Source organism: Lactuca saligna, chromosome 1, assembly GCF_052625555.1.
Source record: "Lactuca saligna cultivar CGN05327 chromosome 1, ASM5262555v1, whole genome shotgun sequence".
Taxonomy (NCBI): Eukaryota; Viridiplantae; Streptophyta; class Magnoliopsida; order Asterales; family Asteraceae; genus Lactuca; species Lactuca saligna.
In genome coordinates, this window is record NC_136417.1 from 9,966,701 (window position 1) to 10,038,789 (window position 72,089).

General features: G+C 34.3%; 1 protein-coding gene, 1 long non-coding RNA gene and 1 pseudogene across 2 annotated transcripts; all 3 read right to left on the minus strand.

Moving 5' to 3' along the window:
• Positions 1 to 40,485: 40,485 nt before the first annotated feature.
• LOC145000733 (cytochrome P450 Tp4149-like) lies at positions 40,486 to 43,740 on the minus strand. The gene is made up of 2 exons (XM_078960031.1): positions 42,816 to 43,740; positions 40,486 to 41,157 (listed from the first exon to the last, which is right to left on the minus strand). The coding sequence occupies exons 1-2, from the start codon at positions 43,713 to 43,715 to the stop codon at positions 40,552 to 40,554; spliced, it is 1,506 nt and encodes a 501-aa protein (XP_078816157.1). The 5' UTR covers positions 43,716 to 43,740; the 3' UTR covers positions 40,486 to 40,551.
• A 2,489-nt stretch (positions 43,741 to 46,229) lies between these two features.
• On the minus strand, positions 46,230 to 47,460 carry LOC145000812 (uncharacterized). Its single transcript, XR_013661378.1, has 2 exons — positions 46,746 to 47,460; positions 46,230 to 46,614 (listed from the first exon to the last, which is right to left on the minus strand). It is a non-coding gene; the product is annotated as an uncharacterized LOC145000812 (long non-coding RNA).
• A 3,240-nt stretch (positions 47,461 to 50,700) lies between these two features.
• Positions 50,701 to 51,168, minus strand: LOC145002459 (cytochrome P450 Tp4149 pseudogene; annotated as a pseudogene).
• Between the last annotated feature and the right edge of the window lie 20,921 nt (positions 51,169 to 72,089).

Sequence of the window (72,089 nt, forward strand, 5' to 3'; positions counted from 1 at the left end):
TGTTAAAGGGTATTCGCAACATAAAGGTATAGATTATGAAGAAATCTTCGCCCCTGTCGCAATTCTCGAGGCTATTCGAATCTTTTTGGCCTATGCAGCACACAAGGACTTCCTTGTTTATCAAATGGATGTCAAGTGTGCATTTCTGAATGGAGTACTGGAAGAGACAATATATGATGAGAAACCACCAGGTTTTGTTAATGACAAATTTCCTGATTATTATTACATTATTGATAAGGCAGTTTATGGGTTAAAACAAGCACCACGAGTTTGGTATGCAACTCTTACCAATTTTTTAAAGCAATAGAAATTCAAACAAGGACAGTTGACCCACTCTCTTTCAAAAGAAAGTTTGGAATCATCTCATACTTGTTCAAATTTATGCTGATGATATTATTTTTCGCTCTACTAATACTGCATTGTTAAGTGAGTTTTGAAAATATGATGAATAGTCAATTCGAAATGAGCATCGTGGGGAAAATCAACAATTTTCTGGGATTAAACATTTGTCAAAGCAAAGAAGGAATCTTTATCAATCAAGAGAAGTATTTTCATAATCTGTTCGAAACGTTTGGAATGAAGAATAGTTTAAAATTATAAATAGTTTGTATTAGTTGATCCAATTAATCTAGTTCTAGTAGTCTATCTTTAATACATCAATCCTTCGATCGAAACAGGCATTCTATTGGCAATGGGAATTGCAGGAAATTCAAAAAAGGGAAAAAGTTTGAAGAAGGTTACAAAAGGCTAGTCCATCGAAGCCTAATCCTGTTCCTACTCCAAAGAAGGTTATTAAGCATATTCATGAAGAACCTTCTAAACCAGCAAAGGAGGTAATGCCTTATAAATATGGTGTTCTCAAGCGGTTAAAGAAAATGGCTCATAGGCCTCATCATTCTTCTGAAAGGAATATTGTTGAAAAGGTTCCTGAGAAGTCTATTTCTTCACCCAATAGTGTTTCTATAACAAAGAGGATTTGTAAGCCTCAAATCAGTTGAAAGGGTGTTAAGATTCGTTAGATTCCAGCTCCGGTTTCTCTAGCTTCAAAGAAATATTAAGCTCATGAGATGGTAAAGAAGATTACAAAACAAGAAAAGAAGGTTCAAGATCCAATGGATGAGGTAGTTCCAGAAACAGATTTCAAAGATAGTGGCAGGTCTCAATCTCCACTTCGTCATGAAGATATGGGCTTTCCATAACCTCAGAGGGACTCTCCAGTCAAATCGATGTTCGAGGCAACTGGAAGTCTTGGTGGCAATATGGAAAAATCTTATATGGAGATAACCACTAATCTGGATGATCATTCGAACCAATCCATCCCTAAGAAGACTTCGGTCATACAACCCGAAGTTTTGCTTGCCAAGTCCAATATGGAGGAGGTGTGAACTTCAGGTATCACTGCAAACATATCTAATATGCATGCAAATGTCAATATGGGTGATTGGTGTCAACATCTCACGCCTAAGGTAATTCAGATTCTATAATTGTTTCATCTACATCCGAAGCATCTAGTATTGATACAACCAGTTCGGTACAACCATTTCATTCAACTATTTCTACATAATTACCTCAACCACAACTTCACCCACATATCAACACATTCTGAATCAACCAACCACCTCTTTATTTCATTCTCAATCCACTAAAATACCTAAATCCATTTTAGATGATACCGCAGGGGAAGATGATTATATGGTTTCTTTCGTCGATATCAAATTTGATCTTGAGGAGGAGAACATACCAGATCATATGATTATGTCTAGTAAGTCGTTCAAGATTCTTAACTACAAACTCAGTTCGTTACTACAACTTCGCGCTGATGTTGAAAGCCAACATAATGTATTCGAAATTGAAATTGATGTTATGCTCAAGGCTCAGGAACTTCGGTTGAAAGACATGATGCATCGAATTGATAAAAGCAATGAAATGCGTGTGAAACATTAGTCTGAGTCGTTTAATCATGAAGTAAAGTATTTATGGGTAGTTGCCAAAAAATGACACATTCTTTTTGTTGAAATAGTAAAGAAAGAAAGAGAGAATGTTAATTTCAAGCTTAAAGAGATTTGTTCTGATATGGGAAAGGAGGTTTCAAAGCTTGATCACAATTATTCATCTCTTAACACTAAGGTAGATATTATTGTTGCTGTTGTGACTAAGGTTGTTGAATCTTACACTTCTTTACTTCCCAAAGTTGATAAAAAGTCTGAGTCTGATACACAAAGTTTTGCAAAATTGGAAGAACTCTTGGGCAATTTGACAGAGTTAGTTTCGAAACTTGGGTGTTTTTCAAGGTCTTTGATTACTCTAGAATCCTTATCTCAAAATATTTTGTCGTTGGAGTCCACACTCACGACTGAATTGGCCCTACTTATGAAACTTGTTCATCTAATGCCAACTGATGCCCCGCCTGATCACACATGAGTGCAAGGGGGATAAAAGAGTGTTGGCCTGAGATCGAGTGTTGGTATGCATTCATCAAAATTTGATGGTAGTGGTTCATCTAAAGATGAAGATGATGGAAAAGTTGTTGGGAAGGTTATGTCAACATATATTCCTACTTTATTGCCCAAATCCATGGTTTCAATAACTTCTACTTCTATCACAACAAGGCTATTGACAAAAGGGGTTGTTATTGGTTCATCTACTGGTGGATCAAGTTCGAAGCCACCTCCGACAACAAAAGAAATTAAGGGGAAAGGAAAACGAGTTCATACTGAACCAACTGTAGAATAAAAGAAGTTGGCTTTAGAAAAGGAAATGAAGAAGCAAAGACAAATTTAAAGTATTCTTCGAAAAATACAGGGTGATCCTACAAAGCCTTATTGTTAGGAGTCAGTTGAAGCTTCACTTTGTAGTGGTGTTATGCATGAGTTTGATAAAGTTCCCAAAAAGTGATTCGATACTGAAAACATTGAATTTAATAAGTTGGACTTCCCTATCAATGAGATGATGTTCATGTCATCTCAGTATCAGATTGTCAATAAATTTGAAGATATAGAAAAGGTTGAAGCTCAGATTTCATGATGTTCTGGGAAAAAGCGAAGGGGAGATTTGGTCATTAGTAAAGATTGTGAAATTTCTTAACATCTCAAAGGATGTTTTATTTGAAGGGATGTTGCAGAATTATAGATTTTATGTTGTTCATGCCAAAAATGTTGCTTTCGACTTCTCTGTAGTAGATTTTCCCTTCATGTCTTGATGATCTCATTAGTGTGGCAAGGATATTGAAAGGGTTGGATGTTTCAAAGCTTCAAATAACAAGTAAAGAAGACATTTTGATTGGGTTTGCACACATAAAGTTGTTCATCGACAATTATTATGGTTGTCTTGCTATGACAAATGTGGAACTTGCTTTAGCAATGGGTCGACAAGTGACAGTGCCCCTATCGATGTTAAAACGTCAAAGAAGTCATAAGAACTTTGAAGACAGAAAAATTTGTGTGAATCCTCTGAGTATAGTTTTGGTTGGGAAGAATAAGACAGGGAAAAACACAAAGTTTCTTTTTCAAGTGAATGATGTGAAAAAGTACACGTCGTCCCAATATACAAATCTTCTTGTTCGTATAAATAGCTTTAAAAGGAATAATGATGGTGACAAAGATGAGATACGAAGAACAACCAATTGGTACTCAGAAATCAGAAGAGTTTTACATCAAGCGGCCCAGATGCTAATGACTTAGGATTTGACACTACTCACAAATGGGGAGAATGTTGAGGTCGAATTTACTTGTGAGGTGTCGAAGTGTCCTTTTTCTTATATTAGTTTCAAATTCAGTCTTGTATGTTTGCATAAGGTAACGTCCTAGTATCGAAGCATTATTGTATAAGCCATTGTGTATTTTTTGTATGCTTCTATAATCCCTATAAATAGATGATAGGTACTAGTGTTAGAGTAACTTTTGAGTATTTGCTACTTTTACTCAAAACTTTCTCTATATCTTTCAGAAGCTATAATCGATCCATCCAAATCTTATTTACTCTTTGTGTTCATAATTCAATCTAAACTTTGATTTTGTTTCTTATACTCGATCTATAAAAACTACAGGTTGGTCATAAAAAACCCCAAAGGCAACTTAAGGTATCTAAATAGGGCACAAACCCTAAAATTTAGGGTTTGTCCATGCCAAGTGTACGCCTCGCGTACTCCCATGTATGCCCAGTGTACGTGGGCGCCTCCGCAACCATCTTGGGAGCAAGTAAGCCCAACGTACTCGGCTAGGGACCAGTTTTGCAAAGATTTTTATATAGTAAGGGCTTAAAGGGGAAACATGGAAATGCAGTGTTACAATCTTTTAGTTTCCTTACCACCTGCCCAGTCATCATCACTAAAGACTTGAAATTATAGAGAAGAATCATCTAAAAAGAAAAGTCCTCGACCTGAATTTGTCTTCAAATATCGACTTAAATGAGTTGCAGCATGCATGTGATGAGTTCCAAACTTATTAAGATATTAACTTAAGCAATAGACTGCATAAGTAATATCTGGCCGTGTAATGGTCAAATACAACAAACGACCAATTAATATTATGTATTGAGACTCATGTTCTAAAGAATCACCTTAAAAACTAGATAACTTGTATTTGGATCCATGGGTTGCAAAGTGGGTTTAGCTACTAAAAGACCCATATCTATAAGAAGTTTCAAAGTATATTGCCTTTGTGAAATAAAGATCACATTTTTAGTTCTTGCAATTTCAAGACCTAAGAAGTGTTGTAGGTTTCCCAAATCCTTAAGCTTGAAACGAGCATTTAAATCACTTTTGATAAATTGAATATTAGATAATGATGCTCCTATGATGACAATATCATCAACATAAACCAACTATGCAACATAGGATGAACCAATTCCTTTGGAAAATAGAGAATAATCAAACTTGGATTTGGTGAAACCCAATGTGACAAAAAAAAGTAGAGAAATTTGAGTACCATTTTCATGAACCTTGTTGTAAACCATACAAGGATTTTTGTAATTTGAAACCATTTGAGGAGCTGCTACTGATGAAGAAGAAGAACTAGGTGAAAAATTACCATAATACCCTTTTGGAATTTGCATATAAACTTCTTCTTCTAGATCACCATTGGAAAAAGCATTGTTCACATCTAATTGTATCAATCGCCAATTGCTTTTAGCATTTAATGCAAAAAGTAATTTTATTGTTACTAACGTGGCCATGGGAGAAAATGTTTCTAAAAAATCGACACCCTCTTGTTGATTGAAACATTTAGCCACCAACCTGGATTTATATATATCAATTGTACCATCATCCTCCTTTTAATCTTGTAAACCCATCGACATCCCAATGGTTTTCTTTCTTTTGGAAGAGGAACAATAGTCCAATTGTGATTTAGCTTTAAAGCATTCAACTCTCCGGTCATTGATTCTTGCCACTTATGTGTTGGGTTTTATGTACTCTAACATCCCTATGGTGCACATACAGCCTTAATGCTTTGGATCTAAGTTTTCTCTTGTTATACATGCAATAGAATTATCCAAAGCATGAAGCCTACAACTAGCATACAATTTGATATTAGAATCATAAAAAAAACTAGTTAGAAGATTACCTCTTGTTGTAGCTTTTTGTATTTGGCCTTTACGAACTTAGCACCTCAAGTGTGATGCCTCAAATGGTTCACTCAAAATCGAGTATAGTTTCTCTAAGAAGACTAGTGTATCTAATTTTATGCCTAGGGGTTACATACACACACACACACACACACATATATATATATATATATATATATATATATATATATATATATATATAGTGTAGAATCCAAAAGTCATATGTAACCCTAATTCTTATACTTAGGCCTATGATCCATAATCCATATGGACTAACTCTTCATAGACTCTTACATAAACTTAGTCCATCATGGATCAATAGCCCAAACCATATGTACCATTGATTTACATAATCAATACCCGTTAATTTAACTAGTGTCTTTTGATCACTAAATTAATTCAAGATTAATTCTTGATCAATAATAATTAAATAATATGATTTCACAATTAATATATTATACTTATAATATATTAATAAATCACAAATAACCTCTTTCTCAAATATCCATCCTATTAGATTGTTTTGGTGACTGCAACCCAAAATGGACCATGCTACTCTCGGGTCAAGTACATACCAATTATAGTTATGGGCTTAGACACCTAATCCAACAGTCTCCGACTTGGATAAGTCTAATAACTATAACTGTAAGTATGACTTAAAACCGACTAGCAATCAAAGCTCTTACAAGCCACTATCGAACTCTGACCTAGTCAGTGACGCGTCCATTAGATAAGGGATCATATACTCCTCCATTCTAGATATCGTATGAACTGAGATATGGATTATAATCATTCTGTCTGTTCATGTGTTGTTTCCCGATTTTCGATTTATGACGACTGACTAATTGAACAAATCAAATCAGTCCAAGCTTGGCCAAGCGCTTAGGGTGTCATCACTAAAGCATCGAGGGGCCCACTGATATCATTTTTATCCCTCTTAGTGTAAAAGGAAAAGATAAAATTCGACCCATATTCTTGGTCTATTTACTCATCAAATCGCACACAACAATATGTTTTATAACATCAACTTACTGGTGCATTTACATATTATCAATGTGCAACCGACTTGTAAACTGCAACTATATGTCTCCATTTCAAGAATATAAGATATTATCGTCTCACTAATCACTCATGATAAAATCCATGAATTGATTAGATGAGTGTGGGTTTAATCCAATACTTAAATCTTATTACAGGAGTACTCATGAATACTGTAGAAAAATTAAGCTATGTCTAACACTTAGACAATCTACAGACGGATTCATGACAGTCTTGCCTCAATACCTACTTCCAAAGTATGATCAACTGTGGATAGTTTTGAATAATATTATTATTCAGAAAGTCAAAACATGCAAAGTGAAACACAAAAAAAATTGAATCCAATATGGTATCAAAACTTTTGAATATAAATAAAACAACTTTTATTTAATCATCATATTGATTACACATTATTCATTATATAATGTTTCAATTAATCAACTTAATACTTGAAAAACAATAGTTATACCATGCTCCGAGCATGCACACTATGTTTACCTATGGTCACTTTTTTGTGAAATAGATCAAAAGAAGACATTTCCAATGAAACTCATTTCACAATTCCAAATATTTATCACAAGTGTTAGATTCTAAACTATCATGCAATGATTCCTTTTGTAATGTCGCGGTACTAGAGTCACAGAGACTTTCCCACTGATATTACAAAGTATTCCTTTGAAGATGGTTACAAGAACAATTCCATGGAAGCGAAGTCTCAATTTCAAAGTGCATTCCTTTGAACTTCCTTCATGCATAAAAGTTTCCAACCTACACAAAATGTCAATACGGTCCATCCATTACTATAATTCCAACTGTCCTTAAGCAACCAATCCTTAGTGAAACTTAGATCGTCCTTGATAGTTGTTTAATAACTTTAGTCATATCTGGTTCTAATCCTTTTCCCTCTTAATGCCCTAGTCATTTGGAAAAACAAAACATGTGAATATTATAGCATATACAGTCGATCCTATACCCGAAGCATATGGGATACGATTCATAATGTCTTACATAAAGACATGACACTTGTCCAGTCTTTTGCTATAATATTTCCATATATATAATTTCCTATGTTGAAACATTTTCAGCATGACATTCATATATGAATATGACTAAGTTTAATTTCAGTCTAAACTTTTAGATTCAAAATAAAGTATAAGTACCCTTTCCTTTATTATAGAGAAACAACTTTTTAAATTTTGCAACTTTGCAAATTTGTAACCTTTGTTTCCTATAACTAGTATTGCTAACTTGCAACACTTCACAGAATAATCATGCTCCTACTATCTTGATAATTATATTCTTACTAGCATAACACTTATGCTCCCACTAGCTTTGATATGTACTCAGAAATCAGTTGGACTTATAGAAATCAATACTTATTGACTTTCTTACCAAAGTTCAGATTCCTGATACGAGATGCTTTGATAAGTCTTTATCTAAGCTCATAAACCTTTTATTAGAAAGCTCATATGTGTGTCTAAACTATTTTAGAACTTGAAACAATAAGTCCTGAATGTTCAAATTATTTGCCATTTATCACAATTCGAACCATGAAGAGGGATGCCATAATCATAATCGCATTTGAGAACACAATTAACACAACTGCTATCTTCTTAAAATCTACTTAGTGAAAGCGTTTCCTCGCTATCATTTTCATAAAGTGGAGAGAAACCTTTATCACTTAAATTTTATGGTGTATCTGTTCCTATTCATGTTAAAATTTATGGGGTTTGAGCATTCTAACACTCCTATGGTGTACATGCAACCTTAGAAACCTTGGATCTATGTTTGACTAAGATACATGCAAATAATTATTTTTCCAAGGTTCTTATCTTATCTAGCATGGCATGGGGAACTTGAATCAAATAAATCTAGTAGAATTACTTACCTTGTAGTTGTAGTTGATTGCTTGGAGTTTTAGATCCTAGGACCAATAGTGTGGATGCCTCAGATGGAAATCACAAATCACCACAAACTTTGGAACCTTGAGAGAATAGTCACAACTATCTTGAAATCGGCCCTCTTACTTTACTCACCACAACTAGTGTGATTTCAAGAACCAAAGCCTCCTTTATATAGTGTGATGGATTAGGGTTACATCCATGTAAACCCTAATACCCATGTCTTTTCATTTCCATGAGATCCATGGGTTAAATCTCCATGGAGTATCCATGGACTTTCCATGCAAGCCTAGCCCACACTATATAAATACAAGAGCCCATATTTAATTAGTCATACTTTTGATCTCTAAATTAATCCTAGATTAATTATAGATCAATACTAATTAAATAATATGATTTTATATTAATATATTTGAACTCATAATATATTAATAAATCATAACTTATACTATTCTCAAAAGATTATCCATAAATTGTTCGAGTGAAGTGCAACCCAAATGGACCACGCCGGGTCGGGTCAAGTACACACCAAATATAGTTATCGACTTAGACACTATATCCAACAGTCTCCCACTTGGATAAGTCTAATAACTATAGTTGCAAGTATGACTTCAAGAACCGATCAGAAATCGTAGCTCTTTAAACTCTATTGAACTAGAACGCACCATTTTAGATAAGTGATCATATAGTCCTCTGTTCAAGATATCATCCGGAAAAATACATGAAACATGGTCTTGCTTATTTTCCAGCATTTGTTTCCCAATTTCTGATTTGTTTGACATAGAACTTAATTGAACACATCAATTTAGTTCTGATCGGGCCCGGTACATAGGTCAAAACAAAATCATCGAGGGGCCCAGATATCGCTTCTAATCCTAGAAGGAACAGATAAACTTTGACTCATATGTTTGCTCTACTACTTGTTGAATTATACACAAAGGTACGTTTTATAACATCGAGTTACCAATGCGTTTTCATACAATCAATGCATAACCAACTCATAGGCAACAAATCATATCTCTAGGTTTGAAGACTTATATGATATTACCGTCTCACGATCACTAGAGATAAATTCCATGAAGTGATATAAGTGAGCGTGGGTTGAATCCAATACTCAGAACTTATGAGCACTCATGAGTGTTGTAGCCCTTCTTTGTCTAACATCTTAGACCTCTACAAGCCAACCCATGACAGTCTTGATTCATATCTACTTCCAACATATGACCGACTATGGAGAGTTTGAATAATATGATATAAACCATAACATAATTATTCTGGAAGTCAAAACATGCAAAAGAAATATAGTAAACGGTTGACAAGAGATAACAACACTTACTCATAAATAACAGGTTTTATTTATCATCAAATGTTAATTACATTTTACAAATTTCAAGATTATCTAACTACTAAAACTAATATCATCCTTCAGCCCTATGCTTCGAGCATGTTGGAGATGCTTAGCCCGAGTTAGTCCCTTCGTGAGGGGATCTGTTGGGTTCTCATCCGATGATACCCTCTTTGCCACGAGGATTCCTTCTTCTATTCGATGTCTGATGAAGTGATATTTTCTGTCAGTGTGTCTGGATCTCCCATGATCTCTTGGTTTCTTGGCTAAGGCAACCGCACTATTGCTGTCACAGAAAATCTCCATTGGCTCATTTATAGCTGGTACAACTCCAAGGTCTCCGACGAAGTTCTTTAGCCATATAGCCTCCTTTTCTTCCTTGCTTGCTGCTATATACTCTGATTCACAAGTGGAATCAGCCACTGTCTCCTGCTTGGAACTTTTCCAAGTAATTGCCCCTCCATTTAGGGTAAAGACCCAGCCCGATTGAAAGCGGAAATTATCCCTGTCAGTCTAGAAGCTAGCATCACTGTACCCTACAACTCTCAAGTCATCACTCCCACCGAGGGTAAGGGCCCAGTCCTTATTCCTCCGTAGGTACTTGAGGATATTCTTTACCGTAGTCTAGTGTACCTTGTCAAGGTTCCCCTGATACCTGCTAACCATGCTCAAAGCAAAGGCTACATCAGGTCGATTACACATCATAGCATACATGATCGATCCCACAGCTGAAGCAAAAGGTATTCGACTCATTTCTGCTATCTCAGCCTCAGTACCAGGGCTTTGTGTCTTACTCAATCTGGCATTACTCTAGATGGGTAACTCCCCTTTCTTGGAGTTATGCATGTTGAACCTTTTCAACACTTTGTCCACATAGGTGCTTTGACTAAGTCCAATTAGTCTTTTACTCCTGTTTCTCAAAATCCTTATCCCTAGGATATAGGTAGCTTCTCCAAGGTCCTTCATAGCGAAACACTTACCAAGCCAGGACTTTACTTCATGCAGGGTTGGGATGTTGTAACGCCCGTAGATCCGGGCTAGTCAATTTAGAGGCAATAGGGGTCGAAAACGACTTTTCAACAAAATATTATTAAGAATAAATAATCTCAACCAAGTTTTAGTATATGTTACAAGGTTTCCGTACATACAAAGAGCGTCGAAATTCGAGTTATAACGAAGAAGTTATGACCCATCGAAGTTTCGCGACGGAACCGACATGATACCGGGAGGAGTAAATAGTGAATTTATGATAGAGCGATATTTACACTTAGCAATCTAAACAAAATTCGTAGTATATGTTAAACCGATAGTGTGCATAAAAAGAACATCCAAATCTGACTTCGTATGACGAAGTTATGATTTTTCTAAGATTTAGCATAGCAGTGCACAACCCGAAATCTGAATTTTAGATCGGTCGATTTTTAGCCAAAATAATCTAAACGATAAATGAAGATATCGTTAATAGGAGTTAAACGATAAAAAGATAGTCGAAAATGGAGCTCGTATGCGAAAGATATGGACTAAGCTTAGTCCCTACTTTTCGAGCGCGGCGAATTCAATACAGTTTTGTAAATCCGAGATAGAATGAGAATAAGCCAACGAGGTCTAAATGAGAGTTGAAGATCTCATTAATAGGAACTCAACGGTAAAAATACAGACAAAAATAGAGCTCGTATGTGAAAGTTATGGACGAAGCTTAGTCTCTATTTTTCGAGCGCGACGAATTCGATGCAGTTTTGTAAATCCGAGATAGAATGAGAATCACGAGGTCTAAATGAAAGTTGAAGATATAATTAATAGGAACTCAACGGTAAAAAGATACAAAAAAATGGAGCTCGTACGCAAAAGTTACGAACGAAGCTTGGAGACTACTTTACTATACAATTCCTATAAATAAGAGATGAACTCTTCATAATTTCCTCACACCTTCAAACCTTTCTTTCTCTCTCTAACTTCTCTCTAACCTCCCTAAACCCCTCCCAAGTCAAGGGAACTTCCCTATCACGAGAAGAAAGCCCCGGAGCGCCCGACGGCTTCGAGAAGAAAAGCTTTCGGCTCGGAAACGCCGCTCCAGCGAAGCCCGGTTTTTAATAAAAACCCGTTGTAAGTGAGTTACGCCTATACTATATTTAATATAGCTTTTATTTAATTATAGTAACATTATTAGGACCTTAAAATAATTATTTAGGCTATTATTATGAGTTATATTGAGTGTTATTTAACGCTTATATAATAGTAATAATAGCTAGACTATTAATTTGTCGCGATTAACGTTAAAACTAAACTCTAGTGATATTAATAGTAGGTTTTGGTCAAGGAAAAATTGTTTTAAGAAGTAACGAAGTGTTGTCCGAGTGCCGAGTCACCACCTTACCAAGTGAGTGCATAGTTATTTTCAGCGTACACATAGATATGAAGTATTTTATATAAATTACGTGCTATGTGTGCATATTACCTGAATACTTGCTATCTATGCTGGATGAACATTTTTATACATGTTTTCAATGATTTAAACTGTATATGTATTTTATATCTACGAAAACGTTGGGATAAAACATGGGTAGATGTATTAGTTGTTGTGTGATAAAATTAAATAATGAGAGGCCTCGTTATAGATGTTATTGATGATCCAGTAATCTAGCGGAGTATAGATGACAACCACAGACTATTCTAGACAGTCCAATGGAACGCTAGTAGGCTCGCAAACTGTAGGTGTTTATTTGAACTGTGTGCTCACCAGATGTACTCCATTCCCCCACATGGTTGCCTTAAGGACATTTATTGCTGAGGAATCCCCTTAGCAGTAGTGTCCATCCCGATGATAGTCCTTAGACTAGGTCCCTTGTGTTAGATGTTTTAGGGACGTAAAGTGAGGATAACGGGAAAGGGTAATCGGGTTTGTTTGGTTTGATAAAGTTAATAAAATTATTTATTGTGGGTTGAAAACCCTATGTGCTCACCAGGCTCCCAAGCCTGACCCACTCAGTTTCTTGTATTACAGATAGTGGCGCATGAGCATAAATGTGATGTCTTGGGATGAGAGATTAATGGATTTTAGGCCTGTAAATACGGAATAATGTAGTAAGGCCTATATTGTATTGTTTATGCTTATGATCTGTATCGAACATGACATCCCGAGTCTTTTTAATGAAATACATTTCTACGGAAATGCTTTTGATAAATCTTTATCATAAAAGATTACTCTGATTTTGAAATAAAGTATAAACAAAACCGGTCTTTTCTGGCCGTGATTTTGGGGATGTCACAGTTGGTAACAGAGCATTAGTTTAAGCGAACTAGGAATTTGTAGGATTTATAGACTTAAAACTTAGAATACTAAGCGATGATTGTGAGGTGTGAGCACTAGCTTATTTTAGAAATTATGCCTAAAATGCTTTTATGCGCTAAATGCCTTGTGCCTGACATGCTATTATTTGTTCGGATCTATGGTCTGTTGCCGACCGGATATGGAAACCTTATGTGTTTAGGATTCTAAGCGTTTAACTACAATATTAAAACTATCATATAAACGTTTAGGAGTGATAAGGATGATCTAAACGTCAATTCTAAATAAAGATCTAGATTCACCTTATTCGGTTTATAGATAAGATGGAAAGGACCCGTAGCGGAAACGTGAATGCAAATGGGAACCGAGATCAGCCCCCAGTGATACAGCAAATACCAGTCATAGTAGAAGTTGCACCTGAGCCAATCACGATGGCCGGAGTGCAAGCATTGATCCAGATGATGTTGGATCGTCAAATGGAGGAAACAAGGATTTTACTTCAACAAGCTCGAGAGGAAATTACGATGCCTATTGAATAGTCCGAGCTGAATGACGGGCAGTCTGAGGAAGGGAATGACAGCAGGACCATTGGTCAAGCTGATCCCTCGGTGATTAGGAGGAACAATCATGATGAAGGAGTCAAGAGGAATGGATGCAAGTACAAAGATTTTCTAACTTGCAAGCCATCAACTTTCACTGGGAAGGAAGATCCGATCGGGGTCATGGATTGGATCTCAGAGATGGAATTGGCCTTCATGATCTCAGAGATGGAATAACAACACTTATTCAAATCTAATGTAAACCCACTATTTAGCACTAAGGAATAAACTCATATCTTGGTGACAAGTGAAGCTTTCCTGTTTCCCATGATCAAGTTTATCTTTCCCTACTCCACATTCTCACTTCTTCTTAGTCCCTGCAAATCACAACATATGTGAATACCACAACCTGTGTCAAGGACCCAAGACTTAGAATGAGGTGAGTTACTAGACAATATAGTGTATATACCTGCATGGTTGGGTTTTACTTTCCCATCCTTCAAATCTTGCTGGTACTTTTGGCAGTTTCACTTCCAATGCGACTTTTCATGGCAATAGAAGCACTCAGTCTCATTAGGGTTAGTAGAAGGAGTGACAAAACCTTTCTTGGTTTTGCTTGAAGAGGAGCCTTCAAGGGTCTCACCCTTGGTACCCTTAGAAGGGTTCTTTCTCTTCTTCCCTTTGCCATGCCCGATTTCCAAGACATTGGCCACGGTTGGAGTAGTAGTAGGAGTAGTAACAACCGACTTACCCTTTAGAACACTTTCGGCGGTCTTCAAGAGTCCTTGAAGTTTGCTGAGGGTGACTTCTTCCTTGTTCATGTGATATGTCATGCAGAATTGATCATAACACGATGGTAAGGTGTGCAAAATGATGTCTATTGCTAACTCCTCGGGGAAGTTCACATTTAGCTTCAGTAAACAGTCCACATACCTTTGCATTTTCTGCATGTGGCCCATGATGGGTTCACCATCCTTCATTCGGGTTGTTATCATGGAGGAGATTATTTCATATCGCTCTTGACGAGCACTTTGATGGTAGCGGTCCATCAAGTCCTGGTGCATCTCAAAAGGATAATAGTCCTCATAGGACTTTTGGAGCTCGGCTATCATGGTGGCCATCATGATGCATGCCACTTTTGTAGCATCTCTTTCATGTACCTCATATTCAGCAAGCTCTTTAGGAGTAGTAGTTGGCTCGGGTACCTTCAGCTCCTTGTCGAGAACATATTCTTTGTTCTCATACCGAGTAACCATCCTGATGTTTCTGATCCAATCAGTAAAGTTGGATCCATCAAAGATGACTCTCCCATAAATATTCATGAGAGAGAAAGAGCTAGTAGGGTTTGAGCTAGAAGCAATGTTATTGGAAGACATCTAAAAAAAGAGGGAATAGATTAGATTAGATATAGAGATAGTACTTAATAAAACAGCCAAATGTAATATTAAGGCTAAGACCCAACACAATATTTTATAACTTAGAAAAGGGATGTCGTAATCTAAGTTATAATATATTTGAAGGTAAGTGAATGACGATTCACCAATTTCCACCACGAAAAACGAAATATTTAATTAGGTTTTTAATTGGTTTAGAAACTCCTAGATTCTTTGAGATTCATTGAACTTTCTTCAATTGCATGTTTCAATCTTGAGTGTGCCCCTCAAATTTTGTGACTGGAATGCCAAGGATCACAAAACAAGGTGTGAAGTAACCACGCAAATTACTTGGTACCCTTAATGTATTACCCCTCAATTGATGTGTCGGTTAACCACGCACGCTCCATCGATACTATGATAAACATTAAGTCACCCTTTACCTACCTTGTTAAGTTCAAGTTAGTGTGTCGGTTAACCAGACACGCTCCACTAACGATTTAAACAAAGTGTAAAGTGTAATTTCATGGATTAGCACCTTATTCACATTTTCCTAAAATAACTAAGATTGGGAATTCAATAAAGTTTAGTTACTTTAGTATTATCATTATACTTTTAATGAGAATTTATAAGTCCTTGTCCTACCCGTTCGGCTAATGACCCTCCACCGATCAAGGAAGCGGTGGGTGAGAGTCGACACCAATTAAGTTGCCATTTTATAGGCAACAACCTTATACCCCCTTATAGACCGGCTTCGTGAATGAGGCGTACTAGCGATAAGACGACTTGATCTTATATATATATATATATATATATATATATATATATATATATATATATATTATTAACTTATAATATTATAAAGTATAAGGGTTGAATGTTAACTTTTAAAATTCTAGGGTTGGAACTAAAGTTTTTAATCATGACTTTACTTGTTCCAAAACTTGAGGGCAAGTTTTGTAAACTTTTAAAACTTTTCATTTCTTATAACTTATGAATTTAATTGAGTATTAAAATGAAGACTCTTCATTTTTCAAACTCTTGTGTTCTTTTAATGGATTTTATTAAAGTGTGACCTTTGGTTTTCCATAACTTAAGGACAAGTTATGGACTCCATTAAAACACATAATGACCATGAATTAAACTACCAAGTAGGTTACAAACAATTCCTATGATCATCTAATCTTCATAAGTTCAAGAACATGAATATGAACATTTCAAGAATCATAAATTACTCATAAAACTTGTGATTTTTTATTATAGCCATTGTAAATGGATTAGCATAAACATTACACCATCTAAAACAAGTTTTAATACACCAAAACAGTTTAGGGTAATGTTTCTAGTCCATTTTCAGTAGAAAAAGTCGAAAATCTGCATTCTGAAGCTTCTACTTGTCGAGTGCACGAACCTAATCGGCAAGTAGGATGAATTTGGTCATGGACTCGGCGAGTTCATCATGCAGACAACAAGAAAATCGATTTTTTTTTCATTATTTTGCATCAAGTATCAAACAAACAAGCCTAGGCTCTGATACCACTGATGGGTTTTGAGCATTCTAACACTCATATGGTGTACATGCAACCCTAGAAACCTTGGATCTATGTTTGACTAAGATACATGCAAATAATTATTTTTCCAAGGTTCTTATCCTATCTAGCATGGCATGGGGAACTTGAATCAAATAAAGCTAGTAGAATTACTTACCTTGTAGTTGTAGTTGATTGCTTGGAGTTTTAGATCCTAGGACCAATAGTGTGGATGCCTCAAATGGAAATCACAAATCACCACAAACTTTGGAACCTTGAGAGAATAGTCACAACTATCTTGAAACCGGCCCTCTTACTTTACTCACCACAACTAGTGTGATTTCAAGAATCAAATCCTCCTTTATATAGTGTGATGGATTAGGGTTACATCCATGTAAACCCTAATACCCATGTCTTTTCATTTCCATGAGATCCATGGGTTAAAGCTCCATGGAGTATCCATGGACTTTCCATGCAAGCCTAGCCCACACTATATAAATACAAGAGCCTATATTTAATTAGTCATACTTTTGATCTCTAAATTAATCCTATATTAATTATAGATCAACACTAATTAAATAATATGATTTTATATTAATATATTAGAACTTATAATATATTAATAAATCATAACTTGTATTATTCTCAAAAGATTATCCATAAATTGTTCGAGTGAAGTGCAACCCAAATGGACCATGCCGGGTCGAGTCAAGTACATACCAAATATAGTTATGGACTTGGACACTATATCCAACAAAAATGTCATTTCCAACCATTATCATAAGACAAGGTCTATGACAAAATCAAACTTATATGGACTGAACTTACTCAATCTTAATTTCTTGCCACTTGGCAGCACAAGGGTCTACCATGTCTTCCAAGTTGTCGAGCAGATCACCCTTACTGATCAATGAACTTTCACTGGTCAAGGTACTTTGCCTTATGCAAACAATTGAGAACTCAGAGAATTCACATGCATGGTAAACTTTAACTGGAATGAGCACATAAACAAGAATATGTCAACACGATAGGTTATAAACCTCAAGTCGTGTGCTAGTGATAAATAATAGGTTTATTCTTGATTTGTTCTTGAAGCTTTTCAAGGTCTTTACGACTCCCACTAACTTCTTGACATATAAAATTCTCTTGTCAAGAACCATTCCTTAACAAAAAAATATCCAAGAGTTAGTTCATATTCTTATCAAGAATGACACTTCATATAATTGGTCTCAGTTGTTCTTTGTCTTATCAAAACATCACAACTACCAATTTCAAATATGCAAGAGCAAGAAAATTTTATTACTCCACAATTCATGATGTGTTCTAAACCTACTTAATATATGCCACTCAAGTCACAATCTTGGAGAATGACTCTAAGACTCGGTTTTGGAACGAAGTATGATTCACTTCTTTGATTTAACCATTTCAACAATTCCTGATTCCTCTTCTCAGCCATACAAGTGGACTAAGGTGTCCTTGAAGGATCAATTGTGATATGGTTTTCATAATCATTAAGATGATCATAAAACATGATACTAAAGTACTCTCATTTCCTTTCAAATTGGAGAAACTTTTATCTTTCTGCCTAATTGATTCTTCTTATTCATTCTGCTATACATTGAAAAATTTTCAATGATTAAGAATTACACTTAACCTTGTAAGCATAATCATATTCACTAACATCTTATTAAATCATGAAGAATAGTATTATTGTTCTTTGTGGTGGACCTGGACCAATACACAACAATTTGTACTATATTCCCTAGTCCTTCACTTGACTCACATATGCATGTGAACAAGGAATTAGTCTTAATTTCCTAAAGATGAAAGTTCTCATTCATCATGCAATACAAGTTGTATGATTCCAAGTTTCTATCCAATTGAACTTGGGTGATGAGAATCTTTCCTTATTTGGTAAATCTTGACACTACCACAAACGAAAGAATCAAATCCATATTGCTAAAATTAGAAACATACAACATCAATTTTCACAAATGCCATTGCAAGGAAATATAATATAAGATAAAATCAAATTTTTCTTTATTTATAAAATTACGGAAAATTTGGTCCTTACAATGCAATTACAAATGAAAACTATGTTTCTAAATATTTCTAAGCAATCTATCATAACTCCTAAGTAGCAGCTCACAAATCCGATCATCGAATCATGCGATCGAAATCTATCTCTTTGCGATCAGATTTAACTTACTCTTCCTTTAAGCTTCCTTTCTTTTCTTCAATCCTACAAAACATCAAAACGTAATTATATTACATCATTTATTAAGAATCTCAAAATAGGAACTTAATAGAGTTAGATAGTGGGCTTACTTGAAGCAAAGTCAAACATTTCGACTTTACCATCCTTGTGGTCCTTCAGGTAGATACGCCAGATTTGCATCCAATGCCCCTTCTCTTTGTAGTAAAAGCAAACAAACTCTTTTGGAACGGCACACGGGAAATTCTCAGACTTAGTCTTTCTCGTTACCATTAGGTCAAATGGTTTGACCATGGCCGATCCCTTTCCATTGGGAAGAGAAGACTTTTTTTGACTTCCAATGTCTCCATTGTCAATATCCATGGAAGTTTGGGAGGTAGATCTTCCAATCAAATTAGCTTGACCAGTGCGCCAAATCATTAATGATTCAACAAAAATTAGCTAATATGTAAGATCAATAAGGGTCACGTCGCGGTCTGTCATATAGTAGTCTTTAACAAACTGACTATACGACTCGGGAAGTGACTGAAGAACCAATTCAACAACCAACTTCCTTGACACAACGACTCCTAACATTCCCAACCTGTTAATGTGTGACTTCATCTCCAAGACATGTGCACACACAGACATTCCATCTTGGTGTTTGCTAGCTAATAGGGTTTAAGTGACCTTGAACTTTTCAAGTCTTCGAACATGTGGGTTAACGAGAACTATTGGAGGAGGTGGAGGAAGTGAAGTATGATTTATGGGAACATCATCTTCATGAGGAAAGCCTTTTCCATAGGATTCGGGAAGACCATAGTTGTCTGAACAAGACATCTACAAGGGATAGATTTAAGTTAAGTTGATTTAAGTCCTTAATATAACACCTAAATTAAATATTAAGGCTAGGACCCAACTCAATAATTTACAATTCGGAAGAGGGATGCCGTAATCCAATTGCAAACTATTTGTCGGTAGGTAAATGTTGATTTACAATTCCACCACGAAATGAAATTTTAAATGAATTAAGTTTTAAATGAAACTCCTATATCTTTTAAGATTCATTGAACTTTTCAATGGCAGGTTTAATATCGATTATGCCTTTCAAGTTTGTGACTGGGATACCGAGGATCACAAACAAGGTGTGAATAACCATGCAAATTAGCTTGGTACTCTCGAAGTCATTTATCACCTAATCAAGGTGTCGGTTAATCACACATGCTCCATTGATCTATGACAAACATCGAGCTACCCCTTTCCACCATTACTAATCCAAGTTAGTGTACCGGTTAACAACACACGCTCAACTAACAACTTGGCAAGGTGCAAAGTGAAATTTCATGGATTAGCACCAAATTCACATTTTTCGTAACTAAGATTGGGAATTTATAAGGGTTTAGTAAATTTATAATTCATTATACTTTTAATGAGGGTTTAGTGTCCTATCCTACACGTTCGGCTAATGACCATCCACTAGTCAAGAGTGTGGTGGGTAAGAGTGGTTACCCATTTAATCACCATTTTATAGGCAATTTCGTTAAACACCCTTTATAGATCAGCTTCGTGACTGAGACCCACTAACGATAAGACTAACATTTTACTTATATATATATATATATATATATATATATATATATATATATATATATATATATATATATATATAATATTAAACTTTTAATTTTACATAGTATAAAGGTGTATTTTACACATTTAAAATACTAGATGGTTTAATCTATTAATAAATTATACTCTTAATTTAATAAATCTTAAACCATGTGATTATGGATTTAATAATACTCTCTTAATTAAACATTTAATTAACTTAATAAAATCCATAAGAGTGTAACTGAACTATTCAAAAACATTAAGGTTCTAAGCATAAAATTCAAAATTAAAACTATTTAATTAATTTTTAAGTTATCTAGCTAAGAGTTGAACATTTTGAAAACTTTTCAATATTGCATAAATGTGACTTTTCAACTTTCAAAACTTGAGGGAAGGTTTTGTAACTCTTGAAACTCTTTTGAGTTCCAAACTTGATGACAAGATTTGTAACTCCATAAAAAACTTCTGAGTTCCAAAACTTGATGACAAGTTTTGTAACTCCTAAAAATATTTAGACCAAATTTTAAAACCAATAAAATAATCATAATTTTATCTTTTATAAATTTGACTTAATGCAACTCTTAAAGCAAGATAACTTCAAATCAAAATATTACAAACAATTAGCTTATCATATAAACTAGTAATAATTTCATGATTTGACAATTTATCTTTTAATTGGATGGGATAATCATTACCATATCATAAAAAAAATGATTTTGACTGTCCAGAACAGTTTGTGGAAATGATCATAATCCAAAAATAGTCAAAAACTTGAAAATCTGCACATAGATGGTCCACCACGTCGTGGTCATTTGTCAGATTCCAAAAACTGATTTTCTCTTTCTTAGAACAATCAACCAATGCATCAATATAACAGAAAACAACCCATGGCTCTAATACCACTATTGGGTTTTATGTACTCTAACATCCCTATAGTGCACATACAACCTTAATGCTTTGGAAATAAGTTTTCTCTAGTTATACATGCAATAAAATTATCCAAAGCATGAAGCCTACAACTAGCATACTATTTGATATTTGAATCATAAAAAAAGTTAGAAGATTACCTCTTGTTGTAGCTTGTTGTATTTGGCCTTTAAGAACTTAGAACCTCAAGTGTGATGCCTCAGATGGTTCACAAAATATCACCAACAATTGGAGAACTTGAGAGAGAGAGATTGAAGGCACTCAAAATCGGTTATAGTTTCTCTAAGAAGACTAATGTATCCAATTTTAGGCCAAGGGGTTACATATATATAGTGTAGAATCCAAGAGTCATATGTAACCCTAATCCGTACACTTACGCTTATGATCCATAATCCATATGGACTAAATCTTCATGTACTATTACATAAACTTAGCCCATCATGGATCAATAGCCCAAACCATATGTATCACTGATTTACATAATCAGTCCCTGTTAATTTAATTAGTCTCTTTTAGTCACTAAATTAATTCCAGATTAATTTTTGATCAATACTAATTAAATAATATGATTTCACAATTAATATATTATACTTATAATATATTAATAAATCACAAATAACCTTTTTCTCATATATCCATCCTATCAGATTGTTCTGGTGAATGCAACCCAAAATAGACCATGCTACTCTCGGGTCAAGTACATACCAATTATAGTTATGAGCTTAGACACCTAATCCAACATTATGAACTTTAGCTACTTCATTATAACTTTTTGGTTCTTCTTGAGAATAAAGAGAGATGGTATAAGCTTGAAATTTATTGTTCAGAGTATCATATGAGAGAGCATCTAATAAAGGATACCTACAAGTACCTTTAGTTGAAGAAGTATCATTAACATTTCTTGTGACTAAATGACAATGATAATCCTTCAAATAAGAATGTTTTTTTCTTGTCCTTTTTGGAGGAATAAGATCAACAGGTATGGGATCCTCTATAATAAGATACACTGGAATGGGATTCATTGGAATGGAATTAGTAGGAGGGGTAATATTGGAAGGAATGGAATCAGGAATAGAATCAAATGTTTTTTGGTAGAACAATCGAAGAAAAAGGATCTTGAAGAAGGGAATGTGAAGTATGAATAAAAGAAAATACTTTTTCATGAAAGATTACATCACGAGATAATAATAATTTCATTTGTGAACAAAGTAAGTAACTTGTAAGTTTTCATACCAGTTAGATAACCAATAAAGATACAAGACTTAGCACGTGGTTCAAACTTCAAACTTAGTTTTGTGAGCAACTAAGGTAGATGCAAAAGTTAAACACCCAAAGGTGCAAAATCTTGAAAAATACGGTTCTTCACCATAAAGCTTCTTGTATGGAGTTGTATTGTTGAGTAGCTTTGAAGGTTTTCTATTGATCAAATACACGGCTATAAGAACACATTTACACCAATATTAAAGAAGAATTTTTTTATTGAAAATATAAAGCCCTTGCCACATTTAAGATATGCAGATGTTTTCTCTCTACAATAGAACTTTGTTATGGCCTTTCCATACAATAAAACTGATGAAGTATTCCTTTTTATTGAAACAATTAAGTGAAAAGCAATTCTTTAGCATTATCTAATATAAAGATTTTAACATTTACTTTAAATTGTCTTAACACCATGCTAAGAAATCTTAGAACAACAGTTTGAACATTAGATTTATTCTTTATCATATAAATCCATGTAAATCTAGTACAATCATCAACTAAAGCAACACAGTATCTGAATCTTTGACCTCACACATCACAATGAAGAATATCAAAAGGATTACTAGCAATATTGTTCAAAGACACAAAAGGCAATCTTTTCTGCTTAGCTAAAGGAAAAACAGGACATACAAAATTACTGTTGTCTTTATTACTAATACTCAAATCTTTGAAAAGTAGCTTTATCTTGTCATTTGAAGGATATCCAAATCTAGAATGTCGTGTTGAATGGACAGCACCACATTAGCAGATGCAGTAGTTTGAGATTTAGAAGAAACATCCATCAAATACAATCCTTATTGAACATTACCTCTGCCAATCGTCTTCTTGGGGAAAATCTGTTTGATCATTGCACAGTTATGGTAAATTTTGACCAATGTGATGCTATCATTTAGTCAAATATGTGACTGAAATCAGGGTAACTCAAATTGAGGAACATAAACAACATTAGTAAAAACAAGTTATTAGTAAGTTGTATATCTCCTTTATAATTGACTTAAATAAGATGATGATTGGGTAATTTATTAATCTAACTCTGATGTTCTTAACACTTTTCATATTGAAAAAACTCTCTTTATTATTAAAAATATGTTATGTAGCACTAGGATCAAGAATCCACACATTGGAAATATAATTTCCAGAACTCTACAATCGAAGTAGTAACCATGTTGGCACATGCAAGTTGTTCAGACAACAATGCAATTAATCCTTCACATTGTTGTTAAGTCAGCCCTAATAAGACTTCATTGGAAGAAAAAGCTATATGTGGATCGGTATGAACAGAATCAAACAATTGATGTTGATCAACATTAAAAGAATTAATGCAAGATTGGTTTCCTTGATTTCTGTATCCTGGTGGGAAGCACTTGCCCTATATGTGGCATGTAATTTTACAATGCATGCAAAACGGAGAATCCTTTCTAGAGTTCTTGTATAAAATACCCCAATAGTTTTGAAATTGAAAGAGTTAAACCACTTATCCTAAAATGGAATATTCTTGTTAGTGAATTCTCTATTTGCTTATTGATTTTTTTTTGTTCAAAATAACGATATTGAATTTTCTTAAAAACGATTTCTTGAAATTGTCTATTGGCTTTCGGGTCCCACCCCATATGAAGAACTTGTCGTATAATACTTGAATTGTATCATTCCTGAGGTCGATGTTAACAATTCTTAACACTGGGGGGATTTACCAGGTTCATGTTGCCTAGATTAAATGAACTGTCCAAGAACTTTTAGGCTATGAAAGGTATGCTTAAATTATTTCATGTTTTGAAAATTTTAGGTGCTAATTGAATTTTATTTCCTATTTTGTCATAAATACTGATGTATCGCCTACATGGCAGCGTATCAAAATGAGGGAGTTTGTGAAAGACCCCAACTTTCGTATTTTTGAAAGACCCAAACTTTCATACTTCACAATATCATTACTCCAAAACATGCTATTTGCATATTCATAAAAGCAATATTTTACATTGATAAAGGGATTACAAACTATTGGATACAAACCGTCTATTACAAAGTGTTATATATATTACATAACAACCCAAGATATTGTAATTTATACAAACATAAACTGAAGTACAAAAGTACTATTACAAACTATTCTAAATCTTTCAACAGTATGTGAACATACTAGTTACTTATCACCTACAATTGTTAAACATTGATAGGGTAAGCAGTGACAATTAGTGAGTTCAATAATAGATACAATATAACGTTATGCCATATATATATATACATCAATGTGGCAAAAGCAAAGAGGAACAACAAGACATATGTGAAATCATGTGACAAGCGTTCATATCAATCAAAGACTTAATTCAAAGATATACTTTTCAATTCTTGATATACACCAATAAAACTTTGGCCCAAATGGCATAGAAGACATGCAATTTCTGATTAACATCTTGTTAGATTTCAGGCTTATAGTCCTGTCTAACCATTTGCCAATGTCATAGAATAAAAGTCATTCTCTTACGGAGACATGCTCTACATGGCCAGAGGCTACGTACCAGTACCAATGTGAATCTAAGTCCTTTCACTAATCACATGGTCAAAGGTATTACAATTGCTATAAACATAGCGAATAAAATAACACGGGAAAATAACTCAGAATAATAACACTGAAAAGCACATAGTACATATAACACATAACATACAATTTTTCCTATATATTGAACTCACCTTAAGTTAACCGGGGGTTAAAATAGTAATTTGGACAGCACTTCGGCTTTAAATATGACTTTCTATGTTGAAAACCAGGAGCTTAATTGAAAATCGGGCTCTGCGAAGGTAGGGCTTCAAAACCGAAAATATAAAATTTTCGGGCTTCTCGGGGGTCTCAGAGCGTGTTTTGGGTGCTAAAATTGATACTGTGATTCGGGAAAAGTCAAAATAGTAAATATATGGAATTAGGGTGAAAAAGTGTAAAATTTTCAAAGTTACCCGGGAAGGCTCGCAACCTCCCTTTATATAGGGTGAGAGGGTTCGGACCTAGTGGTTGGGAAGGGTCCACGCCGCATCTGCGAGGCTCGGTCCGGAGGGGGTGACGAAGCTGGTGCGAAGCAGCTCGGTGGCATCAGCAGCGATGGCCAGCGAGGCTCGGATGCGACACGCGTCGCACCTCGGACGCGCCACGACTGCGGTGACGCAGCTACTTCGTGCGAGGGACGTGGCAACAATGAAGGTCTCCAGTGGCAGCAGCAGCGAAGGGCACGCAAGGAGGACACGTCTCCGGCTCGTACACGTGGCGCTGCAAGGCGAGGCCATGACTCCGGTGACGCACCTGCTTCGTGCGAGGTGACGTGGCCGGTACTATTCATGCGAGATTTCTCGGTTTTCGGGCCCCGAACTTCTAAAATCCATAACTTTCGCATACGAGCTCTGTTTTTGACGTTCTTTATATGCACGCGTAGCTAAAATCACGCTATACAACTTTCATTTAGACTTCGTCGGCTAATTTTGAATTTATTTTTAATATTATTATTTTTAACAGACCGGGACAGGAAAATCCGTTAAAAATTCATAACTTCTTCATCCGACATCCGTTTTCGTCAGACTTTTTACCGTTGTACTACAAATGAAGAGACCTTCGAATCTCGTTTAGGATGTATCGGCCAAATATCGTCTGATCTAAAATTCGAGTTTTTAGTTGTCTACTGATAAGTTGAAACTTCAAAAAATCATAACTTCCTCATACGAAGTCAGATTTTGGCGTTCTTTTTATCGAATTTCTCGGTTTAATGAATAATACGACTTTCATTTAGATTAATAAAGCTAAAAAGTAGTTTATCAAAAACTCTCTTTTTACGTCATTCGGCATTGTGTCGGTTTTGTCGCGGATCTTCGGTTGGTCATAACTTCTTCGTTATAACTCGGATTTCGACGAGGTTTTCACCTACAAGTTTCTAACAAGATTTTCTACAACATCAAATAATAAAATTTTACTTATTTAAAATTTTATATTTTCACTAAATTTCACTATTTGGCTTTTAATTGGAATCTCATAAGACTTCCAATATTTTATGAGTGAATCTAAACATAGTTTTACTTCATTTCTAGTAAAAACCATCTGTTAGAACTCAACACTCAATTTTTCATAGTATTTCACAATTTTATTCATTATGAAACACGATTTCAAAACGTGTATGTTACAAATACCTCCTCCTTTTGAGGATTTCGTCCCAGAAATTACATCGATTAAAATAAATGGGGATATTTTTCTTTTATCTCATTCTTATTCTCCCAAGTATAGTTTGGGCCTCGATGGTGTTTCCACTTGACAAGCACCAATTCTACTTATTTATTGCATAGCTTAGTTGTTCTTTCATTCATGATTTCTTCAAGCTCTTCTACATATCTTAACTTATTATCCAGTTTCACCTCGGATAATGGAACTGTCTCATTGTAGATGCTCAAGCATTTGCGCAGATAACTTACATGAAACACATCATGAATACCTGTCAAATCTTCAGGCAATTCTAAGCGGTATGCTTGCTTTCCAATTCTCTGGATGATTTTGAAAGGACCAACAAATCTAGGACTCAACTTTCCTTTCGCATAAGGCCTTTCCATGGGGATACCTTCAGCATCACAAAATCACCCACTTGGAATTCTATAGGTTGTCTTCTCTTTTCTGTATAGGACTTTTGTCGATCCTAGGCCGCTTTCATTCTTTCTCGTAAGATTTGAATCTTGTCGGTGGTGTCTTGAATCATTTCAGGGCCTCCAAGGATCTTCTGTCCTACATCACGCCAACATAACGACGTACGGCATTTGCGACCATATAATGCTTCATATGGTGGCATTTTGATTGAAGTGTGGTAACTGTTATTATAAGAAAATTTGACAAGAGGCAAGTATTTAACCCAGTTACCACCGAACTCCAAGACACATGCACGAAGCATATCTTCTACTGTTTGGATTGTTCTCTCCGTCTGACCATCTGTCTGGGGATGGTAAGCGATGCTGAGATCAACTCGAGATCCTAATTCACGTTGCATACTCACCTAAAAGTGAGACGTGAAACAAGTATCGCGATCGGAAATGATCTTTAGTGGCACACCATGTCTTGCAACAATTTCATCCAAGTATACTTGTGCGTATTTCTCCATTGGAGCCGTTTCACGCATGACGAGAAAATGTGCACTCTTAGTCAGGCGGTCAACGATTACCCAAATGCTATCATGCTGTCTAGCAGTCTTTGGCAATTTGGTAATAAAATCCATGGACAGCTCTTCCCACTTCCATACGGGAACACTAAGACTTTCTAGGGTTTTATAAGGCTTTTGGTGCTCTGTTTTGACTTGTAAGCATACTAAGCATTCTTATACATATCTTCCAATGTCTCTCTTTAATCCAGGCCACCAATAATCAGCTCTTACATCATAGTACATTTTACTTGTACCAGGATGTATTAACAACTTAGACTTATGAGCTTCATCTAAAATCTTCTGTCTTAATCCACCAATCTTTGGAATCCATAGCCGATTCTTCAATACTTTTAATCCTCGTGGATCATCAAGTAAAACATCAGCATAATGTACCATTCCTTCCTTCTTCACATTTTCTGGCTTTAAGTCCTCAACTTGCCACTTCTCTAGTTCATCAAGAATAGTGAACTTCACCGTAGTGTGAGTAATAGTATAACACATACTATTACGATAAACCTTCCTGCTAAGTGTATCTGCAACCACAATAGCCTTTCCAGGATGGTACAGGATTTCACAGTCATAGTCTTTGATCAGCTCCATGGCTCGTTGCTGTCTCATATTCAGAGTTTGCTGACTGAATATATACTTGAGACTCTTGTGGTCAGTAAACAATTGGAATTTCGTACCAAAAAGGTAATGTTTCCAAAGTTTTAGGGCAAATACCACTGCAGCGAGTTCAAGATCATGGGTGGAATAATTCTTTTCATAATCTTCCAGTTGTCTTGAGGCATAGGTTATCACTTTACCACGCTGCATCAATACACAACCGAGTCCCAATCTTGAAACATCGCTATATACGGAGAAATCATCATCACCTTCTGGGAGTGATAAGATTGGAGCATGAGTCAAAAGATCTTTTAGAATTGATAAAGCTTTGTCTTGGGCTTCACCCCATTCGAACTTCACTTCCTTCCGTGTAAGACTTGTGAGAGGTACGGCTATACGAGAAAAGTCTTTAATGAATCTCCGGTAATATCCCGCGAGACCTAAGAAACTTCGAATTTCGGAAGCATTACGGGGCACTTCCCAATTTTGAATGGCTTCAATTTTGATAGGGTCTATGGATACACCGTCACTAGAAATAACATGGCCGAGAAATTGAACTTGACGAAGCCAAAATTCACATTTCGAGAATTTAGCATAAAGTTTCTCCTTTCAAAGAAGTTCTAAGATTTCACGAATATGAACGGCATGATCGGCTTCAGATTTGGAATAGATTAGAATATCGTCAATAAATACGATGACAGACTTATCGAGCATTAGGCGGCATACTCGATTCATCATATCCATGAATACAGCAGGAGCATTTGTCAAACCGAATGGCATGACAAGGAATTTGAAATGCCCATAACGAGTACGGAAAGCAGTCTTCGGTACATCTTGCTCTTGTACTTTCAACTGATGATAGCCAGATCTCAAATCAATCTTTGAGAAATAGCTAACACCCTGAAGTTGATCGAACAAATCATCGATGCGAGGTAGAGGGTACTTGTTCTTGATGGTCACTTTATTTAGCTCACGATAATCAATGCACATTCGCATCGATCCGTCCTTCTTCTCGACAAACAATACTGGAGCACCCTAGGGAGAGGTACTCGGTCGAATAAAGCCTTTGTCAAGTAATTCCTGCAGTTGGATCATCATTACTTTCATCTCGGCTAGCGCAAGATGATAAGGAGTCTTTGCAATCGGAGCAGCACCGAGCACAAGGTCAATTCGGAATTCTACTTGTCTGTCCGGAGGAAGTCCAGGTAGATCATTGGGGAAAACATCGGGATATTCATCAACAATGGGAATATCATTTACAGTTTTATTCTCCTTTCTTGAGATGTCAACTGTATAGGCCAGATAGATAGGGCAACCTTTCGATATGAATTTACGAGCTTTGAGGAAAGAGATTATTTTAAGATCCTTTGTTCACCGTAGACATGAATAGGATCTTCCCCTTCAATAGGAATGTATACCATCCTTTCGTAACACAAGAGTTCTGCATGGTTCTTTGACAACCAATCCATGCGAGAATAATATCAAAATTGGGCAAGGAGATAGGGATTAGGTTAGCAAGAAAATTATAGCCTTCAATTTCTATGACACAATCCCTATAGATTTTATCAGCAAGTAATGATATACTTCTTGCAGTATCTACATGAAATGGTTGCGCGAGTGCATAGCAAACAGTTTGAAAAGAATGTGCAAATTCATAAGATACGAAAGAATCTGAGGCACCAGAATCAAATAAGATGTGAGCAGGTCTAGAGTTGAAAAGAAATGTACCCGTCACAACATTTAGGTCCTCACGTGCTTCCTCTGTGGTAATCTAGAATTCACGACCCTTAGCTTTTGGCACCTCCTCCTTTTTAGCTGGGTACTCTTCGGTTGTCGGACAGGGACTTGACTTCTCGCCGGTTGTTGAACAGAAGCTTGACTTCCCATCACTTGGCTGGTAAGAGTAGGGCAAAAACGCTTCTTGTGGCCAGTAATACCACATGCATAACAAGTCACATCCTTCATTGGGCAAGCTGGCTTTATATGACCTGTTTCTCCACACCCATAACAGACAATGGATTCCTTGTCTATTTTGCATTGACCCGGATGATTCTTTCCACAAAGGCGACATGAAGGCGATTGAATAGAAAAAGATTGTGATCTACCGCGGCCACGAAAAGCACTCTGAGATTGTGCTTGCTTGCTAGGATCAGTTCGAATAGATTGAGCTGGTGGAATAGTGGAAGCAGGAGTAGTTCTTTCAGTACGTGGATGCTTTGGAACAGTAAGAGTGGAACCACGTATCTCTAAGTCATGCTCACGTCTTCGAGCATACTCAACGGCTTTATCGAATGACAGAACATCCCGATTGACAATGAAATCATGGATTTCGTGTCATAGTCCCTCCATGAATAACTAAATTTTCTCTTTTTCAGTTGGAATATACTTCGTATCAAACCTTGCTCTTTGATTAAACTGAGTTTCATACTCATTCACAGTCATTCCTCCTTGTTTAAGCTCGAGGAATTCCTTCTCCAATCTTCTCCTCATATCTAGAGGACAGTACTCCTCTAGCACACGAGTCTTGAACAACTCCCAGGATAAGTTCTCCTGGTCACATCCATCGAGAGCTTCATATGTTGCTTCCCACCAGACTAAGGCTTCTTCAATGAGCATTGCAGAAGCATAGGTTGCCTTGTTTTCATCATCCACATGAGAAACACGAAATACTTTCTCGGTGTTCTGAATCCAAGTTAGAACAATTATAGGATTAAGGACACCAGAAAACTCCGTAGCACCACTACTCTTGAAATCTTTGAACGAGGGGCGCTTCACCTTTCTGCTTGAAGATTCTCCAGTGACTTTCTTATTTCCTTTATCATCATTCTTTTTGTGTTCTTCGAGAGTCTGTCGAATAACATCGGTAATTTTACCTAAGAGTCGCTCCTCACGAGGAGATACTGGAGTATTCACTTCCTCGGGTTGAGGATCTCCACCAACCTCAGGGGTATGGCTACTTACTTGTTCAACCATTGATCTGAAATACGGAGTAAGATAGTATTTTAGAATATTAGGGTTTACTATTACCTAATACTTTTACTTATATATTTCCTATGGTTTGTATCCCTATACTTACAATGATTAAGTTCATATATTGAACTTCTTATAGTTTAAGTCAAACTACCAATCCGTGGAATTTAGTTCCCTTAAACTACTGCTCTGATATCATGGTTGAAAGACCCCAACTTTCGTATTTTTGAAAGACCCAAACTTTCATACTTCACAATATCATTACTCCAAAACATGCTACTTGCATATTCATAAAAGCAATATTTTACATTGATAAAGGGATTACAAACTATTGGATACAAACCGTCTATTACAAAGTGTTATATATATATTTCATAACTACCCAGGATATTGTAATTTATACAAACAAAAACTGAAGTACAAAAGTACTATTACAAACTATTCTAAATCTTTCAACAGTATGTGAACATACTAGTTACTTAACACCTGCAAATGTTAAGCATTGATAGGGTAAGCGGTGACGCATAGTGAGTTCAAAAATAGATACAATATAACGTTATGCCAAATATATACATCAATGTGGCAAAGCAAAGAGGAACAACAAGACATATGTGAAATCATGTGACAAGCGTTCATATCAATCAAAGACTTAATTCAAAGATATACTTTTCAATTCTTGATATACATCAATAAAACTTTGGCCCAAATGGCATAGAAGACATGCAATTTCTGATTAACATATTGTTAGATTTCAGGCTTATAGACCTGTCTAACCATTTTCCAATGCCATAGAATAGAAGTCATTCTCTTACGGAGACATGCTCTACATGGCCAGAGGCTACGTACCAGTACCAATGTGAATCTAAGTCCTTTCACTAATCACATGGTCAAAGGTATTACAATTGCTATAAACATAGCGAATAAAATAACACGGGAAAATAACTCAGAATAATAACACTGAAAAGCACATAGTACATATAACACATAACATACAATTGTTCCTATATATTGAACTCACCTTAAGTTAACCAGGAGTTAAAATAGTAATTTAGACAGCACTTCGGCTTTAAATATGACTTTCTATGTTGAAAACCAGGATCTTAATTGAAAATCGGGCTCTGCGAAGGTAGGGCTTCAAAACCGAAAAGATAAAATTTCCGGGCTTCTCGGGGGGTCTTGGGGCGTGTTTCGGGTGCTAAAATTGATATCAGGGCTACGGGAAAAGTCAAAATAGTGAATATATGGAATTAGGGTAAAAAAGTGTAAAATTTTCAAAGTTACCTGGGAAGGCTCGCAGCCTCCCTTTATATAGGGTGAGAGGGTTCGGACCTAGTGGCTGGGAAGGGTCCACGTCGCATCTGCGAGGCTCGGTCCGGAAGGGGTAACGAAGCTGGTGCGAAGCAGCTCGGTGGCAACAGTTGCGAAGGCCAGCGAGGCTCGGACGCGTCACGCGTCGCACCTCGGACGCGCAACAACTCCGGTGACGCAGCTACTTCGTGCGAGGGACGTGGCAATAACGAAGGTATCTGGTGGCAGAAACAACGAAGGGCACGCAAGGATGACACGTGGCGCTGCGAGCCAAGGCCACGACTCCGGTGACGCACCTGCTTCGTGCGAGGTGACGTGGCCGATACTATTCATGCGAGATTTCTCGGTTTTCGGGTCCCGAACTTCTAAAATCCATAACTTTCGCATACGAGCTCCATTTTTTACGTTCTTTATATGCACGTGTAGCTAAAATCATGCTATATAACTTTCGTTTAGACTTCGTTGGCTAATTTTGAATTTATTTTTAATATTATTATTTTTAACAGACCGGGACAGGAAAATCCGTTAAAAATTCATAACTTCTTCATCCGACATCCGTTTTCGTCAGACTTTTTACCGTTGTACTACAAATAACAAGACCTTAGATTCTCGTTTATGATGTATTGGCCAAATATCGCTCGATCTAAAATTCAAGTTTTTAGCTGTCTACTGATAAGTTGAAACTTCGAAAAATCATAACTTCCTCATACGAAGTCAGATTTTGGCGTTCTTTTTATCGAATTTCTCGGTTTAACGAATACTACGACTTTCATTTAGATTACTAAAGCTAAAAAGTAGTTTATCAAAAACTCACTTACGTTATTCGGCGCCGTGCCGGTTTTGTCGCGGATCTTCGGTTGGTCATAACTTCTTCGTTATAACTCGGATTTCGACGAGGTTTTCACCTACAAGTTTCTAACGAGATTTTCTACAACATCAAATAATAAAATTTTACTTATTTAAAATTTTATATTTTCGCTAAATTTCACTATTTGGCTTTTAATTGGAATATCATAAGACTTCCAATATTTTCTGAGTGAATCTAAACATAGTTTTACATCATTTCTAGTAAAAACCATCTGTTATAACTCAACACTCAATTTTTCATAGTATTTCACAATTTTATTCATTACGAAACACAATTTCAAAACATGTATGTTACAGTTTGACACCGCTCCCTCCAACCTTATACACCCAATTCACCACATTCAGATCTTTAAATGCTTATGGATGTTGTAACTTGTAAGTATTATAGTTTACTGAAAAGACAATAATTCCCTTTATTAAGAAAATAGAAAATGTAGATGTTCCTACAGGGTGATGTTGATTGAGATGAGTGTTTGATCTATTACAGAGCGTCTCTTGGTATTTTTTATTTATTTATCTAATTTGAAAGGCCCGGGGTTTAGAAACTTTGTATGCTCTGATTTTTATGTTTTTTTCCCTTATTTACTGATTTGATGAACATTAATTAATTTTTTGTTAAAAGGGAAATCGACAGAAAAGTCCTAATATTTTGGAAAAAATTTTAGTAAAGTCCAAAAATTTATTTTTTGAATAGAAAAGTCCCGACTTTTTAACCTTTTGAATAGAAAAAACCCAAAAAACCGATTAATTTATTCACTCTAGCCCTTTTTGACATGTTCAGCAGGTTATAAGACTAAATCGTTAGTTTTTTCAAAATAATGAGCCTTTCTGCGAGTTTCGTCAAAACTTATATATATTTTATAAATGTATTTTTTTACGTATTTATATCTATTTTACGTACTTTTGTAAATTTTAAGTTTTTATATGTATATGTTTACGTATTTTTATGTATTTTAAATGTATAAACGTATTTTATTATGTGTGTGTGTGTATATATATATATATATATATATATATATATATATATATATATAAGTATTTTACACATTTTTATGTATTTTTATGTGCTATTTTTCATGTATTATGTATTTATATATGCTTTTATGTATTTATTTCTTGTTGTAAGTTTTTATATATACATGTTTACATTGTTTATGTGTTTCAAATTTATAGACATATTTTTAATGTATTTATATGCATTTTTAAGTATTTTATATATTTTTTATTTATTTATATGTGTTATTTTTTATATGTATTATGTATTGATGTTTTTTTTAAAAAGTTTTTTATATAGATGTTTATGCATTTATATATATATATATATATATATATATATATATATATATATATTGAATGGATAAACGTATTTTTTACTTATGTATGTGTATATTTAAGTATTTTACATATTTTTATGTATTTTGATGTAACATCCCAAAAATACAGTTTAAAATTTTCGTTTTAAATTATTAATAAAACCATAGTTATCAAAACATCACATAAAAATCATAAGTCATTGTTTCTCACAACATCATAAACATATTGTCAAACATATCAGAGTAAAAACATCCCAGGCTAAAATAATAGTGTGTGCACTGTAGTCATCTCGAGCTCTTCCCTTTGCTACCGGAAGTACTTGAAACCAAAACTAAAAACTATAAGCACGGAGCTTAGTGAGTCTCCCTAAACTACCACATACCATACACATAATCACATAATCACATAATATAACACGGGCCTTACCCGCTACATCGGGCCCCGCCCGACATCTAAAAAAATCAAGCATCGGGCCCCGCCTGGCATCGAGCAAAGCTTGGTATACATATAACATATCAACAAATACACATAAATAATTACATAACATAAACATATAAACATTCCTCGGACCCCGCCCGGTATCGGACCGAAATTCGGAAGCATACAAACATTCCTCGGGCTTTCCTTGACATCGGACCGATATTCGGAAACATATAAAACAAGCACATGTAAGAATCACGAAGACATAAAGCATACAAACATTCCTCGGGAACTGCCCGACATCGGATCAAAATCCGAAAACATAATAACCTGCATCGAGCATTGTCCGGCATCATACCTTAGTCCGGAACATACTAACATACATAAACGGACCGACATTGGTGCTTTCGACCCATTCCTATAGGAGGAAACACACCTTGCAAAGTTGAATGTTAAATCTTATGGTAGGGAACCTCTAGTGGCTGCCCTGAAGACTCCCCGAGCTATCATTACCAAATAACACTCAGTCAAATTCCATTAATCCTTCTTAGGGTAAAATTACAATTTTACCCCTGATCTAATTTGGTCCATGACCTAGGCCCAAATCCATAACATGGAAGGGCCTAATTCTATATAACTTTTCCAAGACAACTAATGGGCTTATGGCCCAATTTTCTAAATTGGGTCCAACTTCTCAAATGGGCCTTCCTTCAAGCCCAACATGTAATATAGTCCAGTAAAATCCCAAAAGAATGATCCACCAAGGCCCATAGCTGTATAGTCCAAAGAAATGGACCAAAGAAGCCTATTGACGCAACGAATGTTGGGCGTTCCTCTTCGATTCAGATCGCGAGTCCCGATGGGAACGCAACGCATTCCCGAGCCTTACGCAGGGCGTTCACATCTAGACTCCAAAAATTCTCCATGAAGCACTTAATGCTTAAGCCATGCTTTCTAAACATAGATCCAAGCTATCTAGGACCTCTAGAATCATAAAGTCATGGACTTGGTGACTTTGCATGTCCCTAAAAGTCCCAATCCCAAGAAATAGCAATCAACTTCCAGAAAGATGGCCATAACTCTTGCATGAACCCATTAAGACCTTAAAGATGGCAACTTTTCTGTCCTAGAGACTCAAATAGCATCAAGGGTGACACTCCTAAGTCTAAAAATGGATTTGAACCATAAAAATCCATTCTTAGGACCAAAAAGGTCCAAAACATCATTACCATAGACCTAAGCATACATGAGGCAAGTTGTGAGCTTTTTACCTCAAAAGAGTACCAAATTATGATGCTATCCCGCATTCTTGAGCTCAAGATACTCAAATTCTCCTTCACTGGCTTCTTCTTTCTCATTCCAAGCTTAAAACCACCAAGATGAGATTCACAAGATCAAAATCACACAAGGATGAGGAGTATTATGCTATCTAGGGTTTTTCTGAGGTTGAGAGGTTGGTAAGGAGGCTGAGGTATGGGACATAATATTATTTATATAGGTCACAAACCCTAAAAGTTAGGGTTTGCATTCAGCACGGGGATGTAGCGCATTCCTCAGGGGAACCCCCGCGTTCGGGCTCCACCTCTAAAATCCTGAATTGGCAGAAACAGTCCCTCCTTCCTCCAAACTTACTAATTACAAGGTCCAAAAGCATTAATTCAATATATAAGGGACCAAAATGTGAATAATACCTGGTCTGGGTGTTACATTTGATGTGTTTTTTATGTATTACGTATTTATATCTATTTTTATATATTTATGTATTTTTTTAAAAGTTTTTTATATAAATGTTTATGTATTTTAAAGGTATAACTATATTTTTCTTACGTATTTATGATTTTTTTTATTTCAAGTCTTTTTACAATTTTATCTAATTCGTACAACTTCTTTGAATATGTTTTGATGATTTTCCTATATATCCATATATTTTAAGTTTTTCCCTTTAGCTTATCTTGAAATTAAACATCGAATGAGAAAAACTTAAAATATATGGCTATGTAGTAAAACCATATAGACGTACTCGAAGTATTGTGCGAATTAGATGAAATGGTGAAGACAACTTGAAGTACGTAAAAATAATACGATCAAACATTTAAAAAAACATAAAAATACATAAACATCTATATAAAAAAAACAAAAAAAATACATAAATACACAAAAATACATATAAATACATAATACATAGAAAACACATAGAAAACACACAAAAAATATGTAAAATACTGTTAAAAAAATACATATAAATTCGTAAAAAATACGTTTATACATTTAAAATACATAAACATCTATATAAAAAACTTTAAAAAATACATAAATATGTAAAAGTACATAAAATAAAATATATATATATATATATATATATATATATATATATATATATATATACATAATACATAAAATATAACACAAAAAATACATAAAAAAAATATGTAAAATGGTTAAAAATACATATAAGTAAAAATACACGTTTAGACATTTAAAATACATAAAAATATGTTAATATATACATATAAAAATTTAAAAATACACAAATACGTAAAAATAGATATAAATATGTAAATATGTTTATATATTATCTACAAATTTTGACGAAATCTGCAAAAATAATCGTATTATTTTCGAAAAATTAACGATTTGGTTTCATGACCCGTTAACTAGTAAAAAAGGAATAAAGTGAATAAATTAACCGGTTTCTTGGGATTTTTTATTCAAAAAGTGAAAAATTCATGATTAATTTTGTTTAAAAAAATAAAATTTATGATTTTATTAAATTTTATTTTAAAATATTAAGATTTTTCTAAAGATTTTCCTTTAAATTAATTGGATGTTACCCATTCTATTCTATGGAAACTCTCACATGGCATAAGAGCAAGTGGTGACTATTATGGTCCATTAAGTGTTGAACCCAAGGCTAAAATGGTTACATTGACTCAAGAAGAAGAGTTTTTGATAATTGGAAGTGATGGACACTCGAATGTGTCCGTAAACACCCTTTGTGTTTAAATTTTTTTATATATTACATTATGATTTTTAGAAGGACACCTTGAAAATTTTAGATGGACACTCATAGGCTGCGGCAACACTTGAGACGACAAAAAAAGATTTTTACAGATTTTATTGATACCAAAAGTTAAAGAAAAGAATTCAGATAAATAGAATATTGTTAACAAAAATAAAGATATCTTTTATCATAACAATATATATTCAATTTTGATCTATTTAGTTTATAAAAATAAGTCAAAAAATATGGAAGTTGGGTAAAGAAATAAAATAGAAAGTTAAAAGAAAACCCTAAAATTAAACAAAAATTACACGTTTTTGGTCTTTGGACCTTGACATCGCAGCTGCCACCCTCCAAATCTTTGGCTTCCTCCGTCCTAAGTGCGTCTCCAACCTCGGCCACCTGCTGCCTCTCTCCTATGCCCTCAGTTACTTGGTGGTTCTGCCACTCAACCCTCTACTGACTCGTCTCCTTCTCTGTCTCTTTTGTTCTTTGAGGTAATCGGTAAAATCAATCCTTACTTTATTGTTATTTGTCTTTTTGAGACAAGTAGAATAGTGTTTACTTTGTTGAGATAAAGTGTTGAACTATAATTTGTATAAAGAAGAAAAATTGAACCCTTGTGCCACATCGAGCGCATGGTTTCAAAACGGTTGTATTGTATTGTTTTAATCACAGTCATAGTACATGAAATGAGCATATCTAAGCTACCTAACTATCAAGACAATAGTATACGTGTGAAATTTTACATAATCTTAAACTACCAACAAATTGGAACCTAATTTTGATAGTTGAAAAAAAAAATTGGTACAATTTGAAAAACGACGTATCATATTTTTTTAGTTTGTATCTCATAAATAACATTATTATTATGCACAAATTTCATGACCGATACGAAAGGTATATTTAAGTTAGTTAGATCATAGATTTTACATAATATAAAAACACACTAATATTTTGTTTACATATAAATTATATAAAATGGTTACTTCTTTTCCTGTTATCGCATTTGTTTTTTATTGTGTTTTTATGTTAAGTAGTATAAGCAAGTAGCAACCATATATTTATATATTGTTTCTAAAATGTAAAAACTCTTGGACAATTACAAGACATTAGCTAGTATTATAAAGAACTTGAACCGATAACCAAAAAATTTCGACTTTTTAATTTTGTGATCTCTATTAAATTGGACACCCGTGAGTTTGAATCCTCGATTTACTATTGGATTCGAGATGTTTTTAGGAATCAAAATGCAGTTGATTTTGGAAGGATCAAAGGAGAAAAGTTCACTACCAGTTAACTTTAACTTTTAAAGAATTTCTTGACCTTTCATCTAGGAGTTGGTTGACACACTTCAAGGTATTTATTTTCGTTTAATATATTAATTACTAGTTTATTACCCATGGAAACACGATTATAAAATTAATTAAATTTTTATAGTAAAAGTTTAAAATTATTAATCAATTATTTTAAATAAATTATTAATTAAGAGATATTTTTATTAGTTATGTGAAATTATAATTATTGATTTAAATAAATATGTAAAATTAATTTGTAATATATATTAGACATTTTTTATGTGTGAATTAATGAAAACAATAACATAAAATTGAAAATTTAAATTTAAATTTAAAATAGAAAATAAATATATTGACAAATAACATCAAATTAATGAAGATGTCTAATACATTTAAAATGAAAAAGTAATAGATTGACAAGTGGCAACACATTAATTAAAAGATATAATATGATAACACATATATTTTTATTAATACAAAGTAATTTGATCCAATAACCGATATAGACATTCTTGGACCTGAAAGCCATGCCAAACAATGGAACAGACTTTGGTTTTTACCCTTTGTAGAAATGCACCTTAACTTTCTTAAACATAATAACACTTTAATTTCAGTGGATTCTTCCTCCGATATCCACTCTAACTAAAACCTTACGCAACTCGTGGGTCGTGCCCAATTCGCATTATATATATATATATATATATATATATATATATATATATATATATATATATATATATATATATATATATATATATATATATATATATATATATTCTTTCTGAACAACAAAGAAGACAATATATGGAAACTTCCATTATAAGAAATCACCAAGGAGGAGAACGACAACAAGACAGAAACAAACAACGTCACAAGAAAAAAAACCAAAGTAAACAAACAATCCAAACAAAGAGAACGCTAAGCAAAGCAACAGACGCCGACTTCACAAACAGCTAAGATATTGAAGGAGATGTCAAAGATAGTAGACAACAACACCCAAAATCAAATTATTACCGACGTCGTCATTTGGAAGTTGACAAACAATGAAGCTACCGAGGAGTCGGCACAACCAGTAAAGGGACATTCTTATGGACTGTAAGCCCATTTCTCTCACTCATGTCCATATCCTCAATTTTCTCTCCATTTGGCAATCTAAAATCAAACTTGTATACGAGATTTACTAATACAAGCTCGAAGATAGTTACACTAAAATGAATTGCAGGGCATCCTCTACGGCCGGCACCAAATGGAATCAACTCGAAATGATGCCCTTTAAAGTCAATGGAACTGTCCAAGAATCTTTCAGGCTTAAACTCCTCAAAATTTTCCCATACCGTAGGATCTCTTCCTATTGCCCAGGCATTGACAAACACTCGTGTGCCTGCTGGAATATCATATCCCATCATATTCACATCTTCTACTGATTCCCGAGGAAGAAGAAATGGGGCTGGAGGATGCAATCGGTAGGACTCCTTTATCACAGCTTTTAGGTACTCCATTTTCTCAAAATCTTCCTCCAAAAGCATGGATCTCCCTTGTGCCACTTTTGTAACTTCCTGCTGTAATTTTTTCATTACTCTTGGGTTTCTTATTAGCTCACTCAGTACCCATATCAAAGTGTTGAATATAGTATCCGTTCCCCCGGCAAATACATCCTATAAATAATAAACAAAAAATGTCTAAGTTTATTAGTTTTAATTTGATTTTCTTCATATGTAATACAGCTACAAGCAAGCAACTAAAAAGTTCAGTTTTTTTTCAATGCAAAGTCGCATACTTAATTAAGTAATTGAATCAAAACCTTTGCATGCATGCGTATCTTGTTTAAATTTGATATCTATGCTTTACGTACCTACATACATACACTTGAAGCCAAGTAAATTATGTCCAACACAATACTGTTCATACTATTCTGATTTGCTAGATCGAGCACAATACATAAATATATGCCCACGTGATATATATATATATATTTGCGGATTTAGGAGGGTCACCGGTGGCACCGACAACCCTTCACTTTTATGGCCGCAATGGAAAGATTTTCGAAAATTTTTAAATTTTTTATTTTTTCTATTATCGTGCAACCCCTACTGTGAAATCTTGCATCCGCCCATATATATATATATATATATATATATATATATATATATATATATATATATATATATATATATATATATATATATATATATATATATATATATATATATATATATATATATAGTCAAGATTAAATGAGAAGGAAATTTTTAGTAGGAAGGTAAGAAGTTTTTTTTTTCTACATATTTTTTTCGCTAACAAACAAAATGAATCATTAGATGATTGATTTGTAAGATGATTCACAAGAAAAAAATTCTCAAAAAAACATCTCGATAATTCATTTATACAATGATTTTGTTGTTATTCACTAAAATTATCATAAAAATTATTTTTTTTCTTAATTTACTAAAAAATGAATCATAAAGATGTTTTTTTGGGAATTTTTTCTTGGGAATCATCTTACAAATGAATCATCTAGTGATTCATTTATTTTGTTCGTCAAAAAAATATGTAGAAAAAAAACTTCTTACCTTCCTACCAAAAAAAAAATTCTTACTGGATCTATATATATATATATATATATATATATATATATATATATATATATATATATATATATATATATATATATATATATATATATATAGGTTCTATGGAAAACAAAAGAACCCTAAAAAAACCTTAAAAATCATAAAAATGCATACAAAAAATACTTAAAGATCACAAAAAAAAATTTATAAAAAATCACAGGTTTTTGTTAAAATTCGCTGAAAAACAATAAAAAAATAATTTTTTTGTAAAAATAAAATATTTTGTATAAAAAGCTGCAATTTTTTCAAAAAAAAAAAGTTTTGTGATCTTTAAGTATTTTTTGTGTATTTTTATGATTTTTAGTGTTTTTTTAGGGTTTTTTTGTTTTCCAAATAATCCTATATATATATATATATATATATATATATATATATATATATATATATATATATATATATATATATATATAATCAAGACACAATAATTTAGATATGTAGGAAGTTACTAAGCAACTAGCTATAGATAAGTAAAAGGTTTTTTTTTTCCAATTGAAGACTTCTATGGCCATGAAACTCTATATCATGACATCCCACAATGGTGGCATCTCACGATGATAGAGTTTAATCCGGTAAATGTCAATTAAGCATGTCATCTCATTAAACTCTCATAGCGAACTATGCATTGTGGATGCTCTAAGTATAATAATTAATGTCACGTTATCCTTGAGAAAAAAAAATCATACCAAAATAACCGCTTTAAGGGAATCGCTGTCAAGGGTAAAGTCGCTTGTGTTCTCATTTTGGAATTCCAATAAGATGTCAACTATGTCTTGCACATCATCACCTTTAGCATCCATTCCTCTTTTTTTATTCACATGTTCTTCAATAACACCTTCAAGGAACACGTCAAATTCTTGAGCACCTCTTTTTGCTCTTCCCTCTAAGCCAGTCAGTCCATCTACCCAGGATAACCATGGAATATAACTCCCCACACTAAAAGTAGCAATCATTTCGATGTGTTCTGTTAATAAGTTTGTGAACTTGGACCCAGAATGTACCCTCCCGAATGCCAACTTACAAATTATCGTGTTTGTAAGTTTGACTATTAATGCACTCATATCAACCAAAGAGCCACGACTCTCTACAAGCACGTCAATCAGATTCCTTGTTTCGTCCTCTCTTACTTTTCGAAATAACTTAACACGTGCATTACTAACTAGACGGGTGACTAAAACAGTCCTCATCTTCCTCCAATGTTCCCCTTGTGGAGAAAATATTAGGTTCTTACCACCATAGAAAAGGATTTTGACTATAGCTATATTGGGCCGACTTGAAAATGATGAATCATGGGTTTTCAAGATTTCTTGGGCTGCGTCGATAGATGAAGCTACAAGTGTCGGTATGCTACCAAGGTGAATGAGCATGAGTGGACCATATTTCTTAGACAAAGCATGTAGAGACTGATGGGGGTGCGATCCTAGTTGGTGGAGGTTTCCAAGGATTGGAAGTTTTGGTGGAGATGGGGGTAAACATTTCTTGATCTTCAAACCAAATGAAAAGAATTTGAAACGAATACAGATCATCAAAATGATAGATGTAATGAACGAAAGGAGAAATAATTGAAGGGATGGGAATGTTGCCATGATATTATTAGCAAGCAATTGAACTAGAAACTTGTTTCTTCTTATGTCTCATGAAAGGACTATATATATATATATATATATATATATATATATATATATATATATATATATATATATATATATATATATATATATATATATATATATATATATATATATATATTGTGATAGGTTCAAAACATAACCAAATTATATCCTATAACCATATAACCACATGATAATTACCCATGGTCATTTATAAACATATGTTCATCTATGAGTATAAGTATAAAAATCACCAATGTTTATAAATAAATGTCATTTGATGTGGTTATATATATATATATATATATATATATATATATATATATATATATATATATATATATATATATATATATATTATTCTTTATATATATACGTGAACATAATTTAATATATTACATATTTTATGAATCAGTAAATATTTTGAAAAAAATTGATTATTAAAGAATAAGATTCATTCTTTTAACAACGTGACTTCCTTTTCTTTCACAACTTTTTTTTGTTAAATTTAAAATATATATAATAAATTCTTGGAAGAATAAGAGATAAATGATAAGTTCATACTTACGTTATATATTTTTTTAGAATGTAAACCTAATACCTTCTTTAAGAATGAAAATATAAACAAATTAAAGAGTGGAAAATAGTGCCCCACGTGGGTTATTCAAAATATTATCCCATAGAATAAAACAAACCAAACAAAATATCATATAGAAAAAGGAAAGGGAAAATCTATCGTTATGATAATGTTTGTCGTTATAATAATATTTTATAATAAAAATAAGACTAACAAAAAATCAAACCAAAAGCCAAAAATGAGAAAAATAAATTATACATTTCTTTATCGTTATTATCTGTCTTCTTATTTATTTATTTTTAATTTATTAGATTAAGAAAAATCTCAATATAAAAAAAAGTAAAAAAATAAATAAATAAATTCCATTAATAATTTTTATGAATAAAATACGAAGTTATTTAACTTTTCAAAACTTTATAATGTAACTCATCTTTATTTAGTGACTTATGAAGTTCTCCATAGTTGGAAAAATAACTACTAAAACCTTATACTTTTATATTTATTTACGAGAACATAGGACCTTAAATAAAAACACTTCTAATTTATTATTTTAAGATTTTTTATTTTCTAAAAAAACTGCATGAATAATTTTGTGAGAGTGGCATCCTAAGGCTGTCCATCTAAAATCCACTATTAAGTATTAACCATTGTTGATTGTTGATACAATCCCTAATCAATCTTAGTAATGTGACCAGTTACCCAAAGCCATCATTCTTCATCGGCCTCCCGGCCTCATTGCTCATTGCTCAAAGCTTCTATGCAAAATCACTTTCCAATGAATTGAGTTTCCTCATCGGAGGTGGAATGACGCCGTCAATAATTATGAACCCAACTTCATGTCAAAGAAAAGGTAAAAGATAAATTAAATAAATAAATAAGAAGACTAACTGGACTATAGTCCTTTTATAACACCCATACATAAATCTATTTAATTTATTTTAGATTTAATATAAATATTTAACAAATATATATATATATATATATATATATATATATATATATATATATATATATATATATATATATTTCTTAATAGATTACAAAGATATTGTCAATATATTCAAAATGATAAGAATATTGTTTAATGTGACTTGAGAATTAATGACCATTATATAAACTAATAATTGATATGTACGTGTAGCTAGTTGATTGTTTTACAGTTAACTGACAGTCCGTTAACATGGTTGTCGATTAACTCTTCGAGGCCCAATTTTAGCTATGGTTTATATTGCACTTTGTAGACAATTAAAGGCGGATAAGTAGGGATTTCAAGATCTTCTTAATGTTGAAAATAATGTTCAAAGTCCTTAAATTTATTAATATTTCTAATAATAACAAGGTTTTGTTACCATTTGAACAATTAAAAGACAAAAAGTGTTTAGAAGAAATTATTTTATTAATTTATCAGAAAATTATTTTGAAATTAATTGGGATTAAATTAATTCAATAATTAAAGGGTTTTTGTCATAAAAGACCATAATTTTACACAAAAAAACCGGTTATACCCGAAGCCGTCTTTTTTTACCACAGATGCCTTTACTACCGGAAAATTGGTTCACTTTTACCCCTTACCCCTTAGCCAGATTTTACCTTCTATGCCGGTCACTTTTGTCATAAAAGCTCTTATATTTACTTATCACCTCCACCACTACACTTTTCCACCACCACCACCTTTTGCCACCAACACCACCATCAGCCACACACAAACCACCACCACAATTATTGTCCATCATCCACCATCACCACCACTACCATCCATCATCCACCACCATCCAACGCCACCCTTCTCCTTCCATCACAGAAACCCATCATCACACCACCATCATCTTCTCCATTCAAACATACATACTGAAACACAAACATACACACATTCAAGCAAGGATTCAAAACTCAAAGATGATTTTCAGAACAACTTAAACAAGGAAATGATTTTCAGAACTAAAGACAATTCAAAACTCAAACACAATTCAGAACTAAAACAAGAAGAATTCAACAATTCAAAACTCAAACACAATTCAGAACTCAAACAAGAAGAATTCAAACTCAATTCAGAAATCAAACAAGATTTTGGAAATGATACTTTGGATCAAAGCAAACCCTAAACCCCTTCTATTTTTCATCGTCTTCTCTGGCTGTTGCTTATCCATTATCACACATGCCTGAAATCGATAACCCGATACCATAAGCCACCACACAAACACCTTAAAACCACCATTACACTCCATTAGAACCACTTCCCACCAACCTCCACAAACCTTCAATAATCAACATTTTAGCTACCATTGTCTTCTCCCTACCCTGTTCACACACACAAAGACTTCCAGTCATCGCCATAGCCCCTCCAAGTTAAATCGAAGAGGGTATGGTGCGATTTGAATCAGAAAGAGAAGGGGATAAGGGTGCGATTGAAATCTATTGTTGTTACATACCTGCGTGAGGGAGAAAGAAACACAAAAGTTTTACTCTGGGATGGGCCAAATGTTGCTAAGGTGTCGCTGTTTGAGAGGAAAGATTGAGAAGCACTAAACGAATCAGAGTTCTTCCGATGGAGGCAGCTACGATTTCGTCTGTTGGAGGTGGATACGGGTTCATCTGATGTAGGATGCTAGGGTTTTATTTGGGGGGTTGGTGGTGAAGGCAGAAAGGGAGTTGGAGATGATGACCATTGGAGGTTGTGAAAGCATGTAGCTAGGGTTACACAAGAAAATAAAGCTTAGATTTTTGGGTGATTGTAATGGTGAAGTCGTAGAGGGTGTTGAAGACACCGTTGGAGATGGGAGGGGATGTTGCCGGAGACAAGCCTGAAGGTGGTGGTGGTGGTGGTGGTGGTGATGACGCATGGCGTCGGTGGTGGTGAGCAGCGACCAAGTTTTTGTTAAGAAGGATTACTCACCGGCTACCTGGTGTTAACCTGATAAAAAGCCGTGGTAAAATTTGCTCAAATGTTAGGCATTAATGAACATAAATTTGTACTTTGGGCATAACCAACTATTTTTTGTAAATATGAGGGTTTTTACAGCAATAACCCATAATTAAAAGCTACTTTGAATATTTCATAAACCCTAATTGGTAAGCTGACCGATTTGTCACGCTGAAACACCTGAGTCATGGGTCTTTCTCTATTTCATAAATTAATTTTATATAATTGTGTCACCCCTCTTGACTAACGGTGTTTCATAAATTAATTTTATAACGTTGAGATGAATGAGTCCATAGTAAAGTTCGTTATTGGAGTTTAAGTTAGTCGTTCACAAATTATAAATTAAGAGAATGAGTGCGCACAAAAAACATGGGTGACATGGGTGTGTCTAGAAGATGTAGACTTTGCAAATATAAATACATGTCCAAAATGAAAGCGTTAATTGATAAGAAATCAAATATATATAATAAAAATGTATCGTTATCAAATCCGGTCCAGACAGGCAATCCGGGCGATCCCAAGGTCTCACGTCTATAGGGGCCCAAAATTTCTAGGCTATGTAGTGTGTGTGTGTATATATATATATTACTTAAATGATTTTTAGGGTTTAAAGTTGGTTCAAACTCAAACTAACTCAAACGATAAAAAATTTGGCTTGTTTGTTATTGTTAATTGAATGCGTTTACAGTGAATAATAAATAATATTTTTTTAATCTTTATTTTTTTTTTCTTTTCGTCCTGGACCCATATATGTTTGGACTGGCCCTAATCGTTATATATTAGGTTACAACACGTTGAAACATCAGATAAAAAAAAAAAACAATAATACTAAAAATAGTTGTCAAATTTATTTTAGAGTAAATTACTGAAATCATCCCTATGGTTGTTTTAAAAACTTGTTTTAGATGGTGTAATAGTTGTTCTAATCCATTTACAATGGTTAATATCAAAATTTCAAGTTTTATATTGTTTATTTATGATTCTTGAAATTGTTGATATGCATGTTCATGAACTTATGAGTTTAGAAGATCATATGAATTATTTGTAACTTGTTTGTTAGTTTAATTTTTTATTTTGATGTGTTTTAATGGAATTCAAAAATTTTCCTCAAGTTATGGATTACCAAAAGTCACACCTTTAAAAGTCCATTAAAGTAACACATAGGTTACGTAAAATGAAAAGTCACTCATTTTATTATATCATTAACTCATAAGTTATGAAAGATGAAAGGTGTTGTAAAGTTACAAAACTTGCCCTCAAGTGTTGGAACATGTAAGATCACTTTAAAACTTTAGTTCCAACCTCTAGAATTTTAAAAGTTAAAATTCAACCCTTATACTTATATGTATGTATAAGAACAAAAGTCGTTTTATCGTTAGTATGCCTCATTCACGAAGTCGGTCTAAAAGGGGGGGGGGGGGGGGGGGGTATAAGGTTTTTGCTTATAAAATAACAGCTTAATGGGTGTCCACTCTCACCCACTGCTTCCTTGACTGGTGAAGGGTCGTTAGCCGAACGGGTAGGATAATGACTTTAAATTCTCATTAAAAGTATAATGATACTAAAGTAACTAAATGTTTTATAAATTCCCAATCTTAGTTTCTTTAGGAAAATGTGAATAAAGTGCTAATCTATGAAATTACACTTTGCACTTTGTTTAAGTCGTTAGTGGAGCGTGTGTGGTTAACCGACACACTAACTTGGACTTAACAAGGTAGGAAAAGGGTAACTTAATGTTTATCATAGTATCGATGGAGCGCGTGTGGTTAACCGACACATCGATTGAGGGGTAAATATTAAGGGTACCAAGTAATTTGCATGGTTACTTCACACCTTGTCTTGTGATCCTCGGCATCCCAGTCACAAAACTTGAAGGGCACACTCGAGATTGAAACATGCCATTGAAAAGTTCAATGAATCTCAAAGAATCTAGGAGTTTCAAAACCAATTAAAACCTGATACTTTATTTCGTTTTTCATGGTGGAAATTGGTGAATCGTCATTCACTTACCTTCAAATATTTTATAGCTTGGATTACGACATCTCTCTTCTAAGTTATAAAATATTGTGTTGGGTCCTAGCCATAATATTACATTTGGGTGTTTTATTAAGGACTATCTTTATATCTAATCTAAACTTGTTTTTCTTCTTTTCAGATGTCTTCAAACAATGATGCTTCTGGCTCAAACCCTACCGACTCCTTCTCTCTCATGAACCTTTGTGGGAGAGTCATCTTCGATGGTTCCAACTTTATGGATTGGATCCAGAACATCAGGATGGTCACTCGCTATGAGGACAAGGAATATGTCCTCGACAAGCAACTATAGGAAATTGATGAGTCAACTGCTACTCCTAAGGAGATCGTTGAATTCCGGACTCATGAGAGAGATGCCACAAAAGTGGCATGTATCATGGTGGCCATAATGATAGTTAAACTCCAGAAGTCCTATGAGGACTATTACCCTTTTGAGATGCACCAGGACTTGATGGACCGCTACCATCAATGTGCTTTCCAAGAGAGGTATGAAATCATCTACTCCATAACAAGCCGAATGAAGGATGGTGAACCCATCACCGGCCACTTGCAGAAAATGCAAAGGTATGTGGATCGGTTGTTGAAGCTAAATGTGAACTTCCCCAAGGAGTTGGCAATTGATATCGTTTTGCACTCCTTACCTTCTTGTTTTGATCAATTCCGAATGACATACCATATGAACAAGGAGGAAGTTACACTCAACAAGCTTCAAGGACTCTTGAAGACCACCAAAAGTGGTGTTAAGGGTAAGTCGGTTGTTACCACTACTACTCCTACCACGGCCCCTGTCTTGGTAATCGGGCAAGGCAAAGGGAAGAAGAGGAAGAGCCCCTCGAAGGGCACCAAGGGAAAGTCCCTTGAAGGCTCCTCTGCTAGTGGAACCAAGAAAGGTTCTGTCACTCCTTCTGCTAACCCTAAAGAGGTTGAATGCTTCTATTGCCGCGAAAAGTTGCACTGGAAGCGAAACTGCCCAAAGTATCTGCAAGATGTGAAGGATGGGAAGGTGAAACCCAACCATGCAGGTATTTACACTATATTGTCTAATAACTCACCCCCATTCTAATTCTTGGGTCCTTGATACCGGTTGTGGTATTCATATTTGTTCTAACTTGCATGGACTAAGAAGAAGTGAGGATGTGGAGCATAGGAAGATAAGCTTAATCATGGGGAATAGGAAAGCATCACCTGTCACCAAGATTGGAGTTTATACTTTGTTGCTAAGTAGTGTGTTAACATTAAATTTTAATAAATGTTGTTTCTCGTCTGAAATGGCGAGGAATATTATTTCTTTTCATGCTTTATAAAAACAAGGGTTTACCTTTTCTTTTGATAATGAATATGGTAGTATTAATGCTTTCTTTAATAATGTTCTTTATTTTAAAGCATGACCTTGTGATGGTGTGTATGAAGTTGTGTCTGTTGTAGATAACCTAGGAAATAATGTTGTTCTCATTTTGGAATTCCAATAAGATATCAACTACGTCTTGCACATCATCACCTTTAGCCTTTGCTCCTCCTTTTTTGTTCACATGTTCTTCAATAACACCTTCAATGAACACGTCAAATTCTTCAGCACCTTTTTTTGCTCTTCCTTCTAAGCCAGTCAGTCGATCTACCCAGGACAACCATGGAATATAACTCCCCACACTAAAAGTTGCAATCATTTCGACGTGTTCTTTTAATAAGTTTGTGAACTTTGGCCCAGAATGTACCCTTCCGAATGCCACCTTACAAATTATGGTGTTTGTAAGTTTGACTATTAATGCACTCAAATCAACCAAAGAGCCATGACTCTCTTCAAGCACGCCAATCAGATTCCTAGTCTCTTCCTCTCTTACTTTTCGAAATGACTTAACACGTGCATTACTTACAAGACAGGTGACTAAAATGCTCCTCATCTTCCTCCAATGTTCCCCTTGTGGAGAAAATATTAGGTTCTTACCGCCATAGAAAAGGATTTTGACTATACTCATATTGGGCCGACTTGAGAATGATGAACCATGGGTTTTCAAGATTCCTTGGGCTGCATCGACAGATGAGGCTACAAGCGTCGGTGTGCTACCAATGTGAATGAGCATGAGTGGACCATATTTCTTAGACAAAGCATGTAAAGACTGATGGGGGTGCGATCCTAGTTGGTGGAGGTTTCCAAGGATTGGAAGCTTGCATGGAGATGGGGGTAAACATTTCTTGATCTTCAAACTAGATGGAAAGTCATCAAAATGATAGATGTGAGGAATGAAAGGAGAAACAATTGAAGGGATGGTAATGTTGCCATGATATATTAGCAAGCAAGTGAACTAGAAACTTGTTTCTTCTTATGTCTCATGAAAAGACTATATATATAAACACACATACACACACACACATATATATATATATATATATATATATATATATATATATATATATATATATATATATATATATATACTTATGTCTCATGAAAAGACTATATATATAAACACACATACACACACACACACACATATATATATATATATATATATATATATATATAACTTTAATTAATTGTTGTATATCTAATAAATACTAAATTAATGATTAATACATAAGATTAAAATATAGACGCACATGGTTTATTCAAAATATTATCCCATAAATAAAACAAACAAAAGGATGGGGAAAATTTGACGTTATGATAATATAACAAAAAATCAAATCGAAAAAGAAAAAAAGAAATTATATATTTCTTTATCGTTATTATCTATCTTCTTATTTATTTTTCTAAGAAAAATCTCAATATTAAATGAAAGTAAAAAATAAATAAATAAATAAATAGATTCCATTAATAATTTTTATGAATAAAATACGAGGTTATTTAATTTTTCAAAACTTTATAATTTAACTCATCTTTATTTTATTGTGACTTAAGAAGTTCTCCGAGTTTTCTACAAGAGGGTGATAGTTGGAAAAAATAACTACAAAATCTTGTACTTTTATATTTAGTTAAGAGAACATAGCAGCTTAAATAAAAACACTTTTAATTTATTATTTTAAGATTTTTTTTTCCTGAATGAACCCGTGGGAGTAACTTTGCCAGAATGGCATTGTAAGGTTGTCGATCTAAAACCCACTATTAACCATTGTCGATACAATCCCTAATTATTCTTAGTTTGATGACTAGTGACCCAAAGTCACCATCCTTCATTGGCTTCATGGCCTCATTGCTTATTGCTCAAAGCTGCTGTGCAAAATCATTTTTCGGTGAATTGGGTTTCCTGGTCGGGGTGGAATGACATGGTCAACAATTATGAACCCAACTTTAACAAAAAAAAAAGTATGTACAGTTCTTAATAGATTACAAAGATATTGCTAGTATATTCAAAATGATAACAATATTATTTAATGTGACATGATAATTTATGACTAGTAGCTAGTTGATGAACCACTAATCGATGTGTAGCTAGTTGATTGTTAGCTGACTGTTTTGCAGCTAACTAACAGTCCATTAACGTGGTTGTCAATTAACTGATTGAGACCCGATTCTAGCTAGGGTTTATGTCGCACTTTGTAGATAATTGATTAACCGATTCAGACCCGATTCTAGCTAATGTTTATGTTGCACTTTGTAGATAATTAAAGGCTGATAGATAGGGGTTTCAAGGTCTTCTTAATGTTAGAAAAAGTGTTCAAAGTTATTAATATTGTTAATATTTCTAATAATAACAATATATTTTTAGATTACCCTCAAAACCATTTGAGCAATTGAAATTTAAAAAACAAAAAAGTTTAAAAGAATTAGTTTATTAATTTATTATGATTTGATAAATTAATTGAAACTGTTTTATAATTAACTAGATTATAACCCGCGTTAAACGCGGGAGAACACATAATAATTTTAAAAAGAAAATTTATGGGAAATAGATGAAAAAAAACATAAACTTTTGAAATAAAAACAAATTACTTGTTAAAGAGATCCATAATAATGATTTTCATGACTTTAAATAAGGGAATTGAACATTACAAGGGTTTAAATTAGGTAAAAGGTAAAGTCTAATATAATTATGGTGAGAATAAATGCACTATACAAAAGTACATTTAGAATATATATATATATATATATACACTATGATTTTATTATGTTACTATGCAAATGATGTATAATTTGGCAAATAAATTTTAAGTTTCATTTAGACAAATAAAAATAGGTGTAATACAATATATATATATATATATATATATATATATATATATATATATATATATATATATATATATATATATATGTTAGGTTTTAGCCATAAGAACATTCCTATGTGCACATACAAACCCTAATGCTTGGATCTAGGTTTCTCTAATTGAACATGCAATGTATCCAAGTCTTTGATTGATAGATCTAATGAAAACATTCATCTAATAGCACATGAAATCAGATCTAAAAGATTACCTTGAATTGCTTGCTTGAATCTTCTTGTCCTTGAAGCTTAGAGTCACAAATGTCACTCCTCTAATGGCTTACAAATGCCAACTTAGCAAGAGGATAATTAGAGAGAGATGAGGAAGGCTAGAAATCAGCCAAGGTTTCCTCAAGGAGGATCTCTCCTATTTCCTTGACCCCATGGGTCTATTTATACTAATGAGCCTCCTAGGGTTTCACCCTTAAACCCTAATTGGATAACTTAAGCCCTAAGCAATCCAATCTCCTTATTGATAAGCCTTTGGTCGATTTCTAGCCTCATCCAGACCCTAAAATCCGTCCACCCCTTATCCATAAGAGATTATAGCCCAAAGTACAACTATCATACCATTGACAGTTTATGCCCCTTTATTCAATTAATCTCTTTAAGTCACCAAATTAATTCCTAATTAATTCCTGAATTATATTAATCAAATAACAATATTATTATTCCTTATATTATCCTCATAATATATTAATAATATTTTTTCTCTCATTATAAATCATCCTATCAAGTTGCTATGGTGAAGGCAACCCAAAAGGACCATGCTCAATCGGGTCAAATATAGTTGCAGCTAGACACTATTCCAACAGTCTCCCACTTGGATAAGTCTAGTAACTATATATACCGATTAGCAATCGTAGCTCTCAAAGACGCTGTCAAACTCTGATCTTATCAATTTTGTCCTTTAGATAAGGGATCGTATAGTCCTCTGTTTAGATATCATGCTATCAATTCTATGGAACCAATTGTTCAGCATTTGGTTTCTCGATCTCAAATTTATTTGACATAGAACTTAATCGAACACATCAATTTAGTTCTGACCAGGCCCGACACATAAGTCAAATCAAATCATCGAGCGGCCGAGATATCGCTTTTACCCTCTTAGGATAAAAGTAACAGATAAACTTCGACTTATATGCATTTACTTATTCATTAATCAATTATACACAACAATACGTTTTATAACATCAATTTACTGATGCGGTTTCGCATTATCAATGTACAACCAACTAACAAATAACAAACCATATATCTAGGTTTTAAGACCATATGATATTATCGTCTTGCGATCAACCTTTTCGTCAAATTCCATAAGGTGATTCCAGCAAGCGCGGGTTTGTTCCAATGCTTAAAACTAGTTCATAAGCACTCATGAACGTTGCAGCAAACTTTTGCTATGTCTAATACCATTTAGACAATCTACACACCAATTCATGACAATCTTCATTCATACCTACTTCCAACATATGAACGATTGTGGATCGTTTGAATAATTCGATTATTCCAAATCAACTTAATTATTCAGGAAGTCAAAACATGCAAAGTGAAACAATAGTTAAACATTTAACATAAGACAGTAACCTTACTTATAAATAATACTCCTTTATTTATTCATCAAATGTTAAATAACATTTATCTATTATAAGTTTCAAAAACTATCTAATCTAATCTTATATCATCTCTCAGCCCAATACTCCTAGCATGCTGCAAATGCTTAACCCTACTCAGTCTCTTCATAAGCAGATCTGCTAGGTTATCTTCTGATGATATCCTTCTCACCATGAGGTGTCCTTCTTCTACTTGATGTCTAATGAAATGATATTTTCTGTCGATATGACGAGATCTACCATGATCCCTCGGTTCCTTGGTTAAGGCAACCGCTCCTTCATTATCACAGAAAATTTCCATAGGCTCCTTTATGGCAGCCACAACTCCAAGATCACCAATGAAGTTATTTAACCATATTGCCTCCTTCGACGCTTCGCTCGCTGCAATGTACTCTGAGTCGCACGTTGAATCAGCTACGGTTTCCTGCTTGGAACTCTTCCAAGTTACTGCTCCTCCATTAAGAGTAAAGACCCAGCCCGACTGCGAACGGTAGTTGTCCCTGTCGGTCTGAAAGCTGGCGTCACTATACCCTCGCACCTTTAATTCATCACTCCCCCCAAGGACTAAAAACCATTCTTTGGTCCTCCGAAGGTACTTAAGGATATTCTTGACCACAATCCAATGTGCTCTGCCAGGGTTCCCTTGATATCTACTAACCATGCTCAAAGCAAAGGCTACATCAAGGCGAGTACAAGTCATAGCATACATGATTGAGCCAACTGCGGAAGCGTAAGGTACTCGACTCATCTCTGCTATCTCTGCTTCGGTACTCGAACTTTGAGTCTTACTCAACTTGGCATTACTTTGTATCGGTAAATCTCCCGTCTTCGAATTTTCCATACCAAAACGTTTTAGTACTTTATCTAAGTAAGTGTTCTGACTAAGTCCTATTAGTCTCTTACTTCTTTCTCTCACTATCCTTATTCCCAAAATATAGGAAGCCTCTCCGAGGTCCTTCATAGCGAAGCACTTCCCGAGCCAGGACTTAACCTCCTGCAGTGTCGGGATGTCGTTTCCTATGAGCAGTATGTCATCGACATACAAAACGAGAAAGTTAACTATACTCCCACTGGCTTTGACATATACACATGATACATCTTCGCTTCGTACAAATCCAAACTCTTTGACTTTCTCATCGAAGCAAAGATTCCATCTGCGAGATGCTTGCTTAAGTCCATAAATGGACTTCTCAAGCTTACACACTCTATTGGGATGCTTCGGATCAACAAAACCCTCCAGCTGAGCCATGAAAACATCCTCAGCCAACTTCCCATTAAGGAAAGTGGTCTTGACATCCATTTGCCAAATCTCATAATCATGAAATGCGGTAATAGCTAGCATCACTCTAATAGACTTTATCTTCGCAACTGGTGAGAAGGTCTCATCATAGTCAACTCTGGGAGTTTGAGTAAAGCCCTTCGCAACCAATCGCACCTTATACGTGTGTACGTTTCCATCCACGTCGGTCTTCTTCTTGAAGATCCATTTGCACCCAACGGTCTTACATCCGGACACATTATCAACCAAATTCCAAACTTGGTTGTCATACATGGATTGGATCTCGCTATCCATTGCCTCTTTCCATTTTGCAAACTCCGGGCCTGCCATGGCTTCCTTAAAGCTATTAGGTTCATCTAGATTTAATAGTGTACCATCACTAATATATGTGTCCCCTTTGGTAGTAATATGAAAACCATAAAACTGGGGTTGAACTCTAACTCTTTCGGTACGTCTAAGAGGTAAGAACTGGTCAATGGGTTCAACCGGAGTTTCCTCCTCGGGTTGATTGCCAACGGTAGAGGTTCCTTCATCAATCGATTCTTGAATCTCTTCAAGCTCGATTTTCCTCCCACTGTCTCCTTGGCTTAAGAGTTCTCGCTCTCGGAAAACCCCTCTCCTCGCAACGAAGACAACATTGTCACTCGGTCTATAGAAGAGATATCCAAAGGATTTATGCGGGTAGCCAATGAAAATACATCGCTCACTATGAGGTTCGAGCTTGTCGTGAGTATCTCGTCTTACAAAAGCCTCGCAACCCCAAACCTTGATATGTGCTAACGAGGGAACTTTCCCTGTCCATATCTCGTGAGGTGTTTTGGCAACCTTCTTCGTAGGGACTCGGTTAAGGATATGGGCGGCAGTCTCTAAGGCATACCCCCAGAATGAGATAAATAGTGAAGCACGATTCATCATAGAATGAACCATGTCTAGCAAGGTTCGATTACGCCTTTCTGCCACACCATTCAACTGTGGTGTCCTAGGTGGCGTCAATTGCGAAACTATTCCACATTCTTTGAGATAGTCGTGGAATTCAAGACTTAGGTACTCTCCTCCTCGATCGGATCAAAGCATCTTGATTTTCCTGCCCAATTGATTCTCCACTTCATTTTTGAACTCTTTGAACTTTTCAAACGTGTCTGACTTTTGCTTGATTAAGTAAATATACCCATATCTACTATAGTCATCGGTAAAAGTCACATAGAAGTGGTTCCCATCCTTTGTGGTTGATCTAAAGGGTCCATACACATCGGTATGTATGAGGTCCAATAAACCCTCACCCCTTTCACATGTTCTAGTGAAGGGTGACTTGGTCATCTTTCCAAGTAAACAAGATTCGCATGTGTCATCTTCCCTAAGGTCGAATGACTCCAACACTCCATTCTTTTGGAGTTGGGCAATGCGCTTCTTGTTGACATGTCCAAGACGACAATGCCACAAGGATGCTCTATCCATACTATTGGAAGAATCCATGCATAAAACATCATTTCCTAGGTTATATACAATCATAACAGTTTCATAAATTCCATTACATGGCATTGCTTCAAAATATAAGACACCATTTAGATAAGCATAAATAGAACCATTCTCATTATTAAAATAAAATCTAAATCCTTGTCTAAACAAACCATGAAACGAAATGATGTTTCTTGCCATTTCTGGCGAGTAGCAACAATTATCCAAATCTAAACATAATCCATTACTAAGCACTAGAGAATACACTCCAATCTTGGTCACAAGCGACGATCTTCTGTTCCCCATGATTAGATTTATTCTTCCACGCTCCACATCCCTATTTCTTTTTAGTCCCTGCAATTCAGAACAAATGTGATAACCACACCCGGTATCGAGGACCCAAGAAATAGCATGAGATGAATCATTAGATTTAATTGTGTAAATACCTGCGAAAGATGGCTTGATCTTTCCTTCCTTTATAGCTTGCAGGTATTCTGGGCAGCTTCTCTTCCAATGCCCTATTTTGTGGCAATGGTGGCACTCTGCCTCCTTTGGGTTAGAGTTGGGCTTAGTGGGATCAACTTTGGTCCCATTAGAAGAGGAACCATCTCGGGACTTTCCCTTGCGGTGGCTCTTAGACGGAGCCTTCCTCTTCTTGCCCCTTCCTTACCCAATAGCCAAAACAGGAGCAGCGGGTGGATTGGGAGTTAGTGCAACAGACTTGTCCTTGAGGTTGCTCTCAGCAACCCTTAGGAGACCTTGGAGCTTATTTAGGGTGACCTCTTCCTTGTTCATGTGGTAGGTCATCCTAAATTGGTTGTAACACGGAGTCAAGGAATAAAGTACCATGTCGATAGCCAAATCTTCCCCAAAGTCGACATTCAACTTGCAAAGACGATCGATATACCTTTGCATCTTTTGCAAGTGTATGGTTAGAGATTCTCCATGTCCCATTTTAGCAGAGATCATGTTAGTGAAGATCTCGTAACGCTCCTGCCTCACGTTTTGATGGTATCTCTCCAATAAGTCTTGATGCATTTCATACGGATACATGTCCTCGTAGGACTTTTGGAATTCGGAGTTCATAGTGGCTATCATGATGCAATGAACCTTCGTTGCATCACTCTCATGAGTTTCAAAAGCGGTGATTTCAGCCGGAGTAGCGATTTCTGGATTGATCTTTTTGAGTTTTTCGTCGAGGACATACTCCTTGTCCTCGTAGCGAGCAATCGTGCGAATGTATCTCATCCATTCGCTAAAGTTCGTTCCATTGAAAGTCACCTTTTGGCAAAGGCTCATCAATGTGAATGAACTAGCAGCAGCGTTGTTCGCGTTCGAAATCTATATATAAAAAGGACAAAGATTGATTAGAATTTGAATCCCTAATTATCACCCAATAAGAAAAATTAAGGCTAGGATCCAACAACATTATTTACATATTAGAAAAGGGATGTCGTAATCCAATCATGCAAACAATTTGAAGGTAAGTGAATGACGATTCACTAATTCTCCACCATGAAAACATTACCTTTAAGTTTTAAACGCATTGAGAATTCCTAGATTTCGATGAGATTCATTGAACTTTTCAATGGCATGTTTAAATCTCGATATGCCCCTCTCGTTTGTGACTGGGATACCGAGGATCACAAAGTGGGTGTGAATAACCATGCAAATCTACACGGTGCCTTCATTGTAACAATCACCTATTTGATGTGCCGGTAAACCACACACGCTCCACCGAACTATGATAAACAATGAATCACCCTTTGCCACCTTAGCTTAGAACCAATTAGTGTGCCGGTAAACCACACACGCTCCACTAACTTCTTAGCAAGGGTGCAAAGTGTAGTTTCATGGGATTGCATCAATTCACTTTTCCTAAAGTAACTAGGATTGGGAATTTTGGAAAAACATGTAGTTACTTTGTATTTAATATTATACTTTTAACGAGGAGATAGAGTTGCCCTATCCTACCCATTCGGCTAACGACCCTCCACCGATCAAGCAAGCGGTGGGTGTGAGTGTACACCCATTAAGCGCCATTTTATAGGCCGCAACCTTATACCCTCCTTATAGACCGGCTTCGTGAATGAGGCCTACTAACGGTAAGACTAACATTTTGATTATATATATATATATATATATATATATATATATATATATATATATATATATATATATATATATATATTAAACTTGCAATCATATAAAGTATAGGGTTGAATTTTAAACTTGTAAAATTCTAGGGTTTGAAATTTAAATTGTTCAAATTAAACTTTTAATCACAAAACTAAATTTCAAAACTTGAGGATTAGTTTTAACTTTTCAAAAGACAAGGGATCAAATAACAAATAATTAAATTAACCATTTAATTTCACAATTATCCATATTTGATGTTTCTTGCAAATAAATTTACCAATTTAATTAAAATAATTAATCAATTATCACATAAGGAAATTATTATTCAATTAATTGGTGATTATCTTTAATTAGGTCAAGAATATACTCAAATATATATTAAAATCGGATTTATATTGACCCATTAAGATAAAGGCAAGTTTCCATAAGATAAATAGCAAGAAATCCCGAAATTAGCTCTTCCTGACGCTCGAACTCGCCGAGTACTACAATGGACTCGCCGAGTTGAGGCCTACTCGCCGAGTCCACTATGGAACTCGACGAGTTCATCATGCAGATGGACAAAAATCAAATTTTGCAATTAACAAACAAGCAACCAAAGCATCAATTCAATAGAAACCAATCTAGGCTCTGATACCACTGTTGGGTTTTAGCCATAAGAACATTCCTATGTGCACATACAAACCCTAATGCTTGGATCTAGGTTTCTCTAATTGAACATGCAATGTATCCAAGTCTTTGATTAATAGATCTAATGAAAACATTCATCTAATAGCACATGAAATCAGATCTAAAAGATTACCTTGAATTGCTTGCTTGAATCTTCTTGTCCTTGAAGCTTAGAGTCACAAATGTCACTCCTCTAATGGCTTACAAACACCAACTTAGCAAGAGGATGATTAGAGAGAGATGAAGAAGGCTAGAAATCGGCCAGGGTTTCCTTAAGGAGGATCTCTCCGATTTCCCTGACCCCATTGGTCTATTTATACTAGTGAGCCTCCTAGGGTTTCACCCTTAAACCCTAATTGGATAACTTAAGCCCTAAGCAATCCAATCTCCTTATTGATAAGCCTTTGGACGATTCTAGCCTCATCCAGACCCTAAAATCCGTCCACCCATTATCCATAAGAGATTATAGCCCAAAGTACAACTATCATACAATTGATAGTTTATGCCCCTTTATTCAATTAATCTCTTTAAGTCACCAAATTAATTCCTGATTTATATTAATCAAATAACAATATTATTATTCCTTATATTATCCTCATAATCAAGGTTGTAAAAATCGCTTGACGGTAGCTCGACGGTCGACTAGTGTTAAGGGATTAATCAGTCTTGGCGGGGATTAATCGAGGATTAATCGGGGACCATAGATTATTAATAAAATATTAAAATTAATTAAATATTAATATATCTTAAGAAAAACAAGTACTTCAAAATTAGAAAATAAGAAAATTTGTAATTTGGAAATTTGGAAATACGAAAATATGAATATTTTGGTATAATATTTGAAATTTTGAAAATTTTTTAGTAAAAAAAGATAGTTGGTTTTTTGAAATTTTTTTGACCTTTTTTTGACTTTTTTGACTTTTTTCGATTTTTTTTATTTTTGTTGACTTTTGTTGACCGATTAATCCCGCCAAGGCCGATTAATCCCGTCAAACCCGATTAATCCTAAATTCCCGATTAATGTCCTAATCCTCGACGGTTGGAGAACGCCAAACGATTAATCCACCATTAATCGCCGATTAATCCCGATTTCTGCAACCATGCTCATAATATATTAATAATATTTCTTCTCTCATTATAAATCATTCTATCAAGTTGCTATGGTGAAGGCAACTCAAAAGGACCATGCTCAATCGGGTCAAATATAGTTACAGCCTTAGACACTATTCCAACAAAATATATATATATATATATATATATATATATATATATATATATATATATATATATATATATATAATAAAAATATTAATTTGCGTGTGTGTATAATTGATAGCATAGTGGACGATATGTCACCACTAAGCACTTTATACATGGTCTTTCATAAAATAATTTTATATAATTGTTTATATGGAGTATATATATATATATATATATATATATATATATATATATATATATATATATATATATATATATATATATATATATATATATATATATATATATATATATATATATATAATAAAAATATTAATTTGCGTGTGTGTATAATTGATAGCATAGTGGACGATATTTCACCACTAAGCACTTTATACATGGTCTTTCATAAAATAATTTTATATAATTGTTTATATGGAGTACTACACTAATTATATGGTAATTTATAATGTTGAGATGAATGAGTCCATACTAATGTTCGTTACTGAAATGTAAGTTAGCGTCCACAAACTATTAATTAATAGAATGAGAGCGCACAAAAAACATGGGTGTGTCTAGAAGATAGTATATTAGTATGAAGTATAAACAAACACATATCCAAAATGAAAGAATTGATTGATGACATATGTCCAAAATGAAATAAATTATACTATATGTAGCAAAATAAATTATACTATATTTAGCAACTTTGATGGTGACTTTAGTTGGTACATTAGAAATTATATTCTCATCTGTATATTTTTTCATTTATATTTCTATTCATGTGAAACATTGACAATATTGAATAATATTAATTATATTTTAATATACTATCATGTTTTAAATGAATAAAAAAACAAATAAAAGAATAGAATGATATTTAATTTCTCTCCTCACATTTAGTTTTTTTTTCTTTTTCTTTTTCTTTATGTTTAACAATTTCAATTTCTTTTTCATCTTAATCGTTACTTGGCAATTTCAGCTCTTATTCTTTTATCTTTTTTTTTTCTTTTTTTCTTTATCACGTCCATTTTTAGGTTTGTAATATCTTACTTTCAAGCCTTTTTGTTTCCAAAACTTTTATATTTATTCTTCTTAACATATATTCAAGGGGTCAACATTTTGATGTAAATTTAAAACTTTTATTACTTGTTTTTCTTATGTATATACCAGTATAAATTTAAATTTATCTATGTTTCGACCTAATTTTTTAAAATTTTTATGTATATTTCATTGCTTCTTATGTATGAATCAATTCAAATGTAATATTTTTTTTATTTTAACTGTCATTCATTAACTTAATAAAATAATCATACCAACTAATTTTTATGTACGTGTACCTTCAACTCTATCAAATATCATTTTGATCCATTGGCTTTGAACTTTATAAAATGTTATTTTTCATCCGAGAGTGATATTAGCCTTGTTTATTTACTAACCAACAAATGAAATGATACCTAAGGTTTATCAATACAATTATCAAAATTCAATTTACATAATGTATTGGCACTGTCACGAAGCACGGGCGACAAAATACTAGTAAAGAATTAGAGTAAATTACACGAATCGTCCCTCGTGATTGTGTTAAGAGACACGTCCAGTCCCGTATTTTCAAAAAATAACTTGAACCGTCCTTCGTTTGGTTAAAAATTACACGCTTCATCCCTCATAAGTTTAAACATACACGCTTCATCCTTTATCAAGCATAAAAAGACTATATTACCATTATTATTATATTTTTAATTTATTTATAAAAAAAATTGTATTTATTAAAAAAAAATAAAGAGTAAATTACATCCCCACCCACCCTACTTCCTTTTTACTAGACAAAACTGTACGAAAGATCCTTGTGGTATGGCAAAAATTGTCACTTTGGTCCAAAAAAGTTTGGATTAGTACCAGTGGTCTAAAACTTTGATTTTGTTGCGATTTTAGTCCAACTTGTTTTAAAACTTTTTATAATGATGGATTTGCCCCTTATTATTATATATTTTTTTATTTTTTTTATTACAACATTTAAAATAACAATTAAAAATAATACAAAAATAAAACCCCTTACTACTCTCTATCTATCTCTCTCTCTCTCTCTCCCAAAATGATTACTGACCAACACACCACCAGCACCACCAGTCCACTACCGGTCAATGAAATCCCACCACCGGTCAACACCATCGCACCACCGATCACCACTGATGCCACTACAACCAGTCACCACCGATCACTACCATCTGATGAACTCAAACAAAATTTTCCAGTTATGCAACTCAAAATCAAGATGAAGATCTAGGAACCACATGAATATTTGAACCAGCTTCGACACAAACACACACACTTACACACATACCAACCAATCTCATTTTTTCTTAAACATACGAAGATTAAACCAATATCAGATTTGGATCAACTTCGACACATGAAGATTTGTAAACCCACATGAAAACCTGATTACAAGAATTTATAAATCACAAGAACTAATTACTAGATTTGTAAAATCACACACAGTCGTTCGAATTCTTCAAGATCTGCAAAAACCCTGGATCTGACTCCGTTCTCATTGACGGACGTCGAAATCGTGCTTGTAAACCCACAAAGTTGTACATAAATACATGGTGGATATGCAAACCTTAGCTCCGATCTGCAACTCGACGAAGACGATGGTTGAGGTTAACAGCGTTGCAAACCCTAGCTCGGTAAATCAAGAGATAACATCCACGGTAGGTGGTGAGGTGGTCCAAAACCCTAGCAGGAAAGAGAAACTGCCGCCGCCACAATTAGTAGCCAAAAACCATAACAACCAACTGTCGTCGCCTATCAATTGGTCACCGAAAACCCTAGCAATGAACTGCCACCGCCATTCTGACGCATAGTAGGATTTCAAACGATGATGTCTTCGAAGAAGGAGATAGACGAAGTGATTATTGTTGTGTTCGCCAAGGTAGTGTTTGTAGAGGCGAAGCCGTCGTCGGAGTAGTAGATAGAGGACGATGGTGGATTTCAATTTCCGGCAGTCGTGTTGATGATTCTGGCAAAGAGTAAATAGAAAGAGGGTGAGATTGAGCCTGTGAAGAGGGAAGAAGGCTATATTTGTTTTTTATTTTTTATTTTATTGTAATTAAATAATATTAAAGAAAAGAAAAGAAACAAAATAGAAAAGGGGAAAATTCGTCATTTGAAGAATTTGTAAATTGTTTTGGACCAAACTCGCAACAAAATGAAATTTTTGGACCACTGATGCAATTCTAAAACTTTTTGGATCAAAGTGGCAATTTTTGACATACCACAGGGACCATTTTTGCAGTTTAGTCTTTTCACTAATAAACCCTAAATTTCTAACCTAAAGCTAAAAACATTAATAGAAACAACAATAATCACAACTATCTGAACATGACGGCCAGACAACCATGGTCGGTACCGCTGGCCGACAATCCATCACCACCTCTATTTCTTTCATCATCTTTGTGTTTAGATTCTTTTGACATTACAAATGAGATATGACTTGCTTGCAACTCGGAATCCCAACTCAGAAACGACTCACCGCTGTCGACAAAGAGAAATACCGGACGACCTCCATCTCCTTTTCTTTCTTCCCTAGTCATTTGTCTTCCTTGCCAACATCACCAAGCTATCACAGACCACCATCTTTGTTTTTATTTTCTCTCCTCGTTCTTCTCTATTCCATCTTTAAACTCCAATGAACACCATAAATGCTCTCTCTTTCTCTCAGAAACTCTAACTAAAAATGGTATATGGAATCGAAAAAGAGGAAAGCGAGTGAGATCTAGAAATCAGGCCTCAATAAATGATGGGTTTTAGCCATAAGAACATCCTATGTGCTCATACAAACCCTAATGCTTGGATCTAGGTTTCTCTATTTTACATGCAATGTATCCAAGACTTTAAACCCTAGTTCTAGCATACAAGTAATCATATTAACATAAGAAATAGGTTTAGATCTTACCTTGATTGTTATGTAGCAATAACAATCTCAAATCCTCCTTGTAATGACTTTGGAAAGCTTAGAGTCACAAATATCACTCCTCTAATGGCTCACAAACACCAAGAGCAAGAGGATGAAGAATAAGGAGAGAGGAGGCTGCCCAAAACGTGTGGAAACCCTATAGAACAAGTTCACCACGTTTTTGGGGCTTAAGGGTCCTTTAAATAGTGAAGCTATTAGGGTTATCTTACAAGGAAACCCTAATTTGGATGCTTAGGACCTAAGCAACCCATGGACTCCCTCCTTAGAGGCCTTGGACGATTTCTAATGGGTTTCCCATAGAATTCATCCACTCCATCATCTATGGAGTCCATTAGCCTAATATTCAACTATCACACAATTGACAGTTCCAGTCCCTTAAGTTTAATTAATGTCTTTTAGCCACAAACTTAATTCTTATTAATTCTTGACTAATATTAATTAAACAATATGATTTCTCCTTTAATATATTATTCTCATAATATATTAATAAATCATAATTAATCCTTTCTCTCCATAATTCATCCTATCAAATTGCTTTGGTGAAGGCAACCCAAAAGGACCATGCACCATCGGGTCAAGTACATACAAAAATAGTTATGGACTTAGACACTAATCCAACAGTCTCCCACTTGGATAAGTCTAATAACTATTCTGCATATGACTTCAGATCCTGATCTGTAAACGTAGCTTTCCAAAGCCGTTGTCAACTCTGATCTTATCAGATACGCGTGTCCTTTAGATAAGGGATCATATATTCCTCCATTCTAGATATTGTATATATATGAGACATGAACTTAATCATTCCCTCTATACTATTTCCCGACTTCCGATTTATGACGACTGACAACAGACTACAATTGAACACATCAATTTAGTCTCGGCTTGGCCAAGCGCTTAGGTGCAATCACTAAATCATCGAGGGGCCCAAAGATATCACCTTTATCCTACTTTGGATAAAAGGAACGGATAAACTTTGACTCAATGCTCTCTTGCACTTACTTACCGAATTACACACAACAATATGTTTTATAACACCAAGTTACTGGTGTGTTTACATATTATCAATGTGCAACCGACTCGCAAGACACAACTCACACATCTCGGTTTCAAGAATATAAGATATTATCGTCTCACCTATCACTCGTGATAAAATCCATGAAGTGATCCAAGTGAGCGTGGGTTTAATCCAATGCTCAAATCATAAGCACTCATGAACATTGCAGCAAACAATTGCTTATGTCTAATACACTTTAGACAATCCACACACCAATTCACGACAGTCTTCATTCATACCTACTTCCAACATATGAACGACTGTGGTCCGTTTGAAATATTTGACTGTTCTGAATCAATTAAATTATTCAGGAAGTCAAAACATGCAAAGTGAAACACAAGAATAATACTAATCCCATATGGCCTCAAACCTTTGAGTATAAATAAAACACCTTTTATTTATCACCATATCGATTACTCATTATTTGTTGTTTCGGGTAATCAACTTCTTACTTGAATTATAATTATACTTGTCCCATGCACTTAGCATACACACAATGTTTACCTATCGTCCTTACTTTGTGAAATAGATCAAATGAACACATTTCCAATCATACTCATTTCACAACTCCCAATCCTTATCACAAGTGTAAGAATATCAAATTCTTGCTACTTATAGAATACGTCAGATTCTAACATTTTATGCAATGATCCTTTTGTAATGTCACTGCATTAAGGTCACAATGACTATTGCTAATGAATTACAAAACTCTCTATCGGAAATTCTTACAAGACAATTCCATAGATGTGATGTTTCTCACTCAAAGTACATTCCTTTGAACATCCTTTTGCATAAAAGTTTGTAATCTAGACATAGACTCTCAATATCCAACTCCCAATATGGAAACATTTCCATATATGCCATATGACAATTCATTCTTAATAGAATCTTATCTATTCATAATGTCGATATGGTCCATCCAATATCATACTTCCAACTACTCACAAGCGACCAATCCTCAGCGAGCTTTGGATCATCCTTTGATAGTTGTTTAATTATCTTAGTCAAAACCGATTCTTGTCCTTTTTCCCTCTAAATGCACTAGACATTTGGAAAATTTTAGAATGGTCAGATATAATAGCACTGGCAATCAATCCTATACCCGAAGCGTATGGGACACGATGCATAACGTCTTACATAAAGATATGATGCTTTATCAATCTTCTGCCATAATATTTTATGTGTCTCATTCTTACAATTCGAACTATGAAGAGGGATACCGTAATCATAATCGAAATTTAAGAACACACTATGTATCCTTTGACTAAATTTCTCAATCTAAGCTTTAGATTTTGAAATGAAGTACAATATTCTCTCCCTTAATTATAGCAAAACAACTATTCAACCTTTACGACTTTGCAAAGTATAACTCTTGTTTTCTATAATTAATATTGCTAACTTGCAATACTTGCCTTAATAATCATACCAGCACAACTGTTATGCTCCCATTATCACGATGATTATTATCATATAAACATAAAATTATGCTCCCACTAGCTTTGACATGTATTTAGAAAACAGCTTAACTTCCAGAAAAACAATACCTATTGAATTTCTTGAGTTCATATTTCTAATATTTAATGCTTTGATAATCTTTTATCTAAGCTTCTTAATCTCATACACCTCTGTCTAAGATAGCTCATATGTGTGTCTAAACAATTCAGACTAATTTCCAAATCTCACAATTCGAATCATGGAAAGGGATACCGTAACCATAATCGAATTTGAGAATGCAATTTTCACAATCACTATCTTCTTAAAATCTCTCTTAGTGAAAGCATTTCCTCACAGTCATTTCCATGAACGAGGGAATCTTATGACACTTAAATTTTAATGGTGTATGTATTCATATCCATGTGAATTGTCAAAACCAAAGTTTGCGACAAATCCAAACTTATATGGACCGAACTTTCTCAATCTTGATCTCTTGCCTTATGGTAACACGACTGCCCACCATGTCTTCCAAGTAGTTAACCAGATCACCCTTTCTTATCAATGTACTTTTCATTGATCAAGGTCCTTGCCTTTTATGCATTCAAATGAGAACGCATAGAGCTCGCATGCATAATTAACTTAATTGGAATTGCATAGAAACAAGATAGTGTCAACACGATAGGTTGTAGACCTCAACTCGTGTGCTAGTGATGATCGATAAGGTTTATTCTTGTAAGTTCTTGAACCTTTTTCAAGACCATTAAGACTCCCACTGACTCCTTGACATATAAGATTCTCTTTTCAATAAACATTTCTTGACAAACAAATATTCAAGAGTTAGTGTAGCCTTTACCAAGACAAAACACTTCATAAAATTGGTCCTAGTTGGTCTTTGTCTTATCCAAGACATCACAACTTTCCACATTTGATGATTGTTATAAACCTTCTTAAGACTTGTCACTCAATGTCACAATCTTAACTCTAAGACTTGTTTTGGAACGAAGTGTGATTGACTTCTTGATTTAACCATTTCTTCAATTCTTGATTCCTCTTCTCAGACATACAATTGTACTAAGACTTACTTAGAGGATCAATTGAGATATGGTTCTTAATCATTAAGACCTATCATAAAACATAATAAAAGGTACTCTCCCTTCTTCTTATAATAGAGAAACTTTTATCTTTCTGCCTACTTGATTCTTCTTATTCGTTCTGCTACTAATTTAAACTCTTTTAATCAATTCAGAATTACACTTAATCTTATAAGTATAATCATATTTACTAAACATTTAGTAAATAATGATGAATATCTTTATCACCCTTGTGGTGGACTTGATCAACACATAACCTTGTGTACTTGATCCCTTAGTCCTTCACTTGACACTTTGTCAACGAATTAGTCTAATTTCCAAATATGAAACTTCTCATTCATCATGTAATACTTGTTGTATTATTCCAAGTTTCTGTCCACTTGAAACTTGGATGATGAGAAACTCTCCCTATTTGGTAAATTCTTGATATTTACACAATTAACATAATTAAGAATCACATCCATTTGTTGTAGAAATATGCAAACATCATTTTTTTCATAACGATTTCATTGCAAGGAAATAAATAAATAAATAAATACGTCAAACAAAATTTATTTTATTCATCAAAGCAGCGGAAAACATTTGTCCTTATAATGCAAAATCAACTGAAAAACTATGTAATCAAATATTCCTAACAACTCTATCATAACTTTCTAAGCTTAAAATCTAATCTTTGAATCCATGTGATCGAGATCCATCCTTTCGTGATCAGATTCATCTTGCTTTTCCATCAGGCTTCCTCTCTTTTCACTGATCATGCAAAACATTCAAATGCAATCTTATCACATTATGTATTAAGAATCAATGAATATGAACTTAATGGAGTTAGATAGTGGATTTTACCTGAAGCACATCCATACTCTTTGACTCTCCCATCTTCTGGATTCTTCAGGCTCTTAGGGCAGACTTCTATCCAATGCCCTTTCACTTGGAAGCAAACGCAGGTCGGTTCTCCTAGAACATCCTCGGAAGCATGGTTGGTTGATTTTCCCAACAACTATGCTTCATTGCTTTGCCAAATCATTTCTGATTCAGCAGCAATGAGCATGTAAGTTAGGTCAATGAGGTTTTCATCATGATCCATCATATAATACTTTCTTTTGAACTCATTATATGATTCAGGGAGTGACTGCAGAACCCAGTTCACAGCCAACTTATCAGGGAATGACGCACCCAACATTATCAACCTATCAATGTGTGATTTCATTCCTAGAACGTGGGCACACACGGGTTTACCATCTTCATGTTTCATTTCCAATAGGGCTTTAGTGACATTAAACCTTTCAATTCTTCGATCTTGTGGGTTAGAGAGAATAATTGGAGGAGGTGGAGGAAGTGAAGTATGATTTCTTGTTCCTCGATCGAATCGGGGAACATCATCTTCATGTGGAATGCTTGTTCCTCGGGATTTGGGAAGACCATAGTTGTCATAATTTGACATCTAAAAAACGGGAGATCAAATAAATTCAAGTTAGTTGATAGACTGAGTCCTTAATAAATCACCCAAATGAGATATCAAGGCTAGGACCCAACTCAATATGCTACAATCTAGAAAAGGGATGTCGTAATCTAGTTGCAGAATATTTGAAGGTAAGTGAATGACGATTCACTAATTTTCCACCATGAAAAATGAAAAACCGATTAAGTTTTAAATGTTTTTGAAAAGTCCTAGATCCTTTGAGATTCATTGAACTTTTCAATGGCATGTTTAAATCTCGATATGCCCTTCTAGTTTGTGACTAGGATACCGAGGATCACAAAGCGGGTGTGAATAACCATGCAAACTTACATGGTGCCCCCACATGTTACAGTCACCTATTCAATGTGCCAGTTAACCACACACGCTCCACCGAACTATGACAAACATTGAGTCACCCTTTTCTACCTTTGCTTAGACCCATTTAGTGTGCCGGTTAACCACACACGCTCCACTAACGTCTTCGCAAGGGTACAAAGTGTAATTTCATGGAATTGCATCAATTCACTTTTGCCTAGAGTAACTAAGATTCGGAATTTGTAAAAACATTTAGTTACTTTTGTACTTCATTATACTTATAATGGAAGGTTTCTGTCCTATCCTACCCGTTCGGCTAACGACCCTCCACTAGTCAAGACTACGGTAGGTGAGAGTGGATACCCATTCAATCGTCATTTTATAGGCAATTTCCTTAAACACCCCTTATAGATCAGCTTCGTGAATGAGGCCTACTAACGGTAAGACTTGACACTTTACTCATACATATATAATATTAGACTTTTAATGTTATATATAGTATAGGGTGTATTTTACACTTTTAAAATACTAGGTGGTCTAATTTATTAATTATACTTTTAATTTAATTAAATTGTAAATCAAAACTTTGTGGATTTACTAAATCTCTTTTAATTATACACTTTAATTAATTAATAAAACCATAAGGGTGTGATTTGAACTTTTCAAAACTATACTAGGGTTTTAGAATTTAACATTTCTAAATTAAAATTTTAATCAACTTTTAAATTCCAAAACTTGAGGGCAAGTTTTGAAACATTTCAAAACATTAGGATTTAGAATTTAAATATTTCAAAATCAAACCTTTTAATCAAAATTTAAATTCCAAGACTTGAGGGCAAGTTTGAAACTTTTCAAAACACAAAGGATCAAATAGCAAATAATTTAAATTAAACAATTAATTTAATTATTATCTAAATTTGATCTAAAATCAAT

Bases quoted from the DNA above. Each gene is read 5' to 3' on its own strand.
- LOC145000733 (XM_078960031.1), bottom strand. From the start codon at position 43,715: ATGGCAACATTCCCATCCCTTCAATTATTTCTCCTTTCGTTCATTACA. The intron at 41,158-42,815 runs GTATGATTTTTT...TATTATTTATAG, and splicing joins CCCTTAAAGCGGTTATTTTG to GATGTATTTGCCGGGGGAAC.